We start from the raw sequence: 72,089 nt of genomic DNA, 5'->3' as shown, positions 1-72,089 counted from the left end.
TTGTAATTATCCTGTCTGGCCTTCAAGTCTATGAATGCTTACATACATCAGTGGTTTGGGAGACTTAATTAATTACAGAATATTGGGATATATGAGCCAAATTATATTTATGACTAGCAATTATATGTCTTATTTCCATTGTTATTCCAGGTTCTTGATCTTTAATCTGTTTTCCAGAAAACCCAAAGCACTGAAACTTTCCCAGTTTATATCTTGATAGATTTAGACATCTTTCAGCAAGCAATTTCTAGTTTTTCCCAAAAGACAATCTGCGTGCCAAGTGCTCTGAAAATGTTATCTGCTCAGCAACACAAAATCTCTCTTCAGCCTTCTGGATTCATTTTAATGAAACAAACAAATAATGAAGCTGGCATAATGGCAGGAAAAAAGCACCCAGTTATGTTGGTTAGATTGTTTCTTTTTTCTGTCAGTTATGGGATTAGCTTATGGGTTTCCTAAAAAATCTCATTTATTTATTTTTGCCAGCATGTTCTGATTTCATGAACTCTGAGGACTCCAAGCTTGATATCCATGTATATGTTTATCACTTGTTCCATTTTGAAATATACAGGATTCCGCTTCCTTGTATTCCATTTGTATTTAGGCATTATCATCAAATTTATAGACTGCATACTATTAAAAAAATATACTGAAATAGTTCACACACACACACACACACACACACACACACACACACAAAACCAGAAGTCTAAAACTAGAGTTCCCAATGTGGTGTCTGTGACCACCCAGGGTCTCTGTCCCGCCCATTTAAAAATAAATAAATAAATAAATAAATAAATAAATAAATAAATAAATAAGGGAATGGCTTTTGATGTTGGGTAGCTGTGGGGCAGTGGGGGGTCCAGCTCTTTTTTGTCTGTGTTTTGTTTAGGGCATAAAGGTATTTTGCTTGTTGTTTGAACAGGTTCTGAGCATCCTCAGTTTTTCTTCTGTGAAATGGGTGTTTTGTGGTGCTCACAATAGTTTCTTAGATTTTTTAAACATACCTGCAGGGCCAAAAATGTTGGAGATCCCTACTCTAAGACACACGTTGAAACAAAATAGATCCACAAATAGTGAAAATGTCAAATTACTGAGCAGTATGTTCAGAAGATTTTTCTGTTTTGTTTTGTTTTTAACTTTCATATAGGTTCATATAGTCAATAGGTTTGCATCTGCACTGTAAGATGATCCCGTATAGCACAGTTTCAACATGCATTATGCCTTCCCATGCTCCATTTTCTACTTCAGAATTCTTACTTATATTTTTGACAGTTACGAAATATTGGGATATGCAAGACACAGCTGTGAAACATGGGGGCAGCAGGGGGGCAGCTGCACCCTCTAGATCAAGTAAAACAGTAGAAACACTGTTTGCGAGGGAGGTGTAGGTGGAGCCTCGCCATCTGTAAGTGTCTCTTCTGGAGCCACGAGCGCAGTTGGGGGCACCACGGTAGTGTCCAAGTCCCCAACCCTGCGCCTAAGCTGGTCTATGTGCCGGCGCCACAAGCGTCCGTCTTCGAGTGCCACCTGGTACGAGCGAGGTCCAGTGACTCCCACTACTGTGGCTGGCACCCAAGGAATGTCCCCCACATAGTTCCAGGCAAAGACCTGGTTTCCTGGAACAAATGACCGTGGCGCGTTGGCACTGCCTGGGGGTTCAGCCACGGCAAAGTCTGGGTGCAGCCGGTCGAGCGGTGACCTGAGGCGGCGGCCCATAAGCAGTTCAGCAGGACTCCGCCCTGTGGCTTCATGAGGGGTGATGTGTTGCACGAACAAGTATTCGGCGACCCGCTCGTGCCAGTCTCCCCGGTCCAGGCGCGCCAGTGCCTCTTTTGCCGAGTGCACCATTCTCTCCGCTTGCCCGTTGCTGGATGGATGAAATGGTGCCGTTAGGGCATGGCGGATGCCCAGTCCCAAAAGATACCGCTCAAAAGTGCCTGACGTGAACTGCGGTCCATTGTCGGAGACGAGGACATCAGGACACCCATGCATCGCAAACAGGCCTCGCAGCACCCGGATGACGGCCTCGGTAGTGGTGGAGGGCATCAGGGCCACCTCCAGCCATTTGGAATAGGCGTCCACCACCACTACCATAAAGGTCCGGCCGTGAAAGGGGCCAGCCAGATCGATGTGCACCCTCGACCAGGGTGTCTTTGGCGTCTCCCAGGTGTGTCCCTTAGCTGCCGGTGGTGCAGGCCTCGATTCTTGGCACGCTTGACAGGCGGACACCCAGGCAGTGATGGCATTGTCCATGTTAGGCCACCAGACGTAACACCGAGCCAACGCCTTCATTTTGACAATTCCCGGGTGGCCAACGTGCAGAGCCTCCAGGATGCATTGACGGAGTCTTTGGGGAATCACGACGCGGTCTCCCCACAGCAGACAGCCGCAATGAGCCGAGAGTTCATGTTGCTGGTTGCGAAGGCCTGGAACTCCGATGCAAAAGGCCCTTGTGGCCACCCCCTCCACACCCAGTTGAGCACACGGCTGATGGTGCGATCCTGGGCAGATGCGGAGGCCACAGTGGCAGCCGATACAGGCGCTGCTGGAAGGTCCTCAATCAGGAGGAGTGATGAAGCTGGAGCCGGGTCTTCCACAAACGCTGGAAGAGGGCAACGGCTGAGGGCGTCAGCATGGCCCATCGATTTCCCCGGGCGATGGACGAGCCAGTAGTGGTAGGCAGCCAGGAAAACAGTCCATCACAGCATGCGCGGCGAGAGGACCGGTGGAGTTGGACGATCACCGGCGAGGAGGCCCAGGAGCAGCTTGTGGTCAGTGATGAGGTCAAAAGTCCTGCCATAGAGGTATTCATGGACAGCGTCGCTGCCAAAAGGTGAGGCGTCGCAGGCAAGGACCAGTGGCCTGGATTCACTGTACTGTACCAGCACACTGTCCGGTGAAAGGAGAGCCTTGACCGCGTTGAAGGCCGCCGTCTCCCGATGACCCCAGGACCAAGGCGTCTTTGTGCTGAGGAGTTGGTGAAGAGGCTCAGCCACCGTGGCTTTGTGGGGCAGGAACATGTTATAAAAGTTCAGCAGCCCCAGGAACGCCTGCAACTCCATCTTGTTCTTTGGGATGGGGGCCTGCTGGATAGCGCGGATCTTGGATGTGGTTGGGTGAAGGCCGGAGGCGTCGATAAGATAGCCCAGGAACTTTACCTGTGGAACGGCGATCTGACACTTCTCCCTCTTTACCTTGAGCCCGGCCTCTTGGAACCTGGTTAGCACGGCACGGAGGTGCTCGAACAGCTGCTGGTGTGAGTCTGCGGACACCAAGACGTCATCAAAATATGGTACCATGCCCGGAAGCCCTTGCAGGAGACGCTCCATAAGGCTTTGGAAGATGCCAGGAGCCACACTCACCCCGAACTGCAACCGGCGGCAACGGAATGCCCCTCGGTGGGTGACGATCGTCTGGGCTTTAGCAGTGGCATCATCGACGAGCAGTTGTTGATAGGCTTGGGCAAGGTCCAGCTTAACGAAGACCTTACCCTCACCCAGGGAATGCAGCAGCAAAGGGAACCCGGCGTGGCTTTAGCTTGATGGGGGCGACTTGTGGATCAAGGCTAAAGGAGATGGGCGTACCTGTATATTGCCCCAAAGTGCCATCAAAAACCTCGGCAAAGTCTTTGACCAGACCCTCAGTCTCTGCGTTAGAGATGCAGTTGATGCCGGTGACTTCCAGGCCGAGGGCATCAAACCAGTCTAGCCCTAGGAGGCTTGGCCACTGACCTTTGACCACCAGCAGCTGGAGCAGGCCCGAAAAATCCTTGAAGGCGATCCAGAACCGGCCAACGCCTACCACGGGAATGTCATTTCCCTGGTAGTCTCTCAGGTGTATGCGGTGAGAGTCGAGTTGCCTTTTGGAAACTCTGGGTACCAGTCTTTTGATGGTGCTCCAAGACACGATGGACAGGGCAGACCCGGTGTCGATCTCCATGTCACATGGAGCTCCTTCAATGAGCACCGTGACGTTAAGCTTGTGTCGCGTAGGCGAGTCGGTTTGGCCAATCATGGTTCCAGACGGGCAGCGGCAGTTGGTGAGAGCGAAACAGCTTTCCTTGGCAGACTGGAGTGAAGACTTGGACTTACGAGTTGGTGAAGGGGGGGTGTCAGACAGAGCCGATCGGCAGACCTTAGCGATGTGGCCCCTTCTGGAACACTTCCGACAGATGGCGTCTCTGAATCGACACTTGGCACGGGAATGGTTGCCTCCGCAGCCGGCCCATTCCGGTTGGCCCTTGGACCTCTGTTGGAACTTCCTGCGCTCCCGCTTTGTCTGGTGCACCTCATCGTCTTCACTGGAGGATGCCTCATCACTGCTGGCCTCTTCGTGATGCACTGGAACTGGCTTCCTAGCAAGACGCGGGCTGCTGGACTTGCGGACTTGCTTCTGAGGCCACAGCCTCCTCAATGGCTTTCTGTAGTGTGAGGTCTGGCTTGGCGAGGAGACACCGTTGCAGATGGATGTCCCGGACCCCGCAGACGATTCGATCCATTAGGGCATCGTCTAAGTCTCGGAACTCGCAGTGCATTGCAGCCTGTCTGTTGATTGACTCCCCCTCTGCCTGGTTGCGGTGGTAAAATGCATGGCGGGCAGCAATCTTGGACGGCTTTGGTGCGTAGTGGTTGTGGAGCTTCTCTTGGATCGTGTCCCATGGTGTTGCCTGGACTGCTTCAGGCGCAACCAATGCTTGGGCCGTCTCAAACACCTCAGGCCCACAGAGGCTGAGGAATAGGCCCCGCTTCTGTTCCTTTGATACTGCTGTCAGCTCGTTGGCTTGGAGGTAGCAGTCGAACCGAGCGAGGTAGGAGTCCCATGATTCAGAGGCTGGCGCAAATGGCGGTAGAGGCACAAGTGAAGCCATGATTCTGATGCCGGCGTGAAGGGCGATGGATGGAACACAGTGCTCTAGCCAGAACAGTCAGCTCTGAATTGGTTCTGTCCAGTGATTTCACTCAGTGATTTCGCTCTGTGATTCAGCTCAGTGATTCAGCTCAGTTCAGAGGCTGGCCACATCTGGCTGTGCTCTGATGTCCATCCATCCCATCCTCGTCGCCAGAGTTAAGTTGTGGGTTGACATAGCAGACAACACAGCGATTTCTCCAAAGCAGCTCTTTATTTTGTAAGCTGGAACAGAACTAACTGAGGAGCTCAGTCAGCCTGCTTATATAGAGCTACAGAACAATTGTAACTGTTGCAACATTCTAAAACTATCCAATCACTGAACGTCACTTTTCGATCCTTCATTTGCATACAAAACTATCCAATCACTGAACGTCACTTTTCGATCCTTCATTTGCATAACTATCTACAGTATCCCCCTGCTGGCCCAGGGTGAGAACTTCAGTACATAACAAATACTTAAGTAACTAAACAGTCACATCAGTTCTGCCCCCCAATAAAAATCCTGGCTATGCGCATACTCTGGAGTTCAGAATTAATCTGTGGTTGTGCTAAAACACCCAAAGTTCAGCTTATCATACCATCAGACCATTTCTGCAGACTGAGGACCAGATATTGCCCAGTCTTCTACAAGGAACTTGTTTCACAGCAAAACGTGCCACGATAGACCTGGAATCAAATTTTTTATGTCACTTGTATCAACTAGAAAAGTGAAATGCATATTTCACTGCCTGTGGCACAAGTCAAAATGGAAATTGTGCTAGCCTTTGGAATTTGATGCAATCAGAAGCAATTTTTTTTTGGGGGGTGGGGGGGACAATCCAGTAGTTTAACCAGGGGGACAATGTTATACACATTAACGTGTTTTCACATTCATTTTAGCAGCAGAAATAGGGTTGCCCATTATCCTACTTTGCGGAGGACTTTCAGCTGAAGGGCCCTTCATTCCAACTCCAGGTTAAAGACCCATAAGAAGGGAGGACAGGATCATTTCTTACAAGGGTACTATAAACTTGGGCCTTTATTATAGATAAGGACTGACCCTGGGAACACTCTGATAGTTGTTCTTCCTTGCCCAAGATTACAGACAAAACAGTAACAACATTGTCCAGTGATTTAGAACAGACTTTAAATGCTTATGAAATTGGTCGGAAAACTTTTGACATGATTAAGCCCTTGATCAACTGGCTGGTTTAAGAGAGGCAGACACGAAGAATTCTGCAAATGTTTGATGTTAACATTTGGCTTCTCCAGCCTGGGCTGAAATGGAGGAGTTTCCTGCGCTGTAAGAAGTTATGCTGAAGCCTTAGCTATTCTCCTCTTTTAAAAATCTCCAATTATAAAAAGAAGCGCCTAAGTGCCAAAGCAGGCAAAGGGAGCTGGCGCAGAGAGATGAAAGTTCAATATTTCAAAGGCATTACACTAGAGCAATAGGAATTCAAGGAGTGTAGGTGTGGTCATTGAGATAAGTGCTTTTAAGCTGCCGGCCTAAGGTACCTCCACTTTCTACAGTACCCTGGAGTACTTTTAAACCTTTATGAGAAATCAGGTTGGCCAGAAGGACATTAAGTTGGTAATGGCCAACTTAATGAGAGGGGCATCCTTGAAACCTGCCATGGAAGGTTTGTGGGACACACCAGTCAGGAAGCTACGTGCTAACTTTGTTGTGCTCATGTTGGACAGAGAAAACAGAAACAAGAGACACCGGACTCCCCTCAGATACAGCTAAGTCCACTGCTACCTAGGAACTAGTCTATATAATGACACTATCCATACAAAAGCCTTTTCAGGACTCTAGACACAGAAATATTTCAATAGATAACAGTAGGATACAAGTGTACAGAGGTCATCCTTTTGGGAGAAGAAATTCATTGGCTCCAGCCATCCTATGAGACCCTATGGGAGTTCCCTCAGTCTTGCAAGGCCAGACTAAGCCACTTAGAAAGAGGTGGCTCAGTTGTGAAGCCTGACCTTCTTCACAGGATCCCTCCTTCCCTTGGTGTAAGACTTGCTGCAGAAGACCTTTTTGTCTGAACTCCCAAGGGTGTCCATGTCCCGTATGTCATACCACTTATTTGCTATAACGAGTAGCATTGTTGCCCAATTTTATCCCACAGACTGGTCTAGTCCGAGTCATTCCTCTGCTTCCTGGGCCACGTCCCATATGCATGCTGCACACTTGAGTTGCTCTGGTGTTACTTGGTCATGTTTATGAAGGAATGGCCTCCTTATACTTCTTCACAGTCCTAAGAATCCAATAATTCTGTTTTTTCAATCTGATATGTATTGACAATCACAAAGAAGAGTTCTGAGTCTCAAGCCAATGCAAATGATTTGACTCACCAGATACAACAACCTTTGAATTGCATCCACTGGGGATTCCATTGTCATTTGTTGCTGCCCCTGTTTACAACCATTTTGTTATTTGAATCTTACATAAAGCAAAATAAAAAGGCATTATTGTATGAATAGCCTCTTTTTGACCATTTTCTCTTATAAACTTATGCGGGGGAGGAAATATTCTGTTCTCACAGTACAGGAATGCATTTAATGTAAGTACCAGTCAGCTAACTCAGAAACAAGGACTGAGAAGCTACAATGCAAGAAAAACCCATTCCTGATATTCAGGTTTACTTAGGGCCAGAGAAAGGGCAGCAGAACTGAACAGTTAACCATAGATATTCTAGAATCACCTAGGAAGTAGGAAATGGGGTCTAGGTTCTGGAGCACAAAGGGTGAGGATAAGGAATCCTTCCTGCCAGCACAGCTTATCTATTTGCAGCCCTCTCTCACAAGGGCCTTGCTATCTCAGTTGGGCTCACTTCTTATAGTAGAGCCCTGGCTCGGATGAAAGGACAGGCAGGTAAGGTGTATGTGAGGGGAAAGTTCTGCAGCCCTCACCCAAATGACCCATTTGTTCCTTAGGTTGGAGCGCTCATCTTCTCCACAATTGTGTTAGATCCAGCTCCAAGCATGTGGATCTGCTGCCATCACATCTAGTTAGGCCCCGAATTTTCACAGGGTGAAGATTCATAGGCTAGTTTAGCACACTAATGGATTCCAGGGACCAGGTTTCCAACCCAGTTGCAGCATCAGACTCTCCTGCCGATTGAGTAAACTTGAGCAAGTCTTCCTCTTACAGGCTATTGTGATTATAACAATGGTATAGCTCCTTCCATGATAATTTACGGTGGCCAGTTCCCCTTAAGTTCTTTGCAGGAGATGAAACAACATTGACTATTTATCGAGCATTCAATATATCATTTATTTGAGGGGGGCTCACCCCACACTTGTTATTGAACACTTTCAGGAGATGGAGACTCATAGCATCTCCTGCTCCCTTACAAAGGGTTTTTGTTCAAAGAACAGGATAAAGGAGAGAATTCAGTGGTAAAACAGAGTGGCTAAGGAACTCCAGCCAGATGGGCAGGGTGTAAATAAAATTATAATTATAATTATTATAACAAACATTCTGTCGGTGCAAGCATTTCTGCTTGCCCGAGGGAACAGCCTCCCCTCTCCTGCCCCACACACTGTTCTGGGGTTTTCCCCAACCCCCTAGAACTGATTTTGGGGTGTGTGGGGAGAGGAGAAATGCCCTGGCTCCCACTAGTGGAACTGCTTAGTTGAATCTGACCCACTGAAAGCTGACTATCGGTAAATTAGACCATTGGGTCCAGCTAGCTTAGTATTGTCTCCACTGATTAACGGTAGGTTTTTCAGAGTTTCAGATTTAGGATATTCCCAGCTCTACCTAGAGACGCCATGGATTGAACCTGGTACTTTTGAATACAAAACAAATGCCCTACCACTGAGCTACAGCCCTTCCCTGAGTACAGCCACAGAACTGTTTGGGCTAAAGTGTTCACACACAACAGCAAGACAGACCCATAACCTATAACTTTATGTCTCAGCTGAGCAGTAAGCAAGAAAGGAACAAGGACAGTTGACATGTGGGTGGAATCTACACACATTTAAAAAAACGCTGTGAAAATGCTTTTTCAAAAAAATGTTTTGAAAAACACACTGAATTTGGCATAGCTCACTGTCGCCATCTAGTGTCACATATGTATATTGCACTTTGCAACACATTTAAAACGTTTTGTTTGCAGCTGTATAGCTGAGTCCCTGCACAGGATTAATGCTGATGCATTATTCAAAACAACGTTCTGAACTTACAAACATGACCAGATTGAGTGACAGTTATTCCCTATGTTGTTCTGAAACCCCTCACATTTCTCCTTTGACTGCAGCATCCTACCTATGTCATCTGTCTAAAGTACACTTCCAATTTCTTTCAGAGAGGAAACTTTTGTACTACAAATTAGCAAGTCTTCATGGCACTGCCACACGGAAAATTTAGATAGTTAAACAGTCGTTGCTTCCAGGTCTCCCTCTTCATCTTAGACTAGTAAAACTATAAATATTTCAAGTCAACCCCCACATGTTCTCAAAGTATAAGTGTTCATGCTTCAGAGAAGACCAGTTAATCTCAGAATACACTGTATCAGTTATACAGGCAAGTAAATTTGTTCCTGACCCTGAAAGGAATTGACCTATACTTTTAATCCGAAGAGTAATTAGATCACCCTTATAGATTTTCCTTGCATGCCTAAGTATGTCATAAATGGTAATAAAATTTTCCAATTCCATTTTAATTATTGCCATCTGCAGCTCCTTTATCTCTTAACCTGAGGGTGCCACATACATTGTGTTTTGCAGGTTTCCATTCCTCCCATATCTTTTACCAATGGAAAGATTCAAAATCTCTTAATGCCTCAGCTATTTGGAAGCCTGCTAGACCTTTCACAGGACATATCTGGAACTCCTGGTTTTCATTTTTGGATGCTGATAACGTGAAATAGGTGACAGAACAGGCTTATTTACACCAAACATAAATGTTAATCAATGTGGGTTCAAGTTACAAAAAGAGAAAATTCAAGTTCTATTTTTAGAGTGACTTCGGATGTTGTGCAGAAACAGCTAACTCGGGATGCTTCCAGACAGCTGCTTTATATCACAAAGATCCTATTTATACTACAGATCCAGTTTTCCCCCCTGTGTATGCAATTGGTGCATTTATTTCCACAAGTTCTGCTTTTCCAGACATTTGCTCTTCTGCTTTCAAACTGGGATGGGGGGGGGGGGGGCTCATGCCCAGGGGCCAAATATGTCCCCACCAGCTTACTCTGCTGAAGCTCAGAACTTTCCCCAAGCCACATCCCTCATTGGTCCTGCATCAAGCTTCAAGTGTTTTGCCTGGCTGAAATGTGTTCTTGAATTCTGGTGATGTCTCCTGCTTGCCCGAGAGGAAGATATTGAGAGATGTGTGTTTGGGTAGAAACGAGGCTCTCATATATATATATATATATATATATATATATATATATATATATATAATATTTATTTTTTATATCTATCAGTTGTCATCATCTATTATGCATATATCCCACCTTTTTCTCCATGGAACTCAACGTAGCATACATGGTTCATCTCCTCCTCATTTAACCCCACAACAACACTGTGAAGTAGAATCATGTAATTGTAGAGTTAGAATGGACCATGAGGGCAGTGCCAGATTTATGTATAAGCTAAACAAGCTATAACTTAGGACCCCACTCTCTTGGGGGGGGGGGGAAATTAAAGGAAAAAAACCTGGTTGTACATTTCCAAAATATAAGATAAAAAACAAATAAAATAAAACCTGCATACAGTTAGAGCTTAATAATTGTTTCACTGTTAATATACTTCTTAATTGCATTTCAGTTCAACAATTACTTTGATAAATACATATTTTGCTATGTGCAAATGACTTTAGATACCTGTTAGGTCTATAAATTACCGTATAGCATATATTCAACACAAAAAACGGCGACAATTTGTTGTTAACAAAGGACAGCTGGACATATAAAGGGCCCCATCACCTTCAGTAGCTTAGGGCCTCATCAAACCTAAATCCCACCCACCATGAGGGTTATCTCGTCCAAACCCCTGCAACACAGAAATCCTTTGCCCAATGTGGGGCTCAAATCCACAACCCTGAGACTAAGTATCCTATGCTCTATGGACTGAGCTATCCATCAGCCCCATTAGGTTAGGCTGAGAATGAGTGACTATCCCAAGGTCACCCAGGGAATTTCATGGCCCAGTGGAGATTTTAACCCTGGTCCCCCAGATCCTAATTCAGCACTTGAACCACTATATCACACTGGTCCTGCACACACAGAAGCAGCCCATGTCTCCATAAGAATACCTGGGTGAATTCTGAAACCTGAAGTTTTACGTGGGTGTCAAATGGCAGTTGTTACCGACCTTCCACTTCAGTAGGCTGTTCTAGCCATCCCTGTCCATGAATCTGCTGATAGACTCTGTGGGGTCAGCTAAAAGGAATTGCACTAGCAGTAGTCCACCTTTTCATTTGTCCAGGGTTTCATTGGTACTCCGTTTTTGCATTGACCTCACCTGTTCTGTTGCATTTAATCTATTTTTAATTGACTTGTTTGTGGGGGGGAGTTAATCACATGAGCTGCTTTGGGAGCCTTTGGCATGAAAAGTGCATAATTAAATTTTCATAATAAAAGAAATAAACAGACCAACAGCGAAGCCATTGTTATTTTTTTATTTAAAAAAAACTAGTATTAAGAAAGGGTGGCAGAACATTTTTTTTATTTCAATTCTTTTTAGTTTCCAAGCCTTTATGTCAAGCTGAGAGGGAGAGTACCGGTAATTTTGCCTCTTGCTACAGAACGTGAGCTTGACATCTCTAACTTGTGCTTTATCTCTCAATTTGACCTGCAAATAACTCATGCTTGCTGCATCCTTGGGTAAGGCCTCCCGACACACTCACTTGGCACATTCACAGAGATCTGGAACAACATTACCTTGAACTGAATTCTGGCTTGGCTTGGCCTGGCCTTGGCCTGAAATTTATTTTTTTTTAGTCAGTAAACCTACCTCACAACAACAATACAGTTCAAAGCTGCTTCAGATCTGAGAATACTGACGCTTGAAAGCATTGCTCTCAGAATACAGGGGATGGTCACATTTAAAGTACATGATATCATTAAAGAATCCTCACAGACCTATAATTCCTGGAACCCTTAAACTACAGCTCCCAGGATTCTTTGGGGGGAGCTATTTGCTTTGAATGTGCTTTAGATGTACAGTATAAATGTGTGTTACACAGCTGATGCTGGCCCACTGATAACTTCCAGCTTGTAGACCTGTCAGATGACTTAAAGGTTGTAGCTCAAAGGGCAGAACATATACTCTGAATGCAAAAGTTTGAGAGCTCAGTCCAGAGCACCACCAGCTAAAAAGATCAGGTAGTGCATGACTAGAAAGAGCTGTGCAAAACCTTGGGGAGCTGCTGTCGGCCAGAGTGGGCAGTACTGGTTTAGGTGGACTGACAGCCCGTCCTTGTAAAAAAGCAGCTTCCTGTGTCAAACCAAGAATTGCTACTTACATCATCCAGATCATTGTGCATGCTTCCTTTGTTTTGTCTACAAATCCCATAAAACATACTCAATAAAAAAAAAATCAAGCATAAAAGCCTATTTAAAAACAAATTGAATTCCAATACAGACTGGGATTTTAAAAAGTAAATAAATCTCTACTTAAAAGCTTGTTAGAAAAGGTAAGTCATCAACAAACACCAATGATGTAACTGGAGGGAGTTCTGAAGGTGACATGACACTAAAGGTTTGATTCGTACATCATATGGAATGGACTTCCTGATGAGACAATATCTGCCAGAGGAGGCAGTGATCATTTGGCTATATAAGGGGTGTGGTCATTCTTGATGTGTCTTTGTCAGAAGTAATATAGGGATTAGTACCCCAATACCAGCAACTTGAACCTAGCCCAGTAGCCAACTGGCAGTCAGTTCAATTTCTTTCATAGAATCATAGAGTTGGAATAGACCACAAGGGCCATCGAGTCCAACCCCCTGCCAAGCAGCCTAACATGATGCCAATATCCTGCCCCTGTTAATAAAATGCGGTGCCATGGAAGCAAAGCCAATTAAGTATACCAAATAATACTCCGGTTATTTTTTTTAAAAAAATGATTTATGCTTTATGGCACAGTGTGAATACTTTGGCTGTGGCTCAGGAGACCTCACAAGTTTGAGGTTTCCATTGTTGGCTAAGGAATGGCAAAAGTCTCATGAGCTCACAGGAAGCTTCTGTTTCCTATGAAGAACTTTGGAAAGCCATGCATGTGTGCGCATGTAATATTTCTGGGAACTAGTCCAGCATCATTGCAAGCAGGGCCAGCCCATGGTATTTTGCTGCCTGAAGCAAAGCACAAGATGCTGACCACCTCCCATTTCACATTCAGCAGAAGACTGGGCTGGCGGCTTAGTCATTCTTTGACAACGTGACAGCCATTGCTCCTGAGAGCAGCAAGCTAGCTTAGGGGAGCACTCACAGCTCGCTCCTTCCTTCCTGTAGCTCCCAAATTCCCCCTCCAGCATCGAGCCTAAAGCAACATCCTCACTCAGGTGAGCAAGGAATAATGGCAGCTATAGCACTGGGAACTTTGAACCCAGGCAGTTCTCCTTATGACCAGGACTTTGCAGCTTGCAAATTAATCTCTGGGCAACAGCACTTGGGAGGCTGTGCACTTCTGCATGAGAGTAAGGCCCGCTGAACACAATAGGATTTACTCCTGGGTAAATATCAGTCGCTCAGCCTGTTATGCAACTATCTGGCCATTTATGACATTCACATTGCAGTCATGTGAGAGTGGGGCTCCACTCTCTCCATTATGATTCTGTAGCCCCACTCCTGCTGTCTGTTATGCACAGGGATCCTATGAAAAGAAAGGTCCCCCAGTTGAGTTCTTCCCCATCATCACCATTATGGGTGGACAGCAGGGACAGGGGCTATGGAGCTGTGACAAGACACAAGAGGGGCAAGGCCAGTGAGCACATGCCACTCTTCCTCTCATAGTCATAATCATGGGTGGACTTGCAAATAGGGTGCATATTTATAGCAAGTCTAGGTAAAGGCAAAGGTAAAGGGACCCCTGACAGTTAGGTCCAGTTGCGGACGACTCTGTGGTTGTGGCGCTCATCTCGCTTTACTGGCCGAGGGAGCCAGCATACAGCTTCCGGGTCATGTGGCTAGCATGACTAATCTCTTTCTGGTGAACCAGAGCAGCGCACGGAAATGCTGTTTACCTTCCCGCCGGAGTGGTACCTATTTATCTACTTGCACTTTGACATGTTTTTGAACTGCTAGGTTGGCAGGAGCAGGGACCGAGCAACGGGAGCTCACCCCGTCGCGGGGATTCAAACCGCCGACCTTCTGATCGGCAAGCCCTAGGCTCTGTCTACCCGTTATCAAATAGGCAGAATGGAACTCCAGGAAATGGAGGTGATTTTCTGTTTCCCCAAGGCATAAGCGATTGTGTTTGTAGGCAGCCTGAGCAAAAACTATATGGGAACTTGAAAGAGTTTTGAGTGTGAGGGATTAAGGAGGAAGGGTATTTCATTTCCCCTCAGAACAGCTACCTTTCCAGCTCTCTGGAAAACCAAGGCAATTCTGAATGGTTTTCTTTTACATGTTAAAACAAAACTAACCATAAAATAAAGCTTTTTTAAAAAATCCAGACAATTATATAAAATTCAGCTAAAAGAGAATACACTGCTATAAATAAAACAAACTAGAAATATAACGGCAGAGAGGGAAGGAAGGAAGCATCTCCCAGCTGGAACACACTTGGGGAGGGGAATATGGGCAAGACTGTTCCATATGACAGGCAGCTCGGGAGAGAAAGTTTACCCTCCATTATTTATTAACTCTGTAAATCATTTTGTAGTACAGTAGGCAGATTGTATGGAGACTAAAGAGAGCAAAGCGTCCGAGGGAGACAGGGGGGAGGATCTGCATTTGCAACAGAGAAAAGCACCAGAAAACAGACAGGAATCCTCCTCAACAGATCCATAGGCAATTTTGAACCAACTAAAGTGGTACCTCAGGTTACATACGCTTCAGGTTGCAGACGCTTCAGGTTGCAGACTCCACTAACCCAGAAATAGTACCTCAGGTTAAGAACTTTACTTCAGGATGAGAACAGAAACATGCTCCGACGGCGCGGCACCAGCGGGAGGCCCCATTAGCTAAAGTGGTGCTTCAGGTTAAGAACAGTTTCAGGTTAAGAACACGTCAAACCTGGAAGTGTCCCAATTTGCAACTTATTTTTGGATTACAACCCTTTTCTCTTTTTTTTTTGGATTATGAACAAAAAAAATTTGGAAGCCCCATTGGCGAAAGCATGCCTTGGGTTACAACCTGTTTTGGTTTACAAACAGACCTCCAGAACGGATTATGGTTGTAAATCAAGGTACCACTGTAGTTCACCCCCCAACAGAGGCATGTAAGTTAGGACTTGAGCCAAGAGCCATTCTGCTGCAGATTTGGAACTGGAAATATTAACTGCATTTGTATTCACTGTTCACTCCAGGAACAGTTCTAACGTCTGTCTAACAAATCTGAACTTTGCCATGCTAGAAATCAGTTGCCTTGATTGCTAAACTGTATCTGCCTAAAAACCAGAGGCAAAGTTTCTCCCTGGCTTTTCAAGCCAGGAGACATAATTGCAATTCTCGACATAAGGTTCTTCATTTCTTTTGACTTGCGCAGCATGTTAGCAGCTTTCCCAGACATTCTGCAGAAACAGACTTGAATCGACACCAAATGTAACATTTGAACTTGGCTGAATCACACACAGGGAAGGAAGAATAGCACTATCAGGGTTCCTGAGAAATCACCTGCTTCTACAAAAGCCTGCCGCTGATATTGTTCCCTGCCAGACCTGTGTGCGATTATCAGGACTGCAGGATGCAAACTGATCCTTCCAACCCCTTTCTTATTTAACAAATGTACACCCTGTCTCGCTGCATGCTTTGAAACAGCTTACAATAAACATTCACGGTTATTTGAATATTCCAATCTCTAGAAGAGCCAGTTGGTCATCAACAAATATTAGGGCTGGAGGACTTGACCTTGAGCTTCTCACAATAAACTGGAAACAAGCACAGCCATATCTCAACCTAGCAATCACAAGTGGTTTCACACGGTACTGAATTCTAAAAGTAGGGTGGAATGAGCTGGAATGCATTTTTACGTGACAAATGGAGAGAAAGTAAGCTTCAGATGTGGCAATAGCTTATGCATCACCCCTCCAAACAAGTTACTTTTTTGAATGCTAGAATGCACACACAAGATATTTCATGTTTCCACTCCTCCTACACGCAGCTGGCTTGTGAGGCTCATGGCTCTCTGTTTTGGGATGGGAACATGTGTTAGAAACAACAACACAGTCTTGAATTCCCTAGTGAATCTGGGGGCGGGGTGTGTGGTCTACAGTCTAATAAATCATACTTTTCACATAACTGTTGGATTCCTCGTTGTGAAAGTCTCTGCATATCAAAAGATTTGGAGGTGGGAAGCAATGTCTGTTAGGAGGAGGAGGAGTGTTGCAGCATGAACTCAGAAGGAAGGCTGGCCTTTTCATTCCCCCCCCCCCCTTTGGCCTGAAATAAAACATTCAAAAACTGAAGGATGAGTGATAAATGCTCTGCTTCTCAAGATAGAGAGTCAAGATCAGATTCTACTTGGTAGAGGAGAGGCAGCCCCAAAGATGAAATTGAAGCTCTTTCAAGATCAAAGTACCTCCTCCTCCTTAAGGAATAGTTTGTGGATACCTAGTTGTAGTACAGTACAGATGGGCATTGGGTCTTCCAGCTGTCATCCAGCCATTTTCTACAGGATTAAAAAGAAGAAGCTCCTTTCCTTTCAAAAAGCAGATTCTTCACAGGCCATTGTCCTCAGGAAGTGCCCTCACCAAGAGTAACGAGCCAAAGAAGTACATCTAGGGAAGTGGAAAGCTTCAATAATACACAGAGATTAAAATCGCATTTGTCATCTCTTTAGCTGAAGGACTGACTTTCCCTGTTAGAATATTCAGCAAACCATGCCAGATAAATATTTAAATGAGTTGTATGTTGAATATCTTTGCCTATCTGAAGTACAATATTTGGCAGCAAATTCAGAGTTCACAACATCAATGTCTATCACTCAGGCAAATTTTCACATCTTTAAGACACATGGCATATCCACCCACATCAATCTCTAAAAATCTCTACTAGCACAACAAAATTTGTCTTAAGTCTCCCACTATGAAGAAACATGCAGGTTAAAAAAAAAAGTTCCTATGGCATGTGTATTTAATTGTTTGTGAAAAAAATTAAATGATTGATTTTTTGTTTTTTGTTTTTAGTGATTCTTGTTTTTATCTGTAAGCCACCTTAAGTTCTGTCAGTGAAAATTGCAGGGTTTGGATAATATTTCATGATTCTGTGCAAGCTTGAGTAATGAAGTAGAAATGGCAGGACCGCATATATTTGTTTTTAATCATACAATACATACAGAGATATTTCCATATTCATTATATATGAGAGAGAAATAACTGAATTGGGAATTCATCTTTCAGGACATTTACACCACCTTTGATTGCAGCAGAAACAGAGACTACTCGACTCCATTATTGCTCCTGCAGGAATCACCTATGCATGAGGACAGTATAATTTGTGAGCCAATCATTTGTGACATTCATCCACATCAACCACACAGACTTCAGTTTACATCTGAAAGCACCAGACACAAGTTAAAGTGCTGGAAACAGAGATTAGTGAGATACCATTTCACACACTCCCTTGCTCATGCAGAGTGCCATAAGGGAAAGCATGAAGAACCTGCCCTTTTGTCTGGCAAGTCCTTTTCAGCTACTGACAGTTGTTGTTATTATTATATATACCCAGAGGTCTCAGGACAGTTCACAGACCAAAACCACTATATATATATATATATATATATATATATATATATATATATAGTCAAAATAAAAGCAGCAACCCAATAATACCCTCCCCCCAATAACAGAGGGACCGCATGTATTCAAGACCCAGTGCAGAAAAAAACTCCACTGAATTTGGTATGGGATACTTGACAATGTATAGCTTTGTTTTTTAAAAGATCAAGTTTCTAGTCCTTATTACTATGACTATAACATTTCACAATGTAAAAGCCATAGAGTGGCTCAGGAGGATGTTCCAGTGGTTGCAAGGGGCTTCAGTGAACAACCTAGCAAACCAATACAGAATATATACAAATTTACTTAACTTGCATAATTCATAGAGGATTCAGAATTTGATTTTGATGTGAAGGAAAGCTATCTTGACTACAAACTGAAAAGTTAATGAAGCAATGAAAGGTAAATAATGCAATTGCACTGTGTGTGAAGTAATAGAAGGAAAAGAAACACATTTCCCCCCAGCAATGGGATTATCTATTTCATCTATTTCATTCAGATGCTAAATTGTATTAGACGCCATGAACAAACCTCACCTGTTTAGTGAGATATAACAAATTGCAGAGTACTTCATTTTATTTTGATGCTCAACCTAGGCCGTATGAGGTCTTATAGTTTTGCTGCATTGAATTTAAAGTGCATAGAGGAGCAAGGTCACTCTGAAACTAACATAAAAACCTATAAGAGTGTGCATGGGAATGTCCTACTACATAGTAAAATCATGGATCCTGCATCAGACAAAAACAGCAACACTCAACCAGCTATTGTCCACTGCCTTGGCAGCCTTCACATCAGCCTGGATCTAAAGTTTACCTGCCACCAGTGGAAGAAATTTCTTCCAATGTAAAATGTCTTCCAAAAATCCTTCCATTGGAGTAAAAGGACTTTTGGATTCATCCCATGAAAAGTGGGCCATACGTTCTCTAAAAAAACTAGGAGAAAGTGCTAGCAAAGGTGACTGACTTCCCTTGGTCAATTACTACTCAGTAATTTTAAATGTTTCAAAGAGGGATCCCTCCCTATAGACACATACACCTCTGTGGTGAGGTGGTTAGCGGTTCTTCCTAACAACACTGTACTTCTGAACATTGAACTCAAAGAAGTATAGAATTGGGCTGCCATTCAAATCCCTCCAAAACTTCATATTTTTTTTTATTTTGGAGATTTAGCAAACCCTAATAGAAAGCAATGCCATGGAAATAAAAGACACTCAAATTGGGAGGCCCAGTATTCCAAGACTTGTTTGTAGCTTATCAGGCACACAAGTATTATCATTATTCTTACATTTATATTTTACCCTTCCTCCAAGGAGCTCAGGGGGTTGACATGGTTCTCTCCCTCCCCATTTTATCCTCATAACAACCCTGTGAGGTAAGTAGTTTGTAAAACAGTGGCTGTTCTAGGGTTACTCAGTGAGCTTCATGGCTGAATAGAGATTTGAACCCAGGTCTCCCTCACTCTAACCACCTCACCACACCAGCTCTTGGGTCTTGGAGAAATATGTTTATTCCCAATGTTATTGATTCAACTTTCTAACCGCCAATAGAAGTCAGCAATGAGGTCTGTACACTGTCTCAGAATGTCCCATCACCATCCTGCCATTTTCTTTCTTTTTTCACTTGCATAGTGCCTGGGTGGCCATATTCCGAGAAGTGAGTGTCAAGGTTTGATATCCCCCACTTTCAATAGCCCCACTGCCCTCTGAAAACATTCCTGTGGGAGCAGCTGAAGACAGCTTTCCTGCTTCCCAGCCCACAAAATTAGACACTCCAAGGAGGCCATTTGAGTCAGAAGTTCTAATACCACATTGTTATTCCTTTCCTTCTTTATACAGACTACAATTCAACACACAAATTTACGAGCTACTGCAATGCGGTCGCATCTGCCAATCTAAATTACGTGAAAACAACCAGAGAAACTGTGATGAGAATGTAAAAACCCCCAATTTTAATTACTGAAAGCTCCAAGGACTTTCACCAAGCAAATGGTGTAACAAAAACGACTGTATGTGTGCTATAATCCCAGTTCCGTTATCATTATGCATCTTATGAGGTCCACAGATGACATTCAGACTGTAATTCTCCACACGCTTATCTAGGAGTAAGCCACATGGAACACAATGGGATGAATTCTGGGCAAACATGCATAAGGTTGTAAGAAGAGCTCCTGGATCAAACCACCGGCCAATCTAGTCCAACATCCTGTTCTCATAGTGGCCACCCAGATACTTGTGGGAAATTCTCCAGCAGGATCTAAACACAAGAGTACTCTCCCCTCCATGAGGATTACTCTTCCCCCGAAGGTGCGCTGGCAATCTCTGCCAGGGATGTGCAGGGTGAAGCATCACTCTACCTCATGGAATGTTCAGCCCCACACCCATCACTATTGAAGAAGGGCCTTAACCACGAGCCCCAGTTTGTCCGACATTCTAGATCAGGGATAGGCAACCTAGGGCCCAGGGGCCGGATGCGGCCCAATCGTCTTCTCAATTCGGCCCACGGATGGTCCGGGAATCAGCATGTTTTTACATGAGTAGAATGTGTTCTTTATTTAAAATGCATCTTTGGCTTATTTGTGGGGCATAGGACTTCATTCATCCCCCCCAAATATATATATAGTCCGGCCCACCACATGGTCTGAAGGACGGTGGACTGGCCCATGGCTGGAAAAGGTTGCTGACCCCTGTTCTAGATCAAACTATTGCTTAGCTCATCGCAGTGCAGGAGCAAGGGGGACCTGGGAAAAGCCAGGGTGTTCATGTGATCCCAGTAAATCATAATTTGACCTACTGTGTTGTGCAAACCAGGCCAATGTGTCACATCAGAAGCTGCACTTCAAGTAGCTAATGGTTGTACGTGAGTAGAGACTTAAAGTGAAGCACAGTTATTGTTTGCTTCTAGTAAGCCAGCACAGTGTCCTCAAAGAGGGTTTAACCACCTCTTAATGCTGAATAGGGAATTTTGCACAACTCTATGTGCTGATGGCAAATTATGATGTCAGCACAATTTGGATTGGTTGCTGAATGCTTACATAACCGTTATCACACTATTGATTAACGTGTAGCCAGATTCTTGTAGTCAGCTGTCAACAGCCTGGACAACTTTAGCCACAAAAATCAGCAAAAATTACAGTGCTTGGAATTTTTAAAAAGTAAGGTTTCCCTAATCTTTAATGATTTTAAAAGCAAAGTACTTAATAAAATGAAATGTAATTCATAATGCAAGCAGACGTTTTATCACAATGGGCCTTTAAACATTCTGGAGAAGGAACATTAACTGCATATATTTGCATGCATTAACACATGCTGTTATTTAGCAATAAAGCCAAGGACCATTTGAGGCAGTGGAGGTCATGCTGGCACTCCAAGGACAACCATTTTTGAATTGGAACAAAAAGGCACCCTTGGCTGGCTGGCTCCATGATCAACACAGCATCGATTGAGGGGTTGAGTAGGAGCAGGGGTACCAACCTGAATAAAATATTGGGGGGCAGGTAAGCTCTGCCCTGTATAATCAATCACATGATGTGGTGCACGCACACCATTTGAATGGCACTGCCCATCAACGGGGGGGGGGCCCTCCACCACAATTTTATTGGGGGAAGCTGAAGGGACCTTGACCCCTAGGAGTTGGCTCTTATGAGCAGGAGAGGGGCGAATGAACACATCATGCCATTGGACCCCATCCTCTTTTATAATGGCTCTAATTCCCACAAATAATAAATAAGAGAATTTTTACTTATATGCCAAAGCTGTGCCCAAAGCAGCTTACAGCCAACATTCAAAACATCCAAAAAGAGAGCATTGGATGTACAAATATGGAACATACAGAACATGCCAGAACCAACTACAAACAAAAAACCAGCTGCACTGTTATCCAGGCAGACAAAAGGTGTCCCCCAACTTTATCATAACAAACCTGCCAAGATCAATGAAAATATTTGAGGCACTTCTGGTAGCTCCAGTTCAGCCTTTTTACACGCTTCTCCAACCCGGTGCCCTCCAGATGTTTTGAAGTACACCTGGCCAGCATGACCAATGGATAGGGATGGTGGGGTTTGTGCTATGAAACATCTGGATGGCACCAGGTTGGTCAAGGCTGTACTAGAGAAATTAGATACAGGTGTGATTAATAAGGGGGTGAGGGGGCCATTATCAATCACAGCACTGGGTAGGCAAGACATGTAGACAACACCTACCTGGGTAAGTGGTTGTGTAGGAAGGGGCATGTTAACACTGTGTCTCCTGACCCATTCAAAATATGTGTCCATAGACTCAGTGGTGTGAGAGGTTTCTTGAAGCAGAACCCTTCGCCTGAACCCTTGGCCTACCTGGCAGCAACCCAGTATGCCAAGTCCAACGTTCAATGTTTGAGGGTCAATCCACACAAGCAAAGTCCAGGAAACACAGTCCAAGGCCACTCCAAGTAAGCCAAGTTAGAAGTCAGGATATAGTCCAGAGTCAAACCTGAAACATAGTCCCATAGGGGTTCAGGCGCACTGAAGGCAAAATCCATCAACATGGGTAGATGGGCAGACACAGCAGCTCAGCTCTGCTGCCCTTTTCTGCCTTGCCTGCTGATTGCAGCAGCTGGGCTTGATGAGGCAGGTGACCCAGCCATCACCTCTTCCAAGCCTACTCCAGCTGGAGAAATTATACGGCTCCTCCCAGAGCTAGCGAGCCACACCTGGCAAACTAGGGAGCTGGGCTGTAGGTCCTTGCCTGTCTCCAGCCTCCTAGAGCACAACTCCCGCTGCTCTCTACATCTCAGAGCCTGCAGTGTTCATGAGGACAGGGCCCACTCTGAATCTGGTCATGTGTCCTACGGCTCTGGCTCTTGTGCACTGACCCCCACCCCCTCGCCATCCTGTGAGTACTTCCTACACCAACCATTCCTTCCCTAGCCCCTGCTTGCCCCAGTGTGTCCCAGTCCCAGCTAGATCTCCCACCGGGATCCTCTTCCTCCTCCTCGTTGTCCTGCCAGTTCATGACAACCCCACAGGAACTGTTCCTCATGGAACAGACGCCAAAAGGAATCAAAGGTAGTGTGTCTCTTTTGTAAAAAATGTATACTTTTTGTATACATTGAGCTAGTTAGGAATCCTAATTTAGTCCCCAAACCAAGCTCACCTGCCTTACACCTTGCAGTGCAGGGCATTAACTGATCCATACCACTGGAAGTCTACTCTTCCCCTCCCCCAAGTTTGCCTATGTGTTGTACAAAAACCAGTTTCCCTCGTGGGATTGTTTGGGTTTCTACTCCCACAAAAGTCTTGCCATGGGAAACAACCTCTCCGCTCTGTGTGGTTTGTTTCCAAGTGGTTGTTTGCATGTAGAAGCTGGTCAATGAGAACAGAGGAAGGGCGAAGGCAGTTGTGCCTCTCCAAGTGAGGATCTGCCATCATCCCACTTGAAAACCACAAATTCCTTTGGTCATGTTGTGGTGGGGGAGAAACCTAATCAGATCTGGCAAGGTTTTGAAGCAAGACAGGAGCCTTTATAGTATTTTCTCAGCTCATATTTCACCAAGGTAATTGTCTTAGGTTGTACTACGGTGCCAGCTGGAAAGGCTCGAGGGCATAAGAGCTACTTCAGCTTTAAAAAAAACTGCCAAAATACATATTTCCATAATAGGCGATCACACAAAGGGCTTTTTGCAATTGGTTTTTAATTCCAGAAATCCCCTGTTGTTTCCACTTCACTCTTGACTCACCCCCAGCACAGTATGGTTTAAAAAAGTGGATTGTACCCACTCTGGCAGACCAGCCCATCTTAGAAATCCTTTTGGTGTGAATTGTAAAAAAATAAAAATAATGGAACAAAATCATAAAGTCTTACTGTACACTGATTTTTCCCCTCTCTCTTTTTCTTACTTTGCCATTTGTTTATTGCCTCTTTCCACAACTATTTAGTTACTTCTACAATATGCTTTTTATTAAGGCTGGATTCCTCCCCATTTAACAAACAAAGTGAGTATTGGAATCCGTACATAGTTAGCAGTCAAGTCCAAGAAGAGTGTGAAACCATATTGCAAACCCAATTGCTGACTGGAGTGCAATGTTGTTGGTCTTGGGTTTAACTCAACTTTTTAGCATTTTGTTTATTTCCTTGTTTGCAATGCAATGAACCCATTCTATATGGAGCGATGGGTTTTAATCTGAGAACACGCGTTCAGGAAACAAATCTGGCATGAGCCAGTGCTGTAGAGTAGTTAGAGTGCTGGATGGAGACAGAGAAACCCATCTCTGTTCAACCAATACAAGGTTGAACCAATACAAGGTTGAATAATGTTCAACCTGTTCAACCAATACAAGGTTCAACCAATACAAGGTTGAATAATGACAAACCTGCTTGGGTTGTCTTCAGGACCAAATGGAAAGAATTTATGTGCAATGCTTTGTATACAGTGCTATACTGTATTAATACTATCTAGTAATATTAAATGGTATTTCCCTGCATATGTATTTATTGATTTATTTAAGAAGATTTATTAACCACTTAATCGAATAGGTCTCTAAGTGGTGTCCATAAGAGAACTGTAGATAAAACATACCGGTAGCTAAAATCCACAAAAACATTAAAAAAAAACATATATACTTAACATAATAATCTTTACAACACAGATAAAATCAGTAAAAGTGCTTACTTTAAAAAAAGAAGTTTTCAGCAGGCTTCTAAAACAGTTTAACAAGGCAGACTGCCTAATTTCAATAGGCAGGGAGTTCCAGAGATTGGGAAAGGAGGAACTCAGATCTTCACAGTCACATCTAGTGAATAATCCACCTCAAAGTTTTCCACAAAGGTTTAGAAGCAATTGAAACGGTAATACTCACTGCTGTTTTACTTTTTTCACCTGTGATGGCAATATTAGAAGGTCCTTCTAAAAAAGAGGAAAGAGGAAGAAAAGCCTAGCAAAGAAACTCGGCAGTAGGTCTAAGGAAGCAGGAGCTGGAGACCTTTTCACAGAAGGCAAAGCTCAATTGAGCAAGCTATCGGGTACTTCGAATAAAACCTGGAGGGAAGATTCATATGCAAAATGTATTTGACACCTTAAGCCAAGAGTTGCGATTGTTTCTAGAAAAAAAAGTGGATGCTTAAGACTGACTTTTACAAATGTAGATATTTTGACCCTAATAGACACCCCTCATATTTGGCTCAATATGCAAACTTGATTTCTAGATAACAGTGTTGCTTTATAATAATTTGCAGCAATACACAAGCATTTCAGTTGCATTTGCAAACCCCACTTGTCTTCCTCTTTAGACAGAAAACAAAGACTTGGAGTCATGAAGGACACTGGCCTGCACAAGCACATCCTACAACATAGAGAGGGTTTTGTGTTTCAGGAGTGAAGGAGAGAGCAGGGCAATGTGCTCCTGTTCCTTATGAATCGCATCTGTAGTTAAACGGATCTGGTCCTTGGTCTACTAAAATCAATGGCCCAAATTTTACAAGTTTGCCAAGAGTTTTATCTTCTTGGTCAGTTGCTAGAACTGGAGTTATAAAGCCAGGAAAGAAAGTGTGTGTTAATGTGCTTGTTGTGAGCACATGTAAAGGCATTTTGAACTAATGGGGGCAGGGACTAGGGGGAACACAATATATACTGCTTTGTAAAATTTGGAATAAAGTTTTGGTCGCCTCACTTCAAAAAGGAGTTGGACACGGTTCAGAAAAGGGCCACCAAAATTATCAAGGAGATGAAATGACTCATCTGTGAAGAAAGATTGCTATGTACGGGACTTTTTAGTTTTGAGAAAAGGCAAGTACAGTGGTACCTCAGGTTACATACGCTTCAGGTTACAGACGCTTCAGGTTACGGACTCCGCTAACCCAGAAATAGTACCTCAGGTTAAGAACTTTGCTTCAGGATGAGAACAGAAATCGTGCTCCGGCGGCGTGGCGGCAGCAGGAGGCCCCATTAGCTAAAGTGGCGCTTCAGGTTAAGAACAGTTTCAGGTTAAGAACGGACCTCCGGAATGAATTAAGTACTTAACCCGAGGTACCACTGTAAGAGGTGACATGATAGAAATGTATAAAATAATGCATGGCATGATGAAAGTGAAGAGAGAAAAGCTATTCTCCCTTTCTAATAACACTAGAACTCATGGAGGTCCAATAAAGCTGAGTGTTGGAAGATTCATGATGGATAAAAGAAAGTAGTTCTTCATGCAATGCATAGCTAAACAGTGGAACTCATTGCCTGCTGTAACAGAATGGGAGACTAGATAGAACACTAACCCCAATAAAAAGCAAAGCCCTTATAAGCCAGTTTCATTCTTTATTATAGAACAGCTGAGAGAGAGAGGTCTTGTACTTTTATGAAAAATGAGCAATAGATTTGAGGCAAGAGGTCCAACTCAAGCAATGGGACTGTGTATGGAGGTATATGTGGACTAAATGGGTGTCCATTGATCTTTTTTAAAAAGCTTTTAAAATAGTCGCAGTAGTATCTAACTCCTTTGCAAATGAAGTCAGATTTATAACTTGGTGGACAACTCTTGGTGGCAAGGTGAAGGTGTCCATGCAGATTTCCTGCATATTTGGGGTAATGCAGTCTATTTGGACTAATGTTGTAAATTTGATTCATGAGATGACTAGCTAATCCCACAAAATCTGAAAATAGTATAATTATTATATTGGTTAATGAAAGTAGCCTTGAAATTGCTGGCATCAAAATGTGCATAGCAGCTAGCTGGAAGAAAATAGTTGATCCATAGATTTCCAAATTGTATAGTAAAATATGGAATACTGTTGTTTTATCAAAACTGACCTACAGCAGAAAATCAACTTGATAATGGAGAGCCAATGAATAAATGTATTGAAATAATGACTTTGCAATGCTTGCAAGTGCAAGGATGCTATTTGACCAGACACTTTCTTTTCTCCCTTGTATTTCCCTACCCTTTTTGCATATGCTTGTAGTCGTTGGTTCTTTAGTTTGTGATTTTAAAAGTTTATATTACTGATTTTTTTTAAAAAAAAAAAACAGCCCTTCAAACTATGGTGAATGGTCTTTGCTTTGTGTCACTGACTAAACCAGGGATCAGGCCCTGCAGATGTTTCTGGACTACAATTCCCTTCATCCTTGAACACTGGCCATATTGACCAAGCGTGAGGGGAGTCCAATGACATCTGGATGTCCACAGTCCTGGGATAGCTCTGTTGGTAGAGCCCGATACTCTTAATCTCAGGGTTGTGGGTTCAAGTCCTGTGTTGGGCAAAAGTTTCCTGCATTCCAGGGGGTGCTCTAGATGACCCCCACAGTCCCTTCCAAGTCTACAGTTCTATGATTCACATCCTCTACTTCTAAACTGAACAGCAATTAAGGTTAAACACAGTTCCTGGTTCAAACATAGATAGCAAGTTATTACAGTTAGTTTAGAACAGAAGTGAAAGATTCTGATCTGACAGCTGTACCAGAAGAAGAAGGGACGCAGGTGACACTGTGGTCTAAACCACTGAGCTTCTTGGGCTTGCCAATCAGAAGGTCGGTGGTTCAAATCCCCATGACAGGGTGAGCTCCCATTGCTCTGTCCCAGCTCCTACAAACCTAGCAGTTCAAAAGCACACCAGTGCAAGTAGATAAATAGGTATTGCTGCGGTGGGAAGGTAAATGGCGTTTCCATGCACTCTGGTTTCTGTCGCTGTGTTCTGTTGCGCCAGAAGCAGTTTTAGCATTCTGGCTACATGACCCAGAAAGCTGTCTGTGGACAAACATCGGTTTCCTTAACCTGAAAGCGAGATGAGCACCGCAACCCCAGAGTCTCCTTTGACTGGACTTAGTTGTCCAGGGTTCCTTTACCTTTACCTTTTTTACCAGAAGAAGAGAAGGCAGGGGCGAGCACATGAGCCCCACATTCATGCATGTAACGCTGAATTATTATTTAGCATTACATGCAAAGCAGGCTGTTCTTCCTATCATGGTCAGCTGCCTCTCAGCTAAATTAATGCAGTGGCTGTGGAGTCATCAGAAAGATGGCTAAGGAACGCAGGCAGTCCATATTCCATCCTCCTCTGATCAACCCGAAGGTATGCAAATGAAATTGCAAAGCTATAATGGTCCTTTTTCTAAGAGGGAAGCCAGACAAAGGTAATTGTATGACTGAGATGGAAGCCAGTTTCCACAACTAATGATGTGATGCACCTGTGCACGAGATTGCTCTCACTCTAAAATGCAGCCACCACCTTTTCTTGCCTTTCCTCTCTAATGGCCAATAATGTGACATGAAGCAAACTCAACAAGTGCACCTTGTCCCAGGTTGGCAATACTCCAGTTATTTTTTTTTACTATCTGGCTGCCATAAAGCTGTTAGAGGCACAGCACCTCTGAAAGGGAACATCTGCAGGTTATATTAGGTTATGCTGAAAGACTGGCTGCTTCAGCAAAACAGTTCTAAATAGATTGCAACACGTCTTTCAAAGAGAAACCTGAAATTTAATCTGGCAATCAGCCATTGTTTCTCCACTTGGCTCTCCTTGTGTTTTTGGTTTACAAATTTCTAGCAACAGTCAGCCAGTTTTATAGCGACTGCAAAGAGATCCTGAGACCATTGGCTCAGGATTGCCGTAGATCTCAAGCACGTACTTTCTCATCTAGGAACTCTCCACTGTTGTTGTTGTTTTAAATTGTGGGTGTATTCTACAAATCTTGATACAATGATAGTGATGAATTTATTCTGCTTTGTCAGTTGTTCTATGATGCTGCCCCAGTGCTATCACAATAAAAAATCACAATGATTTTTAAGGTAGCCTGGTTCCAAACTGCATAGGGTACAGGAGTACCAGCACCTTGAATTTAGCAAGTGCAATTCTCCCAACAACAGCCTGACATGATGGTGGTGATGGTCAGCCCCAGTAGCTGAACAGGAGCATTTTGCACTAGCTGCAGCTTCCAGGCTAACATTGGGGCAGGAGCCCAGATAGAACATGTTAATAGTTATCCAGTATGAAGGTTACTCATGCATGTATGACAGTTGTCAGGCTATCCTGGTCCAAAAATAGCTGTAGGTGTCTTAACCAACTGAAGTTGGTAAAAGGCAATTGTAGCCCCTGAGGTCATTTGAGTCTTTACTGGTGGACATGAGCCTGCTTCCAACTCTGGTCCCACCCACTGATGCCCCCTTAGCTTTAATAAGCCAAGATGGGCTCAAGGAAAACATGGTTGGGTACAGTATACCTGAAGGAGTGTCTCCACCCTCATCGTTCTGCCTGGATGCTGAGGTCCAGCGCCAAGGGCCTTCTGGCGGTTCCCTCACTATGAGAAGCAAAGCTACAGGCAACCAGGCAGAGGGCCTTCTCGGTGGTGGCACCCACCCTGTGGAACGCCCTCCCACCAGATGTCAAAGAGAAGAACAACTACCTGACATTTAGAAGACATCTGAAGGCAGCCCTGCTCAGGGAAGTTTTGAATATGTGACATTTTGATGTATTTTAATCTTTGTTGGAAGCCGCCCAGAGTGGCTGGGGAAACCCAGCCAGATGGGCAGGGTACAAATAAATTGTTGTTGTTGTTGTTGTTGTTGTTGTTACAGCATGCATGTTGCAAGCATGTTGTCAACATCATCAAGAGGCATCAATTGAAACTGATCCCATGACATCACAGAAGATGTTGTGTTGGACACCTCTCTGGGAACTGCCACAAATGTGGCATCCAGCTGGTTATGGAGCCAAGTGACTTTATCCAAGTGCCTTGCAAATAAGTTAGAGAGTTAAAACGCTGCATACATTAAAAAACAGACATCTACACTACAAGCATTAAAAGTGGTGGCATAATACAGGTGGCATGTTTTGGTGATGGTACTCAGTCTGGGATCTGTGCCAAAATGCAGACTATGACTTGGTAAGGAGTGGGGATAGGAGCGTCTGCTTGCTTTTAGTGGGATGTACTTTTCAGACGTGGGTGGCGCTGTGGGTTAAACCACAGAGCCTAGAACTTGCTGATCAGAAGGTCGGTGGTTCGAATCCCCGCAATGGGGTAAGCTCCTGTTGTTCGGTCCCTGCTCCTGCCAACCTAGCAGTTCGAAAGTACATCAAAGTGCAAGTAGATAAATAGGTACCGCTCCGGTGGGAAGGTAAATGGCGTTTCTGTGTGCTACTCTGGTTCACCAGAAGCGGCTTAGTCATGCTGGCCACATGACCAGGAAGCTGTACGCCGGCTCCCTCGGCCAATAAAGCGGGATGAGCGCCGCAACCTCAGAGTCAGTCACATCTGGACCTAATGGTCAGGGGTCCCTTTACCTTTACTTTTCAGACATATCTGAGGTTGTTGATATTTCTTCCGGCAATCTTAATTCCGGCTTGGGATTCATCCAGCCCAGCCTTTCAAATTCGGGAGGCAGTGAAAGACAGGAGTGCCTGGCGTGCTCTGGTCCATGGGGTCACGAAGAGACACGGCTAAACGACTAAACAACAACAACGAACAACAACAACAATTTTTCAGACAATCCTGCAGTCAGTACCCATTTAAACAGTCTTAAAAGACCATGTAGGCAAGCCCAGAAATCCCAGTTCCTGAATGAAAGAAAAATACTTGCCCCTACAGAAGAGGCGCATTACATTTAACAGCTTACATTTTCACTTTGAATAGATGCTACTTTGCAGCTAGTTGATAAGGGATAAAGATTTGCGGTGGGGGGCGGGGGGGCTCCACAAGAGGGGCCCACAATGCTTTTTGGTCCTCTTGAGGATGCCTTTTCAGAGGTGGACAAAAGGAAAGACTTCCTGTCCCGTCCCTGGCTTTTCGCATGTGGGACCAACATGGGCAAACGCAGCAAAGCATAAACAGTTGCAAATGGGAGGAGGAAGGCTAGAGCTCGCTTTGCATATTTAGCCTTGCCTTGGAATGAATCGAAAGGGAAGTTGTTGGACCATTGTTCGTAGGGCTGCTTCTTTCACGGACGTTTACAGAAGCTGCAGTTTACAGGGGCTTTTCTTCCTGTTGTTTGCTTATGGAAAATAAGTGGGAGTGACAAAAAGGAAAAGAAGAGGGAAACAGAGGGAGGCACTGACCACAGTGCAGAACCAGTAACCTTGCCTTGTGTATGATCATTAACCTTGCTGAAAAAGGCAGCTGGGAGCTCATTCCGAAAGCTTGCCATTAGAATGTGAGCTGAGCCACAGATACTGCAGACACATTTCCGGGAGGGTGTCTGCAAATTGGCTGCAAGTGTTACAAATACTATCGGATCCGGTCTGCCAAAATGAGATTCCAGCAGCTCCTTTTGACCTGGTTTTTGCTCCTGGCTGGGGTGCTCCTGATCGACGGACAGAGGCCAGGTAAGGAACCCTGTGATCTGACTCCGTTTCCCCGTCTCAGCTGTCTCTTATCTCCAGCGTGTGTATGGGGATTTCTGGGGCAGCTACGTTTGAAGCCAGTCTTTCTTTTCCTTTCTTTTTTTTTTTAAAAAAAGCTGTTCGCCTCCCATAGTATTATTTTTGCAGACGTAACTCTCTTTTAAAAAGAGAGAATGGCTTCCTTAAGAGATGCTGCGCCTACGACATGCCACTTTGAGATTTCAATGCAAAGCCATTTCTTTTCGTGCGCACGAGAAGATGGCAAATAAAGAATTCATGATCACATCAGCTCCTCCAGGGCTTGTGCAAGATGTTACATTTAAATGCTACATTTAACTAGCCTGGTAGGAAGATTTTACCACAATGAAGTCGTGAAAGAAGTGCAAACTGTAAATGTAGATGGGTTAATTCATCTCTATGTGCTGTAACCCTATGAGGGCAGCTTGTGTTATGCAGCTTGTGTCCCTGTGCAAATATTTGTGACTCTTCTCCTACGTGTGTGCAATTATTTCACTGTTTTCCATTCCCTATAATATCTGGCTAATATCTGCCCAGACTGCTGCTTTATTGATTCCTATGATGATTTATTAGTTGTTATTTGGCTACCTTTATCAGGCAAGGGGAGGTCAGACTTTGCTGCTTCTTTTTTATAACCTCCTGCCTCATTTGACACCCTCCCAGATTCCTACAGCTTTCAACAATTTTTAACAGAGCATTGACAGAGAGATGGGTGAAATCACATCATCTCATATACTGATTCTCCAGAGGAATAAGATATTTGCATAATTGCCCTCCCCGCCACTCCCCACTTTTCAGAGGGCAGATTCACTTTTCTAAGTAAAGCTGACAGCTCCCAGACCATACACTCTGCGGTAGTCTCCTTTGCTTGACTGATACAACTCTCTGGAGCAATTAGCTTGGAGTAGACAGAAGCCTTAGGCAAAAAGAGCATTGCTTGAGTACTAGCTGGCGGGAATGTACATTCCCAGTCCTCTCTGGTGGAGAAAGCCAAAATGAAACAAGAATGGAACTGAGGGAATACAACAAGTAGCCATAGTTGTGACCCACCTTTTGGTGCACAGATGAAGAGGCAGACTTTCTCTATGGTGAATTCAGAAAACATTCCCTAAGGGAGTGAGTTGCCCTGAAGTCACCTGAGTTTTCCATCCTGCAAAGCAGTTCTCTTAACTGAGCAGCAGGCAGAAAGGGATCTACAGTACTTAGTATGCTTTCCCAGATCATTTTGCATATACTGTACCTGGGTTTGCATAAACAGGTGGAGGCCTACAGTAAGGATAAGGAAGATGTGCTCACAGTCAGAGCAGTTGTCTATCCACCTTACCATTCCAGAGGCTTTGAGAAGACTATTGCATTTGTTATTTTGACTTGAAGGAACACAGAAGAACATTTTAGCTTCCCGACTCTCTTGGAAGATAGTGGCTTGCTGAGGCCACTCACTGAGCATCAGAACTGAGCTTTGAGCATTTCCCACATCCAAAACTAGGCTTTTAGTTACTACACTGGTCTGGGAACTTTATTCCCCCACCTTTCCAGTGCTGAAAGGCTCAAAGGCACATCAGTAGTGTTGCTTAGTACTTATACAGCACTTTCTCCCTAAGTGTTCTAACATGCTTTGCATGCCAACCCTGTAAGGTAAGCCACTATTACAGCCACAGGGGGAGAGGGTCGATTCAGCCACCACCTCTTCTTGCCTTTACTCTCTGATGGCCAATGACTTAACTTTTTGTCTTTCTCCGCGATGAATGTATGTCTGAGGTGAGACTACAACAAGCTCACAGCTCAGTATATAACCACAATACTACATCAGCTCTTTGGCTGATTAGGATGGTGCTACTCTGAATATCTCCCCCACCACTGGTGTTTTATTGCAGTCATTTTCTGCAACATGTTCTCGACTCAATAATGAGTGTTGGGTTTATTCTGCTTTAGTTTGTTCTGCAGTGCTTCCACAGTGCTGCCACATTACTGCTGTCAACAAAAGTGGAATAAAAATAAACCAGGATGCTATAACAAGTTGTAGGAGTTTAGTAGGAAGTTATGGGATAGGTTCTGATTAAAAATGAAGCGGTATGAAGGTGGAATCACATATAACTGCCTCAGGAGCATTGTGAACACAAATGGCCATGAATGTGCAATAAATGAGATGTCTGGAGGGACCCTAAACATGGTCTACTTTGTAAACTGCTTTGAGGGTTTCTTTTTTTTTTTACAATCAATCCATTTGTAAATTTTATGAAATAAAAAAAATATTTACATCGTCAATGAAAGTAGCATGCATTTTTCAGAGAATTCCATAAGTACTATTAGCCCCTGTTTTGTTCTGGGTGCAAAAGCGTTTTGTTTCTTGTTTGAAAAATGATATTTATCAGGTCTCCTCTGCCATTATTTATTCTGTTTACCAAATCCCCATTTTCCATATAAAATGGCTCTCCAGGTGGCTTACAAATTTGAAAAAAAAAAAATTAAACCCTGAATGGATATTAAGACTTCTTGTACACAACACTTTTGTTTCATGCATTAAAATCAAAGAACACGACTCAGCCAAGTATAAACGCTTCTTAAAATTCCATTAATTTCCAGGAAACATGCAAGACAATCCATGCTGACTCAGAAGCCAGCCCCACTGTGATCATTAGGCCTTACTCCCTAGAACGTTTTGCTTAGGATGGCAATTTAACTTAAGCCCTGCTGAACTACTCACAATTTCCTATTTTGTGCCCAGGTGTAGATTTCATGATATTCAGTACATGAACAAATGTGCAGAATCCACTTAGGTTTAGACATGAAGCTTTAGTTGAGATTCATGCATTCCAGGGGGTGGATTGGATGACCCTTGGATCCCTTCCAACCCTACAATTGTATGATTCTATGAACTCAAATGTTACTTACTTCTGAATGGACATGTATAGGACATGTGCCATAAGAGTACTTAGGTTTGGCTGAACCACAGACAGCTAAAGATCCTGCAGTTCACAATGGTCTGAGACTTCTGAAAAATTGGGCAAATTATGGGATGGGAAGCCGAGTGCTTCTGGAAGAAGACAGACTTGCTACATTGGAATGTTATACTTTGGGATCCCACAAGTACAATGGTACCTTGGGTTAAGAACTTAATTTGTTCTGGAGGGCCGTTCTTAACCTGAAACTGTTCTTAACCTGAAGCACCACTTTAGCTGATGCTGCCGCTGCGCCGCCACTGTGCAATTTCAGTTCTCATCCTGAAGCAAAGTTCTTAACCCGAGGTACTTTTTCTGGGTTAGCAGAGTCTGTAACCTGGAGTGTTTGTAACCTGAAGCGTCTGTAACCCGAGGTACCACTGTACAGGAAATAACATCTTGCAGAAAGCAGACACGCTTTATGCTGCTTCAGAACAGCAACCGTTATTGTTTACCTGGCGTTCATTTTGACATCTTGCTCTTTTCATGTTCTCTCTCTCCTGTCTTGCAGCTAATGTGGCCTCCAGGCGAAAACTCCACAGACATCACTGCTCCCACAGGAGATGCATGCCCCTTCATTCCAGAGTGCCCTTTCCCTGAGGTATCCAAAAACCCTACGGTGCTTGGGCTAATTTTAGGCAAAGGGTCATTCATAAGGGTTTGGTAATAAAACCAGGCGCCAGTAAGATGCGACTGTCGAAGGCTGCCCCTCCAGCATTGTTTTGGGGACAGTGTAGGGGAATGCCAAATGTGTTCACCAGAAAATATGCCCGTTTGCAAACTTATGCATTCATTTCCAAATGGTTTCGGGGGCATTTTGCTAACCTCAGACCGCAAACAATTTCCTTTGGCCTCCGTTCTTTGTGATTTTATTTGCTCTGAAAATAGAGCAACAGGGAGGGAGCGGTGGGGGTGGGAATGAACTCAAGGGGGGGGAGGAACAGCACAATAAAAGTACTTGTTTTATGTGAACTCCGGGGCACGGTTCCAAATGAGTGAGTAGTACTGGGCTCTCTGTCAATTATTTCACTCTCTGAAGCTGCACAGAGAATGGGACCCATTTGATGCCCTGCTGTCTTTTTGCAGTTTTCCACCCCCCTCCCTCCAATCTTGCACATGAAAGTGATAATAATTCATTATTATAAAACCTGAAAGATGGAATCCCTTGGGCAGAACCATCCAACAAGTCTTATCTTGCTTAAGAATAAGGTGGACACAATATAAAAATTGGATCTACCTGGAGTATGTGGAATCCAGAGGGTAGCACTGGTCATAGTGTAGACCATGGGTAGGCAAACTAAGGCCCGGGGGCCAGATCCAACCCAATCGCCTTCTCAATCCGGCCCGTGGACGGTCCGAGAATCAGTGTGTTTTTATATGAGTAGAATGTGTGCTTTTATTTAAAATGCATCTCTGGGTTATTTGTGGGGCATAGGAATCTGTTCATCCCCCCCCAAAAAAAAATATAGTCCAGCCCCCCACAAGGTCTGAGAGACAGTGGACCGGCCCCCTGCTGAAAAAGTTTGCTGACCCCTGGTGTAGACCCATTGAAATCAGTGGATTTAAAGTGAATTATACCATATTTTTCGTCCCATAGGACGCTCCGTCCTGTAGGACGCACCTAGTTTTTTTGGGGGGAAATAAAGGGGAAGAAAATTTCCTTTATTTCCCCCCCCCCAAAAGCAGGTCGGGGAACCGAACCAGGTCGAGGAACAGCGGGATGGCGGCACTGCGCCTCCCTGCTGTCCCCCGAGCTTGTGGGGCTGGCCAATGTCTGCCCGGCACGAGGGGCGCCCTGCTTCAAGGCACGAGTGGCGGCAGGCTGCTATCTGCAGCGTGGGGAGCCCTGCGGGGAACTCCTGCAAGGCTCCCCACGCTGCGGATGTCTGTCCGGCGGGCGGGGCGCTCTGCTTCAAGGCGCCCCGCCCACCGGGCGGCAGGCTGCTATCCGCAGCCTGGGAAGTCCTGTGGGGACCTCCCGCAGGGCTGCCTAGGCTGCGGATGTGTTCCCGAAGTGCCGGGCGCTCTGCTTTCAGGGCGCCTGACGCTCCGGGAAGCAGGCTACTATCCGCAGCCTAGACAGCCCTGCGGGAGGTCCCACAGGGCTGCCTAGGCTGCGGATGTCTTCCTGAAGCCTCTCCAAGCTTCAGCGAAAGCCTGCATTCGCACCATAGGATGCACCCAGATTTCCCTTTCATTTTTGGAGGGGAAAAAGTGCGTCCTATAGGGCGAAAAATACGGTAATTAACTTAAACCTATTGATTGCTATTCTGAGTATGACCTAGTCGAATACCACCCAGAGGTGTCTGATGGTATTCAGTGTTATTACGAGAAGATTCCTTCCACCCTCTCTGAGTCAACCTATGGCAGGATTCATGTGAAATTGTATCAAGGATCTGATCTTCATGTGGGAAGACTCTCACTAGATTTTGTCATGCCCTTCTATTATTTTCACAGCAGCATGATACACAGCCATGTGGCAGGGAATGCTTTCCTGGCATTTATTTTATTTATTGACTTTGTAAAGCTTCTATACTGTTTGATTGTAGAAGAAGCCTCAAAACGGTCTACATAAATCATTAAAATTATCACTAAGAAATTTACACGGAGATGTACAGCACATTAACTTTGTGGATTTCTTCATGCCAGATTGTTCTTAAAGAAACAGGATATATTTTTTAAAAAAACCCAAAGGCAGCCATTACCATTTAGCTCTGTAACAGCCAACTTTGCTGAATGGACACTCTATAAACCAGGCATGGGGAATCTGTGGGCCTCCAGTTGTTGTTGAAAACCAGCTTCTATCAGCCCCAGCCAGTATGGCCAATGGTCAAGGATGATGGCAATTATAACCCAGAAACATCTTCAGGGCCACAGGTTCCACACTTCTGAATGTACACACTGAACATTTAAAGCACATGACTTCCCTTAAAGGATTTCAGCAGCTGGTTTCTTAAGGGTGCTGGGAATTTTAGCTCAGTGAGGGCGAAACTGCAGTTCCCAGGATTCCTGGGGAGGGGAATAATGTGCTTTAAATTACAGTGTGCATGCTGCTTTCAATTCCATGTGAATTTCACCACTGGTAGAGCTATAACCACAGGCCTGTGTAGCTATCCCAGGGAAATATGTGTAGTGGCTAAGAGGTAGGGGTTTTTTAAGGGTTTTATCCAGCATGATGGCAAATTTCAGTCCATTAATTGAATGAGGAGGACTAGTGTTGGGAACAGTCCACCATTTGGAACTGCTCCCTATTTAATTAAAAAGGTATCACCTAGATTGATCTTGTTAAGCGGGAAGAACTCAAAGGTCCTTTGATGTGAGGTCCCAAGGAGCAGCTGTGTTATTCTAGCACAGCAGAAAGACAAAGCACGAGGGGGCATCGACTAACAAGCCTGTCATAGCAGGGGCTCATGTGCCATCCTATTCAAAAGAGTCGGGAGCAGGCTGTTGCATTGTGAACCTGAGAGCTCTTTGATTTTAAGATTGCATTCCGCGGTATAAAGCTGAAGTAGCACTTTTGAACCCAAGCGGGGCTTCAGCAGGTTAGAGAATAGGAGGTGCAAAGGATCAATGCTCTCTAGTCTAGAGGGCACCATATAAATGCAGATACTTCCGCCGCTCCAGAAGCACACAGGTAGGACATGTAAATATGTCACAGCAAGGATCAAAAGGATGCCCAAACTGCCTTTTAGAGAAGCACACTATTTGCAGATGAATAAAACATGCACTTGATAGCTTTGCATCTGGCAGCGCCTCTTGTTATATACATCAGGATAATGGCATAGCCTTAGGTAGTTTGGCTGTAATAAATAAAAAATGACACAGGCTATAAGCCCCAAAATCAATTCTCTCAAAATGTCAGCTTCTTGGAACTAGCAAGACTAATCAGGAGTGAGTGTCGTTAAGGGACAGCAACTGGCCCTTCAAGGACACTTTACATTTTGCTAAGCAGTTCAGCCGAAGTCAGAATTGCGTTTCTGACAGTGCCGTAAGTTTTGTGAAACCTACCTGCATGAAAGCTGGGAAGAAAATGAAATCCATCCAAAACATTTTCAGCGCTATTCTTCTTTGTCTGTTTATATATATATATATATATATATATATATATATATATATATATATATATATATATATATATATATATATCGCATCATCAGTGTTGCCCTGGACTTCTTGGGAGGAGCAATAGGATATAAAAATTAAAAATACATAATGCACATGCCATTTTACAGCATAGAAGAGTACAAGTCGCTGTCTCAAGGGCTAACAAGAAGTCTGTGGTGCAAAAGCCCTGATGAATTGGACCAAAAGCCTATCTTGTCTGGTGTGCTGTTCCCACAGTGACCCACCAGATGCTGATGGGAAGCTCAGAAGCAGATCATGAGCACAATAGCACAGTCCCAGCTCATGTTCCCCAGCAACTGGTATTCAGATGCTAGAGGTAATATATAGCCACCACGACTAGTAGCTATTGATAGCCTCATTCTCCATGAATTTGTCTAACTTCCTTTCAAAGCCATCCAGGTTAGTGACCATCACTGCATTTCTTGGTAGAGAATCCCAAGGTTTAACTGTGAGCAGAGAAGCACTTGCTTTTGTTTGCCTTGAATCTACCATTCACCATCAGAGAGCCCGGAGAGGAAGGGTGAGAGGAGGAGAGGCAGGAGTAAACAGGGAAAGAATGTGGGTTATTTCAGTTATACACACTTTAGGCTTAGTCACAAAGGAAGCCGGTGAAGGAATTTGATAAGTGATTCTAAAGCAATGGGCATTCAGCCTGCACCCCAAACAGCCTGCACTGAGATACAAACAAGAAACCCACCAGAAAACAGTTGATGTTTGCAAGTCTCAAGAAGCCTCAGTCAACAACAAAAAATAAAAAATAAGGTTTCTTCCTTGAAAGTAACACCTTGGTTTATATGTGGTGCTGGAAGTACCAAATGTATTTAAAAGCTTTGTCTCCATCATGTTAAGTTTTTCCAAGATCTCAGCCAGCTACATCACTGGTGTTTTTTTAAAGAAATGTGCCTTTTTAGAATGATAAAAAGGGGGCAAGGTCCACCTGTGTATCAATTACAGCAGGCGGCAGATTAAGCGAGAGCGGATTGGTATCAGCTTAAGGATCTCAAGCCAAAGCGACCACATCCACTCACTCAGCACTTTGGAGTTTAGGGGCACTGTGGAAATCAGAATTAGGAGGAGGCAGACTCCTTGAGTCACTAGCTTCAGAAGTGTTTCCGAGTATGGAATCAATCGTCTCCTTCCCCCACTTCCAGTGTTTCATGACTGTGTGCAGAGACAATCTCTAATGCGCCTTGAAGCATAATGCATGCAAGTTAATAGTATGGAGTCTGGGTGATAAACATGCACTTAGGTGGATTTCCCATCCCTCCTTACAGAATATCTGTTTGCAAGACTAAAAGCTATTTTGTAGCTAGTTCCGTTTGGGGAAACTGCTCTGCCCTAACAACAGAGCAGAAACAGATGCTCTTTAACCATGACCTGGTCTAGAGATGTTCTGAATAACTGAAATGTGTATTTTGGGGTGCCAGGGAAGGGGTGGGGACAGAGTTCAAGATTTCAAACCTGTCTACAAAAGTTGCATGGCGCATCCCCTACAACTATATGGGCCAAGCTCTTTGTTGTGCATTTGTCTGCATGGAATCCATACACTTTCAAGCTGAACGCTCCCAGGAGTGTTAAGATTCTTGCAAAATGAACACTGGTTGAGTCTAAGCTTTGCCTGTGGTTCTGAACTGGTCAACAGATACTGATTAATCCACTAGAGCAGAGATGCTGTTGACCCTCCAGATCAGGGTTGGCTATCAGGGGACTCCAACTCCCATTACCCCAGTCAGCATGGCCCAATGATAAGGAGGCTCTGAAGGGCTCCGTGTTAGCTCTTCCTGCTCCAGATATTGTTTGACTCCAGATCCCTTAACCCTTAAGCACTGCCCATGCTGGCTGGGGATGATGGGATCTGGAGTCCAATGTCATCTAGTTCTCCAGGTCAGCCGTATTCACGGTTGAGCTTATCTTTGTTGTTTCCCAGGCAGTAGCACCTTCAGATGAAATGCAGCTAGGCCTACCAGAAAAGCCTTCCCCTTTATACTTCCTACTGGCTAAGGGTTGTTCGCATGTATTCATCACACATATCAGTTCCAATGACAGCCCATGAGGCTCAGAGGCCATACTTTCAGCTAACTGAATGGCAATAAGTCAAATGCCCATTCTTGCAAAATTGCCAGTCTTGGCGAAAAGAGTTGTGTGTCAATGTAAGATTTACTGACATTTTGAATATTCCTTTTAAAACAAAAAACTAGCCCAATTTTAAGAAATGTGTCATGGGCACAAATGTTTTAACTGTTAATGGGGAGGAAAATAATCAGCTCTCAAATGCATTCAGTCATTGCAGTGGCCTGATTTTGGGATTAAGATTATAAAAAGAATGTTCCTCCTGCTACACTTTTTACTTCAGATTATGTATATATCGACCTTTTGAATTATTTAGATTTAGAGACTTCGGTTGCAATTTCTGATCATTTGTATTAGTCTATAAAAAGTGTTTAGTGCCATTATTATTGGTCATCGTGTTGTGTTACTTTGTTCAGACTTTTTACTGCAGCAGCAGATTCATAATGTGTTTTGAAATCCTGGCCTGCTCTCTGAGATTGAGGATGAATTCCCACAGACACACAGAGGCATAAAAGGTCATAGCCGTGCCATGCCACTCAGATGGAAGGAAGCTCCATTGAATTTAACAGAGAACAGAAATGCTATTAATAATACTTATGCTGCGTCAGCAGCAAGCATGGCATCTCACAGAGTTATATACACAAGTCAAATCCCTGCCAGCAAGGAGTTTACCAAGTAGGATGGCTGCTTAAGGATTGCCCCAAAATAGGAAAGTGTCACAAAAGGAGATAAAGTGAGGACAAAAGAAACAACAGGTTTTCATAAAATGTGTGCATACTAATTTATTTGCATACAAATTTAGAAGCAATTACTGTAATTTGAATTGTAATGCAATGCAGTTCACTGCAGTGGCCTATGTGCCTGCTCTGTTTTCTGGTGCTATTGGTGGGTCATTTCCAGGCCCCTCCTGCTCTCCCGTCTTGAAGTCCTAACCTTTAAGCTAGACTTAGACCAGGCAGCCCATCACATAGAGGGCCGTCCTCTTTAAAGCTGGATGTGTGCCCCAGTTCCGGGGGCAGGAGTATCATGGAAACTCCAGACTCCATAGAGATTGTACCTTTTCATATTTTTATACAAGGGCTCTCATTTGGGTCTAATGGACCCAAGATGGGTATGATCTAGAGTGGTGTTATGGTACAAGGACACTGGAAGGAACTACTTAAATTTCCAGAAATAGAAGATTCACCCATGTTTTCTATCTCCCGTAAACCCTTAAGATTGCAGATTGGGATCCACTCTCACATATGTTAAGGAGGAATCATCACAATAGGCCTGCCGGTTGGACCTCCCTTGAGAAAGAGCAAAGAGGCAGAAAATGATTTATTTGGGTAGCCAGATGAAATGGGAGGAAAGGCCTTCTGCACCTTTAATGGGGAATTTCAGGAGATTCTCTAAAATTCTTCTATACAACTATTAAAGGTGTAGGACATGCACACTGAAAATTTCAAACTGGTTTCTATTTGTTTGGAGTTGGTTTTTAAAGTGGGTGCAGGACCTTTTAGCATAGCCTCTTATTTGTAACGTGGACTATATGGGGGACTATTTAGCTGATCATATTAGAAAAGAGGTATTTCCTAGGGATACAACATTGTCAATTTGACAAGAATTTCCACCTGTTTCACAAGCAAAGTCTTTTGGAAATGCAGCAATTTGTATGTTTGCTCAAGTATTACCCTTCCAAGGGTCTCAAGTGAGCACAGTCAGACTTTTAGGCTCCTCTAAGCATCTATGGATAGCAACCACTGTTTGAATAATGTACCTATTTAACTGGTTTTTAAACCAGTCAGGGGATGGGGCAAATGCATCCTGTTTACCTGAACTAAATCGACTTGTGCAAGCAAACCTACAACTATTGCACTTAAACCTCAAAATTTCCACTGAAAACAGCTCTCATAATGGCTACAATTCTCTGTAGTTGCATAGAACTCTTCAAAGCCACAAATGCTACACAATGCAGGGCTATACCGAAGAGAGCAGCTTAAGAACAGAAAACGTCCTTTCCTTGGATAATAATATTTTAATGTTCATACCTTATAACTCTTTGCAATCACAGAACAGATGTAAAGTTTATTATGACTGGTCATAGAGGCGCGGATTCCTTGGCACCAGAAAGTCAGCTGCTGCCGCTGCTGGCTTTGAGAGAAGTTCAACTGTTCTCAAAAATCTGTTCTTCCCCCTACCTCTTTTAAAAGTTGAGGACTATATGTGTACAAGTGGGGTTCGAACAGGAGTTGTCAAGTTGTCAACCATCCAGGAGTACCCAACTCCATTCAACCGCTACCCCATCTCCTGTCAATTTCTTCACAACTGACTCTAAACCAGGGGTCAGCAAGGTTTATCTTGTCTGGCCCAGATCGGTCCCATGGAGATCCCTCTGGGTCTGATCACCTGTGCACATTTTTGGCGCTGCGCAGGCGCAATTTTTGGCACTGCGGAAGCGAGTCCCTGCACTGCACCAGTTTAGCGCAGCACATGAGCAGACAGTTCGGTTCGGGGGCGGCTCGGGGGCCAGTCAAATGACCTCCACGAGCTGCTTCCAGCCCATGGGCCTTAGGTTGCTGACCCCTGCTCTAAACATTCAAATGCCTTCTAAGCATCCTTGTTCCTCATTGAGATGGATTTTGGTGGGGTGGGGTATTAGTGCCATATTTTTCTAATAAGAATGGTACTTTGGCAATGCTTTTTTCCTGAGCCTGCTGATAGCTACCTCTTTTTGTGGCCCTGGTTGGCAATGTAATCATCACCCCCTGACCACCTGAGTTTGCCATTAGCTTAGCTTGTTTGGAGGTTCTAGCAAGGGAGTGCAGCTATTGTATACCCTTGACTCAAGAATCATATCTAGAATGGTTGTCCTCTTCCACCGTGTGTGCGGCTTTGGGGGGGGCACACAGGGAGCGGAAGGGGACACCCACCTAGCTAGCCAGATCAGTCGAATCAAACCTGGCAATCAATGGAGTGACATGTCACAGCCAAATCACCCTTGCATCACATTTTTTAAAACTTGTGCCAATAAAGGCTAGTAGAAACTATTAGGAGGAGGGTATAAAAAATGTTGACCATTTAAAATACTACAATTATTTTAAATCTTGGTTTACTCTTCCCCGAAATATAGCTTCCACCAACTGACTGGCGAAAGGAATGGAGATGTGCCAATGACAAAATTTGATAGCGGCACTGTTGTAATCTATATAGGTGTCCCATAAGCCATCACCTGGAAACATTCAAAAAAATCTTACCAGAGGCCTGCTGAAACAAGCTTCACAGGTGTTTTGGGTTTCTCTAAGCAGGAATAAAAGCAATGAAGAACTTAGGGATCCTCTTCTGGACTTTGGAGAATCATCAGTGCAATATGATCACCATTCTTCTCTACACATCAACACTGGTAACCAGAAAGTGAACTTCACAATATTAGAAGACTTGTGTGTCATTAAAAAAACCCCCCAAACTATTGGTATATTAATAGTGTTTATTCACATGTCTGTATATCTTTTAACACCCAGCTAACAATATGCAAGAAAGAAGCCGTTGTTTCATAAACATCATGATTCGTTGGAATATTTATAAAAATGCATATTGGATGTTTGAAGCTAGTGTTATTCTATCACCTTTCCCAGTCTTTCAAGACTAGTATATCTGTTGACATTACTAGGTGAATACTTCAAGTGGAAAATTCCTTAAATAATGATCAGCCTTAACTGGAAAGTCTTACAAGCATGACTGAATCTTCCACTCACACCAGTGGAAAATATGCCAAAGCTATGCTGGATGCTAGCTTAGTAGAACCGGGGTCTTATCAAACAGATCAACCTAGTCTTCCTTAAAAGTATTACTGGTTGTATTTGTACTAATTTTAACCTGTTTACAACTTACTTTGGGATTCAATTATTTCCTTAAAGCATGTTTGTAACTGTATATGTTGTAAAATGGTACTTCAAATAGCATTCTCATATTAATCTTTGTACAATTTTGTTAAAAATTTTGTATTCTGTACATGGAAATTGCCCATATCCAAAGACAAGTGAAATATATGCCTAATTTGTAAATTTCATAAGGGATCAATGTAAACTTTAATAATTGATGTAGCTAAATAAAATATAGCTTAAATCATGCTATTAATTTTTTTTTTTAAGAAGCCATAATGTTGATCAGATTTTGCAGCTTGTAAAGCATTCATTCACTTTAAATAAGATATAGCTGTTGAGATTCTGCCTGGGGGCTTGCCACAGGCACCTATGGGAACAGAATACAGGACACTGCTGGCCTTGCTTTGATCCAAAAGCAAAGGTGTTTATATAATGCAATAAGGAAGCGCCACAGTGGATCCTATGCTAATGCCTGTGCAATAAATCTTTGTTTTTAACCTGCAATCCTGTGCACAGTCACTGAGGACTAAGTCCCATTTAGCTTAATGGACCTTCAGGACAGATAAGGATAGGATTGTGCCATCAGTCTCACTTTTCATGGACTAGGCAATCATGAGCTTTAAATATATATAAATAAGGTCAGAGTCATTCTCCTTTTGCATACTTGCTGGCTGCATACCCTCCATGGCATCCCCTGCTGGCTCCACCTTCACACACTGGAGGGTCTGAAGGCTCCTGGCATAATTAGAACTCTGGTCCCACAGGGATTCTTCTCATCTAGAAGCTTGGAGGGTGGCAATGCCACCAAGCACAAGTGATGGCAATTGCATGAAGGGTTTATTTATTTACTTATTGTATTTATATGCAAGGACCTCAGTGTAGTGTAAGTTGTTCTTCCCCATCTCGATTAACCCCGACAACCCTGCGTGGTAGACTAGTCTGAGAGGCAGCGACTGGTCCAAAGTCACCATATGAGCTTTATGACCAAGTGGGGATTTGAAAACTGGTTTCCCAGGTCCTAGTCCAACACTCATAACCATTCCACTCCACTGGCTATGACTGCAAAGGCCTAAGCTGGCCTATTTGAATGGAAGTAATGTACAAGCATTCAAAACGCTGGGATCAAAGGGACTATTCCCACCAGGATATGGTTCCAATTGCAAGAGGCTTGCAGGCCTGGGAAAGACCTCCATTTTCCTCAAGCAAATGAGAGGTCAGCTGGTATCGACTTCCATTTGCATGCTGATCAAGTGTTTTCCATGCTCTAATATTTACGCACAGGAAGAGCAATCAATTCATAGGCAGTTTCGTCTCCAAACACATTGTAATGCACCAGAGGTACTGAACCAGTTCCCACAGTGACACTGCTTTCAGGTCTCTGGGGTTATCTCAGGATTAGGCTATTTGATAGCCTTCCCCAGGCAGATTGCTTTTCCCTTTAATTACCCTTCACTGGAAAAGTTTTGACCCTAGCTCCATGGACATCTCTCTTGAACAGGCTGCACTCCCATTTAAGGCCTTGAAACAACATGGCACAGATTTTTTTATATGAAAAAATCAATCCAGCCAGCAAGACCGGCACAATTCACCAGGAGTGGGGAGACACAATGAAGGAAAATAGGTGCCATGGAGAAATGATGCTTTTCTTGACATTTCCCCACTGTTTCTCAAGCTTTCAGCTCTTAAAGTTATCTTTTTTTAAAGAAGTTATAAACATTGATAAAAGAACACAAATTATGTTGGGCAAACTTATTTTAAAAAAATATCTACTTCTCATGACACCTTCAGATGTTTCTATTTTCTCTCTCTTAAGATTAGAAAAAAAAACTAAGGCAAACCGTACTTTTTTTTATCATGAAATCCTTCCCCATGCAGGCAGCTATCCCAATTGCTAAATTTTATTTCTGCATGATACTAATTCGTCTATGGGACACAACAATAAGCAAAGTTGTACCGAGTCATTTAATGCAAGAATCCAGTTTTGCATTGTCCTTTAACCCCACCAGCAATGGGGTGGGTCAATATTCACTTCTGCCAATATTTAATTTATGCACAACTCACAATAGCTGCCTTGAGAGAATTCTTGCTTCCAATTAATATATCTAGCTGCTATAGAGAAAACATTGTAAAAACCGTAGTAAATATATGAAAGCAAGTCGAACTCAATTGTTGCTTTCCAACTTTTGGAATGCAAAGTTTTCCTCATTATGCAAACGCTATTCCAGGGGTCATCTTTCTAGCCAATAATTTCAGAATAAAGCATTTAGAGGATGCTACTAGGCAAATGGGTTCAATGCAATTTAACAGGCTAAAAGAGTAGACCTGGCTGATGTCAACAGAATATGTGATTTAACAACTGGGTTCTACATGATATGCAGATTTTGCACAGGTGCCCTAGGTTCTCTATTCTGACTCAAGCCTTCAATTTAGTGTGACTTTCTAATGGTTCTAGGCACTTAGCTGTGACTTACCAGACTCAATGGCAAGAACAACACACCAGCAGGCGTTTACGAAGACCTCCAGTCTCAAGTGCTCTACCCCAATGCAAGAGCACAATAATCTTTACCTTTAGCTAGCAGCAGACTAAAGTGAGTAGGGTTTGTTGCGTTTATTATTTCACATTTAGTACAAAACAGAGAATGAGTCACATACAAATCAGATCAAAACCTGAGTGTCCTTTTAAAAAAGGAAAAGTATACATATTTCTTCCTCCACTTCTTAATAAAATCCCAACTGTGTTTAAGGCACAGCTAACAAGGAAAGAACATGTTAAGTGTCAGAAGCAGCCAGTTGCAGTTTTCTTATACTGTTCCTTAAACAATACTATATACATCTCTCACTGAGCAGTGGATTAACAGTCTGTTTGCATGAAGTGTGACAGAATGGTATGCTTTTGTTGTCTCTAAACTAGATCGCAGCACATGTTTGGAAAATCCTCCTGTTTAAGTGTTTGTCTTTCTACAGAAATATTGACTAAGATATACAAAAAAGAACAAGAGAAAACAAAAAACCACCCAGCCTTTGTTGGCAGCAAAGTGGCATAGCAGACAAATGACAGCTGTTTGTAGCTGTACGGGAAACTTAAAGGGGGAATGTGTCCCAATGATTAGCATCTACAGAGTTCAATCAAATACATTCAAAGCAGAGTTGAACCTATAAACACTTCTGTGAGCCACTTGGCTTCAGGGGGGGAAATGCCGACATTTTCAAAGACAGCAGACACTGGATACTATCCTGTAAAGTGAAATATTTGCAGCAACGATCATGGCAGATTCAAACTGTATGTCAACATTGTAAGAAAAATGCTTTTGTTAGTTTACTTTTATCTGTTTCTAAACTTCAGCGCCATGAAGCATGTGTGAATCACTGTGATGCAAATTTTTGGGGGTTTTCTTGTTTGTCCCATATGAAGGATTAGATACACAAGTAGTTTTCCATGAGAAGAATTTAAGGATTGTTTTTTAAGCAGGACACACCTTGGTGGCCAGGGGAGGGGGGCATGTGATCCCCTGGATGTTGCTGGAATGAAGCTTCCATCATCCCTGATTGTTGACCATGATGGCTGGGGCTGAAGGACCTGCAGTCCAACAACATCAGGAGGGCCAGAGGTACTCAATTCTCCCTGAAATACTTTTACACGTAGCTTGTTAACATGCAGGTTCTTACATGCACTGCACTGTCCCCTTAATTGTTCTCACTTATTTCCCGCTAGCAAGACAAGCAGAGAGGTATAAGCAGAAGGGATAACCGGTCTGCAAAAAGAAAAAGAAAAAGCTGGAGGCAGTGAACAACATATTTTCAGTATGCAACCATTTGCTGACAACAGGATACTGGCATTTATAACATGTAACACGTGAACAAGCCAGAAGAACTGACTTCTCAGACTGCCAGCCTCATCTTGCCATCCTTGTCTGGAGTGATGCTTGAAATGCCATCTATACAACTGCCTTGGGACTAGCTACTGAATGCTGCACTTCTCTTTCCCACTTGTCTAAGTGTCGTCTCCATACCGCTTTGGATCAGTCCCTGAATTTACAGTGCTACTTGTCATCATGAGTGCACTTACATTGGTGAAAGTCTCCCGGAGTCAGTTGTGACACCCAGCAGCCTTTCCTATGGGATCTTGCCACTGTGAAATCATCCATTGCAGCCGCAGTATAGAAACTAAAAATCCTTAATTGATGGCCTTACCAATTACCAAATAAATGCACAGTGTATTAACATTTTGATACTTGATACTCAGGTGTTTGCTTCATACTGGTTTGAAAAAAGGTGGCATTCAAAACGACAGCTAAAATCTTTGGAAATCTGCATCACTTTCAAATCAGAGAGTTGAAAGAACCAAACAGACAACTGATTAAGGTCTTTTTTCCCCTGGTTATTGCCAGCTCTCTGTACAGGAGGGATTTTTTTTGGGGGGGGGATCTCAAAAATAAAAGTGTCCTTTAAAAACCAAGCAGCTTTAAGCACCAAGCCAGATGAGGTCCGACAGCTGCTCAGAACCAGGACTGGAAATCTGTCACTGCAAACTTGCGTAAGATGTGTTTGCTGCTGTCAGAGGACGAGTCAATATTCAAGTTAGTCCGCCATTTTTAACACTATTTGGCCACTGTTTCCTGGCCACGGCTAGCCCCTGCCCTGCTGGGATGTTAAAGCCAGCATCTTCTGGCTCAGTAGAGCATTGTGTCGTTTAAGGTATTCTATCACATCTCCTTGTTTCTCAACTACTTCTTCCAAGCTTGAGGCTTCCCTAAAAGACAAATTCAAACCACGTTACTTACAGAACATTATCATCTTCCATCTCAACCATGTGAAACTTAAGAAGGCAACAGCAACTCTTCCCCCTACTGGACACCCTCCTACTCCCAAAATGCATTTACATACTGATCTCAGATTTGTTTAGTTCTACGATGCCTTTTGGGGAACAGACCACCCAAGGTGGAACACAGTTACCTTAACACAATGAATACAGAAATCTCAAATAATCAGAACAAAGGAGCATTGTTAACGCCTATTAGAAAGTCAAGTAAAACACTTACACCGACTCTTAGTAAAATAACCCTTATGCTTTATGATGAAGACAAATATGTGTTAAAAAGTTATATATTTGGTGGAATATAGAAATCTCAAGATATGTCCAGCAATATTACTTATAGTTTCGGCTCCTTGTTAAATAAAGGAAGGCAGTTACGCCATTTTGGTGGCTTACATATTTGACTAGTTCAACAGGTTATGAGTGCATTTATTTCTTGAACCTTCAATAACCACAGCCACTGCCAGCTGTCATATATCTATTTGGCACCAAGTGTCTTCCAAGAATATGAAAAAAATTACTGTGTCTTCAGATATGCACCAAGGAAGGAACAAATGAATTAACAAAAGTAGTGGATAAACACAGTTCCCAATTCCAAGGACGCAGCTAAGCCCAAAAGTGTTTATGTAGATAAGCCACATACAGAGCTGTCAACTGTACGTCAATCAAGTCCAGCATGTCATTAACCGTAACAGTACCAAGCTACACAAATACCAGTGATAGCTATTGTTACACTCTCAGTAATGGTGCAGAACATTATGTTGGCATCTATCAAGAAGCCAGACTTCATCTTTCCAATAAATGCTATTTGTTACCTAGTACACAGTCCGAATAATGAATAACAGGAGATGTTACCTGAATCCAACTTCTGAGGTAGTGTGATTAGGATAAGCATACATCTGCTCTTCTTCTATGACATCAGGTCTTGGTTTTGCCCGGTTAAAGTTGCTTACCTTTACTGTAATTAGAAAAGGGGAAAGCTACAGTGTGTGCAGTCTGACAGCGGAACTATAAATTGACAGTTCAGAAGACTTTTAAATACAGAACCATTTTAATTTCTAGAACAATGAGAGGGAGTCTGTGGCTCTCCACCTGTTGCTGCATTTTATTTCCCATCATTCCTGACCCCTGGACCATTCTGGCTGGGGCTGATGGAAGTCCCAAATACACCTGGAGGACCACAGGTTCTCCATTTCTGTTCTACCATTTGCTCCACCACAGAAGAAAAAGAAGATTGCTACAAGATGGGACTTTACTTCTGGCTCCATTCCATACATGAACACAAGACGCTCCATGAGCCACGTATAGGTGACCTGAGTTACAAACATGCAATCCTACTTTTCCACATCTGGACCACAGCCAATGCATGTTGAGTGACCTGTGTTCTGTTCCTAGGTCTGCGTAAAGGTAAAGGGACCCCTGACCATTAGGTCCAGTCATTACCGACTCTGGGGTTACGGCGCTCATCTCGCTTTATTGGCCAAGGGAGCCAGTGTACAGCTTCTGGGTCATGTGGCCAGCATGACTAAGCCGCTTCTGGCGAACCAGAGCAGCACAAAGAAACGCTGTTTACCTTCCCGCCGGAGCAGTACCTATTTATCTACTTGCACCTTTGACGTGCTTTCGAACTGCTAGGTTGGCAGGAGCAGGGACCGAGCAACAGGAGCTCACCCCATCGCAGGGATTTGAACCGCTGACCTTCTGATCAGCAAGTCCTAGGCTCTGTGGTTTAACCCACAGCGCCACCCGCATCCCTTTAGGTCTGCTTATTGTTGTTTTGATTTACATTCAGTACAACAGGCCCCTGCCTAGAGAAGCTGACAATTGAGCACAGGGGGAAAAGAGGGAAAGGAAGAGAAGCAGAAAATAGGAGAAAGCAGGGAATGTGCAGCTGAATATGTTACTTAGGCAGATTTACTACCCATAGCAAACCCATAAACAATGCTTGAGAGCTGAAGCCCAAGAGGGGAAAACTGATCATCTTTGCAATGAGCATGACAGTGTGAAATGGCAGGTTTTATACCACTTTTGGCCAGTTACAAAAAAATAATAGGCAGCTTAATTTTACAGACCAGTTAATGTGGTTTGGCAAGTCCCCTTCAACCATCCCTAATCGGAATGCTTAAATTCATCTGATCTCTTTGGTAAAAGATGGTGGAGGAAGTTCCTTTTTAAGCGAGTTCCACTGTCAACACAATGCTTCATTCTTATCTACTCAGTCAGCATCTCCTTTTGAATAGGAACTTTCTTCTTCTCTCCCCCCTCCTATCTCCCCCCATAGAATTACTATACTAGACCACCTGTTGTGTACAAGCAGGTTGCATGACTGATCAGAGGAATAACCAAGGCAGATGTGTCAGCAAGCTGTAAAGTAATCAGCTGAGTTTGGCTCTCAACAACATCAGAATTCAGCTATTCATGACCAGATCAGATTACCCCGGCACATGCATTCCAGGACATTTAAGGCAATTGTAACCCAACAGGTGTCCTGAAGGGTTCAGATACACAACTACTTCATTTTGGAAGGTTGGTGGTAAGAAAAAATCATGAAAAGATAAGAAAGTTGATGATTCTCTAAAAAAATTGAATTTTCAGGCAAGGGTGTCATTGCTCATGTAGCCCAAGCAGGGGCATTAACACACAAGAGGTTCAGAGAATATCAAGGTTAACAGAAGAAAAATAAAGTCTTTAGAAAACACCTATAGGGGCAAGGCCCACAAAATAGTCCGATAAGGATCAAGGGCAACCAGTGGCCACAGAATGCTCACTGAATGTGTGCGGTGGTGTGCAAATAAAAAAGAAAGGAAGAGGAAATGAAGCAACAAAAACCCTGAGCAAAAGGACTACAACATTTTGTTGTAGGTTCCACTTGTGAACTCTAACACAGAGGTCGGGAATCTCCGGCCCACCACTCTAATTAGGTCCAACATGGGTCCCAATTTGGCCATTTTCTCCAAACCATGCCCAGCTGCCCCATTCCTGACTTTATACATGATGTCAGGCAAGAAGAATGTGTATGGACATGGAATTCCTGGGAGCTCGAAGTAAGTTCTTGACTGTTCCTTTGCAAGTAGAGCATGCCAACAGCCCAATGGGAAAGAGTCAAGGGAGCTCACTGTCAGCAAATCCCATCTCATCCATTTGTAGGTGAATTTTGAATAGAGGTTCCCAGGGCCACTTTTACAATAGGCAAAGGCAAAATACACATGGCAAAGTAGCGGGATTGTTATGTGTCTTCAGAGAAAAAACGACAACTTCAGTTTCCCAGCTAGATCTACTTTCATGTGTGCATTTAATGCAGGCATCCCCAAACTCAGCCCTCCAGATGTTTTGGGACTACAACTCCCATCATCCATGACCACTGGTCCTGTTAGCTAGGGATGATGGGAGTTGTAGTCTCAAAACATCTGGAGGGCAGAGTTTGGGGGTACCTGATCTAATGGAACCTGGTTTATACAAATTACTCATTTAATTAGGAGGATGTGTACACGCTCCATACATCTGCATGCAGTCCCCTAATCCACTCTTTGTGCAAACTGGACCATATGCCAAGCCACTGCAGTTAGCTATAGCTTCTTGTCACGTGAGAACCAGGAACAACAAGCAAGGAAGCAAAAGCTAACTTTAAACCATGACTTACACATGCTGGCTTGGCCACATAAGCCAGTGCCCACCACCACCCAAGCTACACCTCTGAAACACCCACCCGCATTGTATATTTTAATCTGCAAATGCAAGTACACTAAATAAAGGTTTTGTGCTATTTAAACATTAAAAGAGAGTGCCTTGTGTAGTTTTTATAGGAGGCAAAAAAGAGAACTAATTAAAGGGTCAAACAACCCAGGGCTGTCTAATCCCCAGGGTTTCCCTGTGCATGCAGAAGAAAGCGCAGAGGATGTGTGCACAAAGTGTGGATGTGTTTTGTCTTATTAAGACAGGATTTAATCATCCAGATGCGGCCGCTATCTGCGGCCATCACATGTAAATTGTGGTCTTGGAAGCCCGTGAACTTTGTGCTTGTGCCTGGACTGTGACATCACACTGGGCCTGCATCTGTGTGGAGTTTCAGGGGGCCTCCGAAAGCAGCAAGGCCAGCACAGAACCATCATACTAATTCTCCTCTCTTTAAAAACATGAAGAGCTCACTCCTTTAATGTAGGAGCTGACAGATCAATTATTTACACCCAAGAGCTGCTCTGCTGGCACGGTCGAAAGTCAATGCGGTCTCCCTGGCCTCCCTCTTAAATCAGCAGCACTGCCACCGTTTCCTCTCTGCAATATTTTCAACGCATCATGATTCCCTCTTGCCTCCCTGCTAACGCTGTGAAGTTCGGCAGCTTTAACTTCTGTCTTCCTAAAGGAGGGAGGAGACTCAAGAACTGCATTGCCCTGCAGGTGACATCAGGCTGCGGTCCAGACCTCAAGTTCTGTCAATTGTGCTGGCACTTTTCAGAAGCAGGGTCTTGCCTCCTTCCACGGCTGCCATACGTACAAAAATGAAGAGCCTTGCACTACATGGGCAGAGACGCAGCTGCCTATCAGTGCCAGGCAAGAAACCCCTCAAAACAGCTGCTCCTCCACAAAGATGGCTCTCACTGCCAAGCGAGAGATTTCTAGATCAACAGCTGCATTTTGTGTGTCCTCTCTTCGACACTATTAACTGCCCAAAACCCTTGGGATAGGACAGTGTTAAACAACGTCTTAGCGTCGGGCAAAGAACTCTATCCCTCCATCTGGGCATTTTGGATCAATGCAATAGAATGAAGTTAGAAACGCTTGAATGCATTTCAGCTTCTTTGCATTTATTGAACGTCAAGTAGCTATGCACATTGTTAAAAATACACACTTTATCGACAGAACAAGGTTGTACAAACTTGAATCTGATAATTTGTCAGTCGGTAGAGCCTGAGACTCTTAATCTCAGGGTCGTGGGTTCAAGCTCCACCATTGGGCAAAAGATTCATACATTACAAGGGGTTGGATTAGATGACCTTTGGGGTCCCTTCCAACTCTCCAATTCTATTCTTCTAAGCCATATTGGGATGACCCTATCAAGACTTTATAAAGCAATGTATGAACAAGCTTCATACTTCCACATGGAGCTACTTTCCTTCTCCCCTTGCACAAGTGAACTGGGAAGTCTCAGTTCACTGCTGTTTCCTGTTATGTTTAAACCAGTAAGCTGTGGTCAAAATCCGTATTAGGGCAGCCCTTTTATTACGCCAACCAAAATGTCACAAAATTATTTTTTTAAAAAATTGGATTTAATATCCCCTTTATCATTACCCAAAGGAGTCTCAAAGCGGCTAACATTCTCCTTTCCCTTCCTCCCCCTCAACAAACACTCTGTGAGGTGAGTGGGACTGAGAGACTTCAGAGAAATGTGACTAGCCCAAGGTCACCCAGCAGCTGCATGTGGAGGAGCGGAGACGCGAACCCGGTTCACCAGATTACGAGTCTGCCGCTCTTAACCACTACACCACACTGGCTCTCACATAGTGCACAATGTTTCAGTTCCCCAGAACTCATCAGTGTAGATGGGCAATCAAAGCAAGGAGGAAAGGGAAGATAAAAATGTGGCTGGCAGGGAAGCCACTGAGGCGGCGTTTGCCAAGAATTTCAAGATGAAATGTGGGAGGCAGTAACATACAAATGTATGCCATGCAGGTTATAGGCTGCTGGGGAGGAGAATCTGACAATGGCCAATTCTGCTTCCACGGAAGTGTAAAATCCAGCTGTTCCCCAGGTCTTGGCCAGAAAACAGATTTCTCGATGGGGCAAAAATAGGAATAGAGAGAAACTAGGCAGAATAAGACTCCCCAGCTTGTTTGGTTACTAACATAAAGGCAGGATTGAAGCAGCTGCATATGAGTGCACAAGGCCCGTTCTTGTATTGCCTTATTAAGCGAAGATACAACCATCCAAGCCATCAGATTATTAACTCTTAGCAGGCCCCTTGGGTCAAACTAATCTTAGCAATGAATCTGAAGAAAAATAAAGAGGTGATTCTGTGGCCTAGTGGACAGTCTAAGTGGCTTATACATGCAAGGCAATCCTGCTGCTCTTACCTGTGTAGACAACCACACATATCAACGAACATAGTAATTCCACGCTCAAGATTCCCAGGATGAAGCAGAGATACATTTTATTGTGATCAGGAAAGGAATGTTGTGCTGACAAGATCAGCAGTAAAGCTATATTACCTATTAAAAGACACAGATGAGACAGGTTAAGAAACCCAGCCGTCTAGATAGCTTCCAGATAGCTCAAGATAACCCCCAAATACATAAACCAGCATTAACTTTGAACCAATAGTCATGAGTGAAAACAGGCACTGAGCACATTCTCAACCACGCACAGCCTCACTTAGATGTCCAGTGGCTTTACTATAGGATAAGAAAGAGGAACAGACCCTTGTGTTTATTTCAGCTGCACTTTTCAGTTTTCTGTTCAAGCTAAATGGCATGGAAGATGTTTCCAAGTTGTCACTAGCAAATGTATATTCAACTGCATGCAAGAAGATGCAAGAAGATGCAGAGTCTGAACTTAAGGTAAAATGTTTTACAGTATGTATGGCTGAGGATTACTAAGAACACATCTGAAGTACCGGTTACATTTATCCATTGGACTAGATTTCGCCAACCTGATGCCTTCCAGTTGGGAATTGCAGCTGAGAACATATGACTGACAGTAAGATGCTGAGGTCTGTATTAGACTGTTCCCTTCCTCTCCCCCTTCTCTTAACACACCTATGATCAGAGATCCTTACCCGCCTCACCACCCGTGCACCATGTTTGACAGGCCAAGTCCCGCACACATCAGGGACCCCAGTTTCCTTTGGAATCAAATTGCATGCACAAAGGAACAGTTAATCAGCTGGTCTGCTGTGTTAGCAAAGCTCCCATCATGATGGGTGTTTGCAAAGGCCTTGCAGGAGCCTCTGATTATGGTGACTGCAAAACTCACTTTCAAGCAAGTCATGTCTTTACCTACCCCCTATCAGGTGTGGGGCACATGCATGTGGCTTGGCTGAAGTGGCCTCACAGGTCAAATGGTGAGGGCTTTCCCACTACTACACTGCTGAAGTCACTAAGGATTACTGTTTCGACCTCACATTTTGCCCTCAAGTTTTCACAGACATGTTCTAAAGTTTTTCAGCCACACAGTGCTTCAAGCACTAATCATTACTGTATACTGCAAGAAAAGCTATTGTCCTTACAACCAACACGATCTAGCCAAAAGCTACTTCTATAGTGTGAGTTTTCATATTAAATCTCCAGAGCTCCACCTAGTGGCCACTTCTAAACACTGCAGCCTTACTGTGGCCAACTTGATAAGTAGGGCAAACTGCACACAAAGAAAGCAGCTCTATTTAAGTACAGTGGTGCCTCGCAAGACGAAATTAATTCGTTCCGCAAGTCTCTTCGTCTTGCGGTTTTTTCGTCTTGCGATGCACGGTTTCCCATAGGAATGCATTGAAAATCAATTAATGCGTTCCTAGGGAAACCGCTTGCCAGGCTGGCGGTGCGGAGAAGGGCTTTTCTCCGCACCGCAAGCCTTCAGGACAGGTACGGGAACAGAGGGGAAGGCGCGCAGCGCTTTCCCTCTGTTCCCGGGGCTTGCGTGGGAGGAGGGTTTTTCCTCCCCGCCGCCAACATTCAGAACAGCATTCTGAATGTTGGCGGTGGGAAGGAAAACCCTCCTCCCACCCCAAGTCTTCAGGAAAGCCATCCGATGCCGCGCGGCGGGAGGAGGCGTCCCCCCCCGCCCGGCATCGGAGCTTCGTCCCAATGCCGCGCGGGGGGGGGGAGGAGGCGTTCCCCCCCGCCCGGCATCGGAGCTTCGTTCCAATGCCGTGCGGGGGGGAAGAGGCGTTCCCCCCCGCCCGGCATCGGAGCTTCGTTTCGATGCCGCGCGGGAGGGAGGAGGCGTCCCCCCCCGCCCGGCATCGGAGCTTCGTTCCGATGCCGCGCGGGGGGGGAGAAGGCGTCCCCCCCCGCCCGGCATCGGAGCTTCGTTCTGATGCCGCGCGGGGCGGGAGGAGGCGTTCCCCCCCCGCCCGGCATCGGAGCTTCGTTCCGATGCCGCGCGGCGGGAGGAGGCGTTCCCCCCGCCCCGCCCGGCATCGGAGCTTCGTTCCGATGCCGCGCGGCGGGAGGAGGCGTTCCCCCCTGCCGCCCGGCATCGGAGCTTCGTTCCGATGCCGCGCGGGAGGGAGGAGGCGTCCCCCCCCCGCCCAGCATCGGAGCTTCGTTCCGATGCCGCGCGGGGGGGAGAAGGCGTTCCCCCCCGCCCGGCATCGGAGCTTCGTTCTGATGCCGCGCGGGGCGGGAGGAGGCGTTCCCCCCCCCGCCCGGCATCGGAGCTTCGTTCCGATGCCGCGCGGCGGGAGGAGGCGTTCCCCCTCCCGCCCGGCATCGGAGCTTCGTTCCGATGCCGCGCGGCGGGAGGAGGTCCGAGGACAGTGGGGAAGATGCGCTGCGCTTCCCCGCTGTCCCGGAGATTTCCCTATGGGCTGTCGTCTTGCGAGGCAAGCCCATAGGGAAATTCGTTTTGCGAAGCGCCTCCAAAACGGAAAACCCTTTCGTCTAGCGGGTTTTCCGTCTTGCGAGGCGTTCGTCTTGCGGGGTACCACTGTATTAAAGCCCACAGTTTTCAGTCAATATGCAGGCACTTGCGTCCCCACTCTGGCTGTTACAAAAACAATGGAAAATTTATTAATCTGTTAATTGAACATTTCTTGCATCAGTAGACAGAGAAGGAAAATAACTCAACAAGAGCCCACCATTTCAATTTGAGCAAAAGCAGGCTTTTGACCAAGGCTTGGTTTGTTCATGAATTACTCATTATTCAGTTCCTATCTGAGATTATAGAGGGCATGATAGCGCTCTTCAAATATTTGCTTCTTAGAGGAAGAAAGTGACTAAATTCTGGGGCACCAGACATCTAATGGGTTTAAGTTAAAGGAAGGCAGATTTTGGCTGGAAACTTCTTGACTGCAAGAGCAGTTCAGCAATGCAGCAGATTATTTAAAGGCGTGGTGGGGTCTCCCATGCTGGGGGTTTTCAAGTCAAGGCTGAACAACCATCTGTTAAATGTCAACATAAAATGGGTTTATTACATACTGCAACATACTTCTATTGTACTTCTGCTTTCCAAGCATCAGGTTGAGGCTGTAACTCTGGGAGCGGCCGCCAAGACCACATAACACCAGTCTTGAAAGACCTACATTGGCTCCCAGTACGTTTCCGAGCACAATTCAAAGTGTTAGTGCTGACCTTTAAAGCCCTAAACGGCCTCGGTCCAGTATATCTGAAGGAGCATCTCCACCCCCATCGTTCTACCTAGACACTGAGGTCCAGTGCCGAGGGCCTTCTGGCGGTTCCCTTACTATGAGAAACCAAGTTACAGGGAACCAGGCAGAGGGCCTTCTCGGTAGTGGCACCCACCCTGTGGAACACCCTCCCACCAGATGTCAAACTGAACAACTACCAGACTTTCAGAAGACATCTGAAGGCAGCCCTGTTTAGGGAAGCTTTTAATGTTTGATGCATTACTGTATTTTAATATTTTGTTGGAAGCCGCCCAGAGTGTCTGGGGAGGCCCGGCCAGATGGGCAGGGTATAAGTAATAAATTATATTATTATATTATTATTATTATTATTATTATTATTATTATTATTATTATTATTATTATCATCATCATCATTATTATTATCCTACAGGGCTCAGATTCCTACCACACCGCCATCTATTGTGATCAGGGTAGAAGCTAAAGTACCCACTCTTTCCTTGATCCATAGAGCCAGTGCCCCCCTTTGAGCTAACTACGGTAAGGAATACCCTGGACATTATTAGGACAGTATGGCACATTTTGTCACAATGTACTAGTCAATTCCTGATAGCTATTGGAACAAAACACCTCAAATGGCCATTTTTTTGCAGTTATGGTACCTGCAGTTGAGCTATTAGAGGAGAGATGTGGTATACATTAAGGAACAAAGTGGACTGAATACAAAATGCATTACAAAAATTGCTGATAAATCTTGGCTTACCTTGAAGGCTTCATCTTGTCCAAGTCGGACCAAATACTAGAAAGATGCAGCGAAAGCTAGAACTGCACTGTTGTCATGACCATGTGAGATGCTTAATGCATGTAGAAGAATTCACATTTACAAACAAGAGATTGACAAGAGTGAGTCAGTTGGTTTAGGCTCACCTGTAGACTGAATTAGGAGTGGAAATCTCTTAAGATGCCTTGTGGCTCTGTAGATCTGGAGGTAGCCTTTCCTTCTGACCTTGCTATGGTGGAAGTGAATATACCGTTCGAGAAACAGATACAGGATCCAGAGAATTACTTTGGCAGTAACTATAACAGTTTGCACTTTAAGTGGGTAAGTGTAATGCTGAGGACACATATCTCCACTTGCATCAGGGTAAGAGCAGAATATCCCTGCCAGAAAAGCCAAAACAACAAAAGCAACCTAAGGAAGAAAAGAGAAAGAAAGAAAAATTTCAAATGCTCATCATCAAAGTCAAACACATCCAAGCCTGGCAGGTTTGCTCTACAGATTCATAACCATTTTCTATTGCTGATATGGCATCATTAGCCCATAGTATGTTCTTAAGCTTTCCCACTAGGAAGGAAAAATATAAGCCAACCTCCATCCTATTAGAATACTAGAACTGTAGAGGTGCAAGGGACCAGAAGGGTCATCTAGGCCAACCCCCTGCAACGCAGGAATCTTATGCCCAACGTGGGGCTCAAACCCACAACCCTGAGATTAAGAGTCTCATGCTCTGCTGACTGAGCTATCCCAGTATTGACACAGTAATGATGGGAAGTGGCACATGCACATGCAAATGCCTGTGAGCTCAGCCTTCCCCCAAAGGAATCTCTGGGGCTGGTAAACAGTGGCCAGCAGAAGGGAATGAATATGACCCCCAACCTGAGCAGGACAGCACAGAAATGAAACTGCCCATTCTATTATCACCAACTCTGAATGCAAGTACTTTAATCCGAGTGGGAGCCACCTGGCCATTACAGCTGCTGGTGGTGTGTGCATTATCCCAGTTCTCCACAGGAACAGTTCCTATCCCCCTCTTGCTTTTGCCACCAAGACAGCTTTGACTGTTTCTAGGGGAGGACTTTTGATTGCATAGCCCTCTCCAGCAGGATTTTTTTTTTTTGGGTGGGGGAAGGAGGTGGTTCTTAACAAAGCAGTATTGTTGTGCTTATGAAGTCCCGGTAAACAGAAACACACACCTGCTTTGGGGCAGCTCCATTTCACTTTTCTACTGATCAGCATGGTGCCACTAAGTTTGGTACTGGAAGGAAGGGCTATAAAAGCTTGATTCTCACTGACCAGGGTCACCAAGGGCAGGGAGGAGGATGGACATAGACACAATTCTTGTTGTCTGCTTGCCTCTCAAGCCAACAAATCTCTAGGGATGAAGGTTGGGCAGTAACAGCTTTCCCCAACTTGCTGCCCGCAAGTTATTTTGAGATTTCATCCATGCCTTAGTGCTTTCTAATTTCCAGGTGCATCAGTTTGGTTTGTCATCCCACTTGCTCTGCATGCTGCCACCCTCTGGCCTTAAAGAGCAGGAACAGACAGAACATGCAACCACAACAGCACACTTCTGGAAAGGGCTCACAGGAAACTGACTGGGCTGACCCCTTCACCTTTTAAGTGGCCAAGGAGGAGAGCCATGTCACACTTGTCTGCTGGGGAAAGAGCTACTCTAGTGGCTGCGCAGGAGATGCCTGAGGAAGAGGCCAGCGCTGCTACTCGCTCGCTCAACTCAAGGCCTGGGGGCAAACTGCACCTCTGCATCATTGAATTTATCCAAATAACTCATCGGCAACTTACATGCATGAGCAGCAAAATATTGGCAATGCCGACTGTAGGTATGGCGTGGAACCTTGGACACATCCTGGAATGCAATGCATGAGGTGGAAGGAGCGGTGCATCAAGCAAAGGGTCGTCATCCATGCTCTGTGTTATCTCTGAAACAGATCCCTGAAATAGATTTAGCAACAAAACAGAAAACCAAGAGAAGTTTAACAATTGTGAGACAGTTCGATCATCTACTTTGCAGACATGGTTTTTTTAAAAAAACTTACACAGGTAAGCTACATCAGCAAGCATGATTTTTAAATCTTTTCAGCACCATCCTATATATGTTTCATTGGAAGAATACTCAATGGGAACTGGAACTGTACTCCGTGGGATTTACTCCCATGTACAGGTCTGTTTTTGGAAGAGTGTGGTCTGTTTTTGTAAACCAGTTCTTAAAGAACTGGGGTTGACCAATGTGAAATAGCCCTAATAAATTGAAGGTAAGCAGTATTACCTGAACTGGCAACAAATATTGCCCACACTAGTTTAGCACAAACAGCAATGCAGTCTTTCTACGAGAATATGAACTTGCTCAAACTAATTTATGGTTTTCAATGTGTTCATCTACATTTAAGGTTTTAAATAGGAATTTAAGGAGAACTAGTAAAGCTCAATGAGATAAAAGTGATGCCTATGAGATCATTTATCTAACATAAACCACTGAGGGGTTTTTTGTATAAATTTTAAGAAATAACATCACACATAATCACATAATTGCCCAACTCATTTTTCCTGTCCTACACAAGCATTTTTGGCATTGTCCTGCCAGAATGGAAAACTACTTCAGTTTTAGTAAAAAGAATTCAGTTTTAGTAAAAAGGAATGAGAAAGGCATGTGATCTAGTTTAGTCCTTGAAAAATTCAAGCAAGTTTACTTTAGAAGGCATCTTTTATTGTTCTCAAAGACAGCTCAATCTTATCTAAATTAGCACAGAAGTCAATATTTACCTTAATGGGTAACCAACCCCATGCAAGTTTGGCACCACATGTAAAATAGTCTCCTTGCACTTCAAACTTGTTTTAAACATTGAAACTGCTCGTATTTGGAAGATAAAAATATTTCCTAATAATTCAGTTTAAATGCCCACTTTCAAATTTCAGAAGCTCCAATGTATGATCACTGTGATCCTCAGGTTTTGAAGTTATAATGCACTAAAGAAGGCAAAATTCACTATACAATTTTTGAAAGCTGAAGGTAAAGGTACCCCTGACCATTAGGTCCAGTCGTGACCAACTCTGGGGTTGCGGCGTTCATCTCGCTCTATGAGCCGAGGGAGCCGGCATTTGTGCACAGATAGCTTCCGGGTCATGTGGCCAGCATGACTAAGCTGCTTCTGGCGAACCAGAGCAGCGCACGGAAACGCCGTTTACCTGCCCGCTAGAGCGCTTCCTATTTATCTACTTGCACTTTGACGTGCTTTCGAACTGCTAGGTTGACAGGAACAGGGACGGGAGCTCACCCCGTCGCGGGGATTCGAACCACCGACCTTCTGATCGGCAAGTCCTAGGCTCTGTGGTTTAACCCACAGGGCCACCCACGTCCCTTTTGAAAGCTAGCCAGCACTTAATTTGTCTAGTCAATGCAGGTACCCCAATATTTATTTGGAGCTGTATATGCATTGCACGGACAGCTGCCACATTACACGAGGAACACTACCATGTAGCTTCAGTCCTGTGTGAAGTGTTGCAGAGTGGAGTGCTCCTGTCAGCCAGCCAATGCACAGCACATCCACCAACAGCCAGAAGTGCATAGCCACAGGGCACCCAGTGTTCTCAATGGGCTGTTCTGAGCGTTCTCCCTTAGGATTCCTGCTTTAGGAAGCCACAGGGCTCTGCCAGCCCAGACAATAACCTTCTTCTTGGGCATGGATACCATGTGGGCTACATAAGCTGCAACACTCATACCTTAACATCAGAAATAGAGATCCCAATAGTAACTGTAGAAGGCTCAACAGTCATGTCTGCTTAACAGAACACCAAGAGTGATATTCAACTAAGTCTTACATTGAGTAGACTCACTTAAATTAATGGATATAACTTCCATCATTAATTTCAGTGGGTCTACTCTGAGTAAAACTTAGTTGAACATCACCCAAACATATTTACCATATTTTTCGCTCCATTGGACGCAGCTTTTCCCCTCCAAAAATTGAGGGGAAATGTGTGTGCGTCCTATGGAGCGAATGCAGGCTTGTGCCATAGCCGCGCGCAACCCCTCCGGCAGGGAGAAGCTGCACGGGGCTATGGCTTCTTTAGCCCTGCGCAGCCTCTCCCGGCAGGGAGAGGTTGCAGGGAGAGGTTGCGTGGGGCTAAAGAGGAAGCCAAAGCAGCGAGCGGGATCCATCCCGCTCGCTGCCTTGGCTTGTGCCATAGCCGCGCGCAACCCCTCCGGCAGGGAGGGGTTGTGGGCAGCCTGTACACTGCTCTTTGGGGCTGGGGGGGGGAAATATTTTTTTAATTGATTTCCCCGTCTAAAAACTAGGTGCGCCCTATGGTCTGCTGTGCCCTATGGTGCAAAAAATACGGTACTTAACACACTTCTAATTTTCTCTTCAACAAATGGAGTAAATAAGTTTTGTTTTCTCTGCTTTAAAAAAACAGCCCTCCCTTGGGTTCTAGAGAGATAGGCAGATGCCCCAAAATGTAAGATAGTTTTATATTTCCTAATGAAACTTCATTTCAACATAATACTGCAGTTTTCCACCAAGTTCTTTTTAAGGGGACAGAGCATGGTTCCTCCAACAACCACCAGTTTTAAAATGATTGGTCTTCTTTAAGAGCCTCGGAATCCCACCTTTCGCAAACTCAAGAGGCAGCCATTACAACAAACACAACTCTGCAATGCAAACACATTTTTAGCTTTGCTTTGAACATTTAAACCCAAAATAAAAGATATATTTGTAACATTGCTGAAAATTGCTTCCAGCATTTTTACCATTAGCTGTAAATAAAATTTGCTCCCCCAAGTTCTACAGTTTAAATACAACAGATAACAGGGTCATTTATATCTAAAAAACAATAATTCCAGTCCAACACAGGACCTTTATGTTAACCCGATTGAATGTCCCCCCCCCCCAGCTTTTGTCAAGGGCAGATATTTAAACATCCCCATAACTGATAGACATTGCTTTGAATGTGCTGGACACTGTAGAACATATTCTTTTCTACAGTCCTTTTTGGGGGTAATCTAACATCGCAGGACAATGAAAATATCAGATTCCATCTGTCTGATATTAACCTGGAATAGCTCATACCAAGAACTAACTTAGTTGGTCTTTAAGGTGCTACTGGAAGGATTTTTTTTATATTAACCTGGAAGTAACTGCAAAGGTGGCTGAGTTTGGTCAATAGTCTCTCAGAGTGGCGAATGGCACTATTTAGTGGGAAGAAATCCCAATGAAAATCCTCATTATATATTTTACATGGCTGTTTATTAGTATATATTTCAAAATTTTATGTATGGCTGTTTTATGATGGCCTATACTTGTAATGTCTAATACAGTGGTACCTCGGGTTAAGAACTTAATTCGTTCTGGAGGTCCGTTCTTAAGCAGAAACTGTTCTTAACCCGAGGTACCACTTTAGCTAATGGGGCCTTCCACTACCGCCGCACAATTTCTCTTCTTATCCTGAAGCAAAGTTCTTAACCCGAGGTACTATTTCTGGGTTAGCGGAGTCTGTAACCCGAGGTACCACTGTAAATGTTTGGCAAAGTAAGTATGAATGTCTGTCTACAATATTTTAGAATTGAGCGAAATATTTGCAAACACTTCCTCTTTTCCAACCCTACTACGAGTATTCTGGTGTCTGTTTCTAACTGTGGCCCAGTAACTGCATGACTGTCACGAGACCTGAAGACTTTTATGCTGACAGGCCTATACAGTTGTCTGATATGTCCCCTGATTGCTTTTAAATGTTTATATCTTTATACACCACCCTAATGTTTTGCAAAACAGCAGAATATAAATACTTTTATTTTAAAAAAAACCAAAATAACCACAGATACTTCTTAGCTCAGGACCCGATTCTACTGTTAGGGTCAACACCCCTTTACTAGATTTCCCAATAGCTTACCTGTTGCAGAGTCCTTCCCTGACATAACATTCAGAGAGCTGAGAAGCTTAAACAAAGCTTAAGTACTTTCTTCATTGCCATTAGAGCCCTAAATGTCTTAGGACCCAAATTCTTGAAGACATGCGTCTCCCTATACAAAGGGTGGGCAATAAACTTTATAATTAAAGCCCCCAAAGCAAGAAGTTCACAGAATAGACGCATGGGACTGAAATTGCCATATTTTGGGGCTGCTGTGCTGGAATTCAATGAGCCCTTCAAGTAACTGGCAGGCATTATGAAAAGATGCACTTCCAAATGGACAGTAAGCAGACAGGACTCAATGGCTTTCAGGAGTTTTAACATGACTTTTTCCTAACCATCGTTTCCCTCACAATCAAAACAGTTTCCACACAGCTGGAAGCAGGAACTGAGGTTTTCAAGGCAAAAGCAAGCGTGTGATAGAAATCTCTGCGGTGGAGTCTATAAACGTCCACGCCTTCTTTGGCCAACAGCTGCGGTGCAGCAGCTTCAGTGCTGGTCTAACACCTGGGAGACCAGGGTGCAAATCCCCACTCAGCCACGAAGCTCCCTGGGAGACCTTGGGCCACAGCCTTTCAGTCCAAACCTACCTCGCGGGGTTGTTGTGACGGGATTAAACTGAGGAGCAGAACCACTAATATACCACCTTCTATCCGCTGGGGAGGGGGCGGCGGATATAAATGCAATAAAACCACACTGTGGCGCAGTGGGCCAGTGCATCTGGCTGCGAGACAGAAGGTCGGCGGTTCGAGCCCACCCAGGGACGGCTGTGAGCAGGATTCCTACATTGCACAGGACTGGGCTGGATAACCCTCCCAACGCTGCAATTCGACGACTCTCCGTTCAAGGGAGCCCTCAGAACTCTTGAAAGCTCTCCGTTTTCGGGGATACTGAAGCAGCCACGGGGCTCAAAGAGGCGCCCCGTGCGATTGAGACGCCCTCCCGAGTCACGCGTCCTCCCGACACGCTCCACCCCAAAGCCGCCTCTCCCCTTCCCTTGTGCAGCCCGCGGAGCAGGACCCCTAAGCGCCAGGCGACTCACGTTATCCAGCTGCCGCGGCTGCTGCTGCTGCCGCCCAGCCCCACTCGACACGCCGACCATCTTCTCCGCAGCTGCTTCCGGCCCCGACGCGCTCCACGCCCGTCTCCCGCGCGGCGCTGTCAGGTGTAGCGGACGCCCCGCCCTCCCGTGCCCTCACGCACCGCTGCTTCCGCCCAAACCTCCGCCCGCGACGCTATTGGACGGATGTTTCCCTCGCTCCGCAGTCTCTTTTTCCCTTCGAAGCTCCGCCTCCCTGTCTGGTTTGCCGGAGAAGCGAAGAGGGGCGTGGCATGAGGGGGAGGCGTGGCCAAAGTGGACGAGCGCAGAGCGCTAGCGGCTTGGCAGCCGTTTTGTAGGGACGCCAGTCCGACCTGCAGATTGGATTTGAGACTTTTATTATATTTTTTGCAGGCGAAGTGCATGCCAAGGGTGGCGCTAAAGAAGCAGTGGTTATTTAAATGAGGGTTCCTCCTGAGTACTCAGCAGGGAGATGAGAACAGCCGTGTTCACACGCCTCACGTTTAAAGCGCTATGGTACCGCATAGAACGCTCACCGCTTCTCGCAAAGCATTCTGGGAGTTGTAGTTTGGTAAGCGTGGTGAGTCCTGCCAGCCTAGCAGTTTGAAAGCACGTCAAAGTGCAAGTACAGCGGTACCTCGGGTTACATATGCTTCAGGTTGCAGACTCCGCTAACGCAGAAATAGTACCTTGGGTTAAGAACTTTGCCTCAGGATAAGAACAGAAATCATGCTCTAGCGGCAGCAGGAGGCCCCATTAGCTAAAGTGGTGCTTCAGGTTAAGAACAGTTTCAGCTTAAGAACGGACCTCCGGAACAAATTAAGTACTTAACCCGGGGTAGATAAATAGGTACCGCTCCGGCAGCAAGGTAAACAACGCTTCCGTGCACTGCTCTGGTTTCGCCAGAAGCAACTTAGTCATGCTGGCCACATGACCCGAAAAAACTCTGCAGACAAACGTCAGCTCCCTCGACTAGTAAAGCGAAATGAGTGCCACAACCCCAGAGTCGTTCAAGACTGGACTTAACTGTCAGGGGTCCTTTATAGTTGATTGGGAGCCCAAAGAGGAGGTGGCAAGGCAGGTCTAAAGTTGCAGGACGACACACAAACTTCAGGTAAGCAGGATAGGTTTCAGTGTATCTGAAGAAGTGTGCATGCACACAAAAGCTTATACCCAGAACAAACGTAGCTGGTCTCTAAGGAGCTACTGGACAATTTTTTAATTTATTTCAGGTGAGCAGCTTGCTCTGATAAAGGCCTTTTAAGCCTTTTGTCAACAGCCTACCTCCTCCACCCTTCAGCCATTCACCAAGGACTTCAGAATCTTAAAGAGCCAACTCCTGCCCTGAAGACAGGGCAGCAGACAGGGCTTGCAACCCACTCTGGGGCTGGAAATGATGAAGGGAGACCTAGAAACAATAAAGTAAGATAAATAGTGATTGACAGGAAGGCTCTTGGCAATGAAGTCAGAACCACTGATAATGCATGCCAACCATTCTTAAGTAGTACTTTATAATTGCTGCTTTTCAATTTAATTCTTTATTGGTAAAATTCTGCTCAAAAACTGAGAAAGTTGAGACTGTTCAAATAAAGAAAGGTGCCTTTCCCCATATAATTCTAATCCTCTGCATAGCATGAAACCCACTTTCTGTCACTTTCTGAGGAAGACCACTGTGCTGATAACTAGGAACATTCATATTCAGGCTGATCTCTAAAATAAATCTGCATCTTTCCAATTTATTGCGGGTTATATTCGAGAAGACACTTGACATGCAACTGAAGTAAGTTCAACAGAGTCTGATGAAGCTTGTTCCCTAGTGGGAGAGTTTAGGACTGCAGCCTTAAAACCATCCCCCCCCCCCCATTGAAACTGACTGTTCTGTATTATTTAATTGATTTGAGAAATATATTCACAGATGTCTCATTTTGTTCACTTTAATTTTTAAAAGAAAACAAAAGTGGGGGTCATGTGTATTTTGATAGTTATCTACAGGAGAGGGGATCATGCCAGTGAAAAAGAGATTAAAATGGAATGTTTCTTGTCAGAAAGAGCACTGCAATCCACTGACCACAAGATGGCACTATACTGTGCATGCACACACACTAATTTAATCTACATACAGATAGGTAGCCGTGTTGGTCTGCCATAGTCAAAATAAAAAAATTCCTTCCAGTAGCACCTTAAAGACCAACTAAGTTAGTTCTTGGTATGAGCTTTTGTGTGCATGCACACTTCTTCAGATACCTTCAGCACACGAAAGCTCATACCAAGAACTAACTTAGTTGGTCTTTAAGGTGCTACTGGAAGGAATTTTTTTATTTAATCTACATAGGAACTTACCCTGGACCCTGAGATCAGCCTTTTCTGCAATGGCTCCCCATTTATGGAATGCTCTCCCCAGGGAAGTTTGGTTGGTAACTTCATTATGCACCTTTAGCTGCCAGGCCTTTGGCTGATTAACATCTTACACCCCTTTTAAATGTGTTTGTGGGAGGGGGTGGGAAGGGTTATTGGTTTGTTTGCGGTTTTTTATCATGCATTTTGTGTTTTTATATTGTATTTTTATGTTGTGAACTGCCCTCAGATCTATGGATGAAGGGAGGTAGATTTAATTAATTAAATAGTTTTTAAATGCTGTACAGTATATAAAATTAATTTAGCCATAAACACAAAATCTGACAGGTTTATGTTTTCCTTTGGAAATTAATATATTATACCCACAATCAGTTTTATTAACACGTTGAGGAAAGGATCTACTATAAATGCATGTTACATCATAACCTTGCCTAGCGTCAACTGCTGTTTATACAGTGGTGCCCCGCAAGACGAATGCCTCGCAAGACAAAAAACTCGCTAGACGAAAGGTTTTTTCATTCGCGATTTGCCTCGCAAGACGAATTTTCCTATGGACTTGCTTCGCAAGACGAAAACTTCTTGCGACTTTGTTAAACCGTTTAAACCGTGCTTCGCAATACGAAAAATTCGTTAGACGGCAAAAATTGCGGAACGAATTAATTTCGTCTTGCGGGGCACCACTGTAAATACTTATAGGATAGGGTATCAAAAGCCTGACACACATGGAAATTATGTACAGTGGTGCCCCGCAAGACGAATGCCTCGCAAGACAAAAAACTCGCTAGACGAAAGGTTTTTTCATTCGCGATTTGCCTCGCAAGACGAATTTTCCTATGGACTTGCTTCGCAAGACGAAAACTTCTTGCGACTTTGTTAAACCGTTTAAACCGTGCTTCGCAATACGAAAAATTCGTTAGACGGCAAAAATTGCAGAACGAATTAATTTCGTCTTGCGGGGCACCACTGTATCCTTTTCCTTCTGGAGAAATGTACACCAAAGGTTAAGGAACTTTGTTTACAATTATTTGGATGCTGTGTTACATCTTATGGGTGAAATCCAGACTAAGTCAGTTGCACTTAGTTCCCATTGAAATCAGTGGAATTTACTGTAAGTCATAAACTAATTTGTAACATTAGTTAAAAGAGGACTCCTCTACCCACTTACCTAGGAGTAAGCCCCATTGAACTTAATGAAACTTCCAAGCGCACATGCACAGGATTGCACTGTTAAGCACAAGATCTTCATTGGAGGTCCCACTCTCTGTCCTTTCCCGTGGTGGGGTGAAGTGGGTGGGCTTCTCATTGGTGGAGCTGCAGCATGTGAAATGACCTAACTCAACTGGCTCACTCCTGTCTGTTGGACAGATTAATACCACCACCACCCAACAGAATTTTTAGTGTATGACTCTGTTACTCTTCTAGATTATACAGCTTAATTGGTTATTACAGTGGTGCCCCGCAAGACGAATGCCTCGCAAGACAAAAAACTCGCTAGACGAAAGGTTTTTTCATTCGCGATTTGCCTCGCAAGACGAATTTTCCTATGGACTTGCTTCGCAAGACGAAAACTTCTTGCGACTTTGTTAAACCGTTTAAACCGTGCTTCGCAATACGAAAAATTCGTTAGACGGCAAAAATTGCGGAACGAATTAATTTCGTCTTGCGGGGCACCACTGTATTTTATAATCTTATTATTTTAACAGTATTGCATTTCTTATTGGAGTAATCTGCTACAGAGTGCTCTATGATCTGAAGAGTGGTGTATATTCCTACTGTCGACTTAGTTATTATTTATATACAGTATTTATTTAAAAAAGCACAACCCAGTTAACTAGTGTACAAAGTATTGTGATCCATACACCTGAATGTTACCTGTGAGGTTGCAATCCTAAACATAATTTACTTGCAAATAAGTCTCACTGAACTCAGTGGGAGTTACTTCTAAAAAGACATGCTAAGGATTTCCCACAAGGCACAGAAAGAAAAAGCAAATATTCTCACTGGTAGCATATTTGTATAAAGTTAAAAGGCATTAACAATTGAGTAGTTAAAGCACAGAGTCTTGTGGCATCTGATCTGATTTTCATAGTCTTTACTATCAAATGTATTATGGCTTCTGCCTTCATAGACAAAGACACATGACATATGATCCTAATTTAGTGGATAAAAGGTAAAGGTACCCCTGACCATTAGGTCCAGTCGCGGACGACTCTGGGGTTGCGCACTCATCTCACTCTATAGGCCAAGGGAGCCAGCGTTTGTCCGCCGACAGCTTCCGGGTCATGTGGCCAGCATGACTAAGCCGAAGGGATATGAAATGCAGGAGACTGTGATAATTATCTCAACGCTTAATTCTAAAAATTATTACAGTAAGCAATCACAAAACACTACTGATAACTTAAATATCCTGGCATTTGTGAACTAATTAACACCTGTAAAATAATCATTGTGTCATCTTTGCTTCAAGCCGTAGGTGACAGAAAACCAACTTGTAATTCAACAGTTCACGCTGGGGTTTTCCTTTCAAGTTTATCTGTGCAAGAATGGTTACTTTAAGGTAAGTACAGTGGTACCTTGGATTACATACGCTTCAGGTTACATACGCTTCAGGTTACAGACTCTGCTAACCCAGAAATAGTACCTTGGGTTAAGAACTTTGCTTCAGGATGAGAACAGAAATCGTGCTCCAGCGGCACAGCAGCAGCGGGAGGCCCTATTGGCTAAAGTGGTGCTTCAGGTTAAGAACAGTTTCAGGTTAAGAACGGACCTCTGGAACGAATTAAGTACGTAACCAGAGGTACCACTGTACTTAAGACTGTCTGGTTTGCCCAATGCAGTCTGCAGAAGGGTGTTGCTGACAGATGATACCATATTGGAAGACAACCAGGCGAATGAACCTTTGCTATTGTGGTACTATATTTGGCCCTGTAATAGTGTTGCCCAAGAATTTACAGCAATGATGAAGAGGTGGACACTGATATGGGATTACTATCATAATCCTTCTTGCCTAACTACATAGAGACAGACTGAGACTAGTCAAAAATTGAGGTGACTGCTCATGATTCCACTGCTGATTCCACTAACTTGCTGACCCAGGCCATGCATGGAGATAGCTGCCTCCGAAATGGATCCTGTCTGCAACCGGAGGTACCACTGTATTAGCAACTGTTTAAAACAAGTTGCAATCGGAGAAATAAGTGGGACTCTTTCTCTGTATGTAAAGTTGTTGGCAGCCATCTGTCTTGAAAGAACAGGGGTCACAAGTCTGGGCAGTGTGTATGGAGGTCCTAGGCTGCCTAGATGACAAGACCACCACTCTTGTCTTCACTGATGTGGTTCAAAGGAAAGCAGAGCAATATGTTTGGCACCAGCTTGGCTGCAGGAGTTGCCAGGAGGCATACAAGGCACAATCCAACCATCTTAGGGACTCCTCTCTCTCTCTCTCTCTCTATTTATAGATGGCCTTGCAATCTGTGCTTGTTGAGGCTGATGGGAGTTGTGGTTCAGCAACATCTAGAGTGCCAAAGGTTCCCCACAACGGCCTTATCCCTTACCAAGTTTATTACTGCAATCCAAGGTTCATATCTGCATTCTGCCATGACACATCATCAAGCTACTATTGCAACTGAACCTACCTGAGGTGCTTAAAAATACAAAGGAAAAATCCATTTGTACTCTCCTGATTTTATTTATGTATGCGACATGCATGCAGAAGGGCAGGTCCCTGCCCTAAAGAGCTTGCCGTATGAAACATAACATAGGGAAAACATAAG

General features: G+C 44.2%; 1 protein-coding gene across 1 annotated transcript; it reads right to left on the bottom strand.

Moving 5' to 3' along the window:
• Nucleotides 1-43,678: 43,678 nt before the first annotated feature.
• TMEM192 (transmembrane protein 192) lies at nt 43,679-66,070 on the bottom strand. The gene is made up of 6 exons (XM_081209093.1): nt 65,944-66,070; nt 60,780-60,929; nt 59,126-59,390; nt 54,975-55,109; nt 49,762-49,864; nt 43,679-48,843 (listed from the first exon to the last, which is right to left on the bottom strand). The coding sequence occupies exons 1-6, from the start codon at nt 66,001-66,003 to the stop codon at nt 48,720-48,722; spliced, it is 837 nt and encodes a 278-aa protein (XP_081065219.1). The 5' UTR covers nt 66,004-66,070; the 3' UTR covers nt 43,679-48,719.
• Between the last annotated feature and the right edge of the window lie 6,019 nt (nt 66,071-72,089).

The sequence above is a fragment of the Podarcis bocagei genome (assembly GCF_964188305.1).
Source record: "Podarcis bocagei genome assembly, chromosome: 9".
NCBI classification, from domain to species: domain Eukaryota; kingdom Metazoa; phylum Chordata; class Lepidosauria; order Squamata; family Lacertidae; genus Podarcis; species Podarcis bocagei.
Note: the sequence above shows the minus strand (reverse complement) of the source record. Positions and strands in the feature narration are given on the sequence as shown.

Excerpts from the sequence above, each read along its gene's own strand:
- TMEM192 (XM_081209093.1), bottom strand. The coding sequence starts at position 66,003 with ATGGTCGGCGTGTCGAGTGGGGCTGGGCGGCAGCAGCAGCAGCCGCGG. Across the intron at positions 60,930-65,943 it reads AGCCGCGGCAGCTGGATAAC|GGATCTGTTTCAGAGATAAC; the intron begins GTGAGTCGCCTG and ends AATCTATTTCAG. Across the intron at positions 49,865-54,974 it reads ATGTGTGGTTGTCTACACAG|TAAAGGTAAGCAACTTTAAC; the intron begins GTAAGAGCAGCA and ends TTCTAATTACAG.